General features: G+C 45.7%; 1 protein-coding gene and 1 non-coding gene across 4 annotated transcripts; both read left to right on the top strand.

Moving 5' to 3' along the window:
* The first annotated feature begins 48,151 nt into the window (after window positions 1-48,151).
* RBM17 (RNA binding motif protein 17) lies at window positions 48,152-70,969 on the top strand. 3 transcript variants are annotated; one of them, XM_073328848.2, is made up of 12 exons: window positions 48,152-48,277; window positions 54,113-54,254; window positions 56,929-57,045; window positions 58,173-58,339; window positions 61,585-61,682; window positions 62,831-62,887; window positions 65,811-65,952; window positions 68,165-68,316; window positions 69,371-69,444; window positions 69,996-70,094; window positions 70,464-70,536; window positions 70,679-70,969. In XM_073328848.2, exons 2-12 carry the CDS (start codon window positions 54,132-54,134, stop codon window positions 70,780-70,782), a joined length of 1,206 nt encoding a protein of 401 aa, XP_073184949.1. In that variant the 5' UTR covers window positions 48,152-48,277; window positions 54,113-54,131; the 3' UTR covers window positions 70,783-70,969. The 3 variants fall into 3 exon arrangements, with proteins under 3 accessions (XP_073184949.1, XP_073184947.1, XP_073184948.1); XM_073328846.1 differs by having other exon boundaries at window positions 48,154-48,277; window positions 69,368-69,444; XM_073328847.1 differs by lacking the exon at window positions 48,152-48,277 and adding an exon at window positions 51,929-51,948 and having other exon boundaries at window positions 69,368-69,444.
* On the top strand, window positions 52,533-52,694 carry LOC140905664 (U1 spliceosomal RNA). Its single transcript, XR_012156907.1, has one exon. It is a non-coding gene; the product is annotated as a U1 spliceosomal RNA (small nuclear RNA).
* Window positions 70,970-71,556: the final 587 nt, after the last annotated feature.

Below are 71,556 nucleotides of genomic sequence, written 5' to 3'. Positions count from 1 at the left end.
GCGTAAGGGCACTTTCATGGAACTTTGTGACTTGCTTTCCCCTGCCCTGAAGCGCATGAATACCAGGATGAGAGCAGCCCTCACAGTTGAGAAGCGAGTGGCGATAGCCCTGTGGAAGCTTGCAACGCCAGACAGCTACCGGTCAGTTGGGAATCAATTTGGAGTGGGCAAATCTACTGTGGGGGCTGCTGTGATGCAAGTAGCTCACGCAATCAAAGATCTGCTGATATCAAGGGTAGTGACCCTGGGAAATGTGCAGGTCATAGTGGATGGCTTTGCTGCAATGGGATTTCCTAACTGTGGTGGGGCTATAGACGGAACCCATATCCCTATCTTGGCACCAGAGCACCAAGCCGGCGAGTACATAAACCACAAGGGGTACTTTTCGATAGTGCTGCAAGCTCTGGTGGATCACAAGGGACGTTTCACCAACATCAACGTGGGATGGCCGGGAAAGGTGCATGATGCTCGCATCTTCAGAAACTCTGGTCTGTTTCAAAAGCTGCAGGAAGGGACTTTCTTCCCAGACCAGAAAATAACTGTTGGGGATGTTGAAATGCCTATATGTATCCTTGGGGACCCAGCCTACCCCTTAATGCCATGGCTCATGAAGCTGTACACAGGCAGCCTGGACAGTGGTCAGGAGCTGTTCAACTACAGGCTGAGCAAGTGCAGAATGGTGGTAGAATGTGCATTTGGACGTTTAAAGGCGCGCTGGCGCAGTTTACTGACTCGCTTAGACCTCAGCGAAACCAATATTCCCACTGTTATTACTGCTTGCTGTGTGCTCCACAATATCTGTGAGAGTAAGGGGGAGACATTTATGGCGGGGTGGGAGGTTGAGGCAAATCGCCTAGCTGCTGGTTACGCGCAGCCAGACACCAGGGCGGTTAGAAGAGCACAGGAGGGCGCGGTACGCATCAGAGAAGCTTTGAAAACCAGTTTCATGACTGGCCAGGCTACAGTGTGAAAGTTCTGTTTGTTTCTCCTTGATGAAACCCCCCGCCCCTTGGTTCACTCTACTTCCCTGTAAGCTAACCACCCTCCCCTCCTCCCTTTAATCACCGCTTGCAGAGGCAATAAAGTCATTGCTGCTTCACAGTCATGCATTCGTTATTCATTCATCACACAAATAGGGAGATGACTACCAAGGTATCCCAGGAGGGGTGGTGGAGGAGGGAAGGAAAATGCCACACAGCACTTTAAGCACAGCACTTTAAAAGTTTACAACTTTAAAATTTATTGAATGACAGCCTTCTTTTTTTTGGGCAATCCTCTGTTGTGGAGTGGCTGGTTGGCCGGAGGCCCCCCCACCGCGTTCTTGGGCGTCTGGGTGTGGAGGCTATGGAACTTGGGGAGGAGGGCGGTTGGTTACAGAGGGGCAGCAGTGGCAGTCTGTGCTCCAGCTGCCTTTGCTGCAGCTCAACCATACACTGGAGCATTCTGGTTTGGTCCTGCAGCAGCCTCAGCATTGAATCCTGCCTCCTCTCATCACGCTGCCGCCACATTTGAGCTTCAGCCCTGTCTTCAGCCCGCCACTTACTCTCTTCAGCCCTCCACCTCTCCTCCCGGTCATTTTGTGCTTTCCTGCACTCTGACATTATTTGCCTCCACGCATTCGTCTGTGCTCTGTCAGTGTGGGAGGACAGCATGAGCTCGGAGAACATTTCATCGCGAGTGCGTTTTTTTTTCTTTCTAAGCTTCACTAGCCTCTGGGAAGGAGAAGATCCTGTGATCATTGAAACACATGCAGCTGGTGGAGAAAAAAAAAGGGACAGCGGTATTTAAAAAGACACATTTTATAAAACAGTCGCTACACTCTTTCAGGGTAAACCTTGCTGTTAACATTACATACATAGCACATGTGCTTTCGTTACAAGGTCGCATTTTGCCTCCTCCCACCGCGTGACTACCCCCTCAACCTTCCCCCCTCCCTGTGGCTAACAGCGGGGAACATTTCTGTTCAGCCACAGGCAAACAGCCCAGCAGGAATGGGCTATACTGAGTGTCCCTGAAGAAAAGCACCCTATTTCAACCAGGTGACCATGAATTATATCTCACTCTCCTGAGGATAACACAGAGAGAGAAAGAACGGATTTTGGTTGAATGCCAGCAAACATACACTGCAATGCTTTGTTCTACAGTGATTCCCGAGTATGTGTTACTGGCCTGGAGTGATAAAGTGTCCTACCATGAAGGACGAAATAAGGCTGCCCTCCCCAGAAACCTTTTGCAAAGGCTTTAGGACTACATCTAGGAGAACCGCAAATGCCAGGGCAAAGTAATCCTTTCACATGCTTGCTTTTAAACCATGTATAGCATTTTAAAAGGTACACTCACCAGAGGTCCCTTCTCCGCCTGCTGGGTCCAGGAGGCAGCCTTGGGTGGGTTCGGGGGGTACTGGCTCCAGGTCTAGGGTGAGAAACAGTTCCTGGCTGTCGGGAAAACCGGTTTCTCCGCTTGCTTGCTGTGAGCTATCTACAACCTCCTCCTCCTCATCATCTTCGTCCCCAAAACCTGCTTCCGTATTGCCTCCATCTCCATTGAAGGAGTCAAACAACACGGCTGGGGTAGTGGTGGCTGAACCCCCTAAAATGGCATGCAGCTCATCATAGAAGCGGCATGTTTGGGGCTCTGACCCAGAGCGGCTGTTCACCTCTCTGGTTTTCTGGTAGGCTTGCCTCAGCTCCTTCAGTTTCACGCGGCACTGCTTCGGGTCCCTGTTATGGCCTCTGTCCTTCATGCCCTGGGAGATTTTCACAAAGGTTTTGGCATTTCAAAAACTGGAACGGAGTTCTGATAGCACGGATTCCTCTCCCCAAACAGCGATCAGATCCCGTACCTCCCGTTCGGTCCATGCTGGAGCTCTTTTGCGATTCTGGGACTCCATCATGGTCACCTGTGCTGATGAGCTCTGCATGGTCACCTGCAGCTTGCCACGCTGGCCAAACAGGAAATGAGATTCAAAAGTTCGCGGTTCTTTTCCTGTCTACCTGGCCAGTGCATCTGAGTTGAGAGTGCTGTCCAGAGCGGTCAGAATGGAGCACTCTGGGATAGCTCCCGGAGGCCAATACCATCGAATTGTGTCCACAGTACCCCAAATTTGAGCTGGGAACGTCAATTTAAGCGCTAATCCACTTGTCAGGGGTGGAGTAAGGAAATTGATTTTAAGAGCCCTTTAAGTCGAAATAAAGGGCTTCACTGTGTGGACGGGTGCAGGTTTAAATCGATTTAACGTTGCTAAATTCGACCTAAAGTCCTAGTGTAGACCAGGGCTCAAGGTGCCACAAGTCCTCCTTTTCTTTTTGCGAATACAGACTAACACTGCTGTTACTCTGAAACCTGAGTACATTAGCTTTTTCCACATTCTCTGTCACTAGGTTGCCTCCCTCATTCAGTAAGGGGCCCACACTTTCCCTGACCTTCTTGTTGCTAACATACCTGTAGAAACCCTTCTTGTTACTCTGAACTCCCTTGCTAGCTGCAACTCCAAGTGTGATTTGGCCTTCCTGATTTCACTCCTGCATGCCTGAGCAATATTTTTATACTCTTCCCTGGTCATTTGTCCAATCTTTCATTTCTTGTAAGCTTCTTTTTTGTGTTTAAGCTCAGCAAGGATTTCACTGTTAAAACAAGCTGGTGGCCTGCCATATTTACTATTCTTTCTACACATCGGGATGGTTTGTTCCTGCAATCTCAATAAGGATTCTTTAAAATACAGCCAGTTCTCCTGCACTCCTTTCCCCCTCATGTTATTCTCCCCGGGGATCCTGCCCATCAGTTCCCTGAGGGAGTCAAAGTCTGTTTTTCTGAAGTCCAGGGTCTGTATTCTGCTGCTCTCCTTTCTACCTTGTGTCAGGATCATGAACTCGACCATCTCATGATCACTGCCTCCCAGGTTCCCATCAACTTTTGCTTCCTCTACTAATTTTTCCCTGTTTGTGAGCAGCAGGTCGAGAAGAGCTCTGCCCCTAGTTGGTTCCTCCAGCACTTGCACCAGGAAATTGTCCCCTACACTTTCCAAAAACTTCCTAGATCGTCTGTGCACTGCTGTATTGCTCTCCCAGCAGATATCCGGGTGACTGAAGTCTCCCATGAGAACCAGGGCCTGCGATCTAGTAACTTCCATTAGTTGCCAGAAGAAAGCCACATCCACCTCATCCCCCTGGTCTGGTGGTCTATAGCAGACTCCCACCACCACATCACCCTTGTTGCTCACACTTCTAAACTTAATCCAGAGACTCTCAGGTTTTTCAGCAGTTTCATACGGAGCTCTGAGCAGTCCTACTGCTCTCTTACATACCATGCAACACCCCCACCTTTTCTGCCCTGCCTGTCCTTCCTGAACAGTTTATATCCATCCATGACAGTAGAATCATAGAATCATAGAATATCAGGGTTGGAAGGGACCTCAAGAGGCCATCTAGTCCAACTCCCTGCTCAAAGCAGGACCAATCCCCAATTAAATCATCCCAGCCAGAGCTTTGTCAAGCCTGACCTTAAAAACTTCTAAGGAAGGAGATTCTACCACCTCCCTAGGTAACGCATTCCAGTGTTTCACCACCCTCCTAGTCAAAAAGTTTTTCCTAATATCCAACCTAAACCTCCCCCACTGCAACTTGAGACCATTACTCCTTGTCCTGTCCTCTTCTACCACTGAGAATAGTCTAGAACCATCCTCTCTGGAACCACCTCTCAGGTAGTTGAAAGCAGCTATCAAATCCCCCCTCATTCTTCTCTTCTGTAGACTAAACAATCCCAGTTCCCTCAGCCTCTCCTCATAAGTCATGTGTTCCAGTCCCCTAATCATTTTTGTTGCCCTTCGCTGGACTCTCTCCAATTTATCCACATCCTTCTTGTAGTGTGGGGCCCAAAACTGGACACAGTACTCCAGATGAGGCCTCACCAGTGTCGAATAGAGGGGAACGATCACGTCCCTCGATCTGCTAGCTATGCCCCTACTTATACATCCCAAAATGACATTGGCCTTCTTGGCAACAAGGGCACACTGTTGACTCATATCCAGCTTCTTGTGCACTGTCACCGCTAGGTCCTTTTCCGCAGAACTGCTGCCTAGCCATTCGGTCCCTAGTCTGTAGCGGTGCATTGGGTTCTTCTGTCCTAAGTGCAGGACCCTGCATTTATCCTTATTGAACCTCATCAGATTTCTTTTGGCCCAATCCTCCAATTTGTCTAGGTCCCTCTGTATCCTATCCGTGCCCTCCAGCGTATCTACCACTCCTCCTAGTTTAGTATCATCCGCAAATTTGCTGAGAGTGCAATCCACACCATCCTCCAGATCATTTATGAAGATATTGAACAAAATCGGCCCCAGGACCGACCCCTGGGGCACTCCACTTGATACTGGTTGCCAACTAGACATGGAGTCATTGATCACTACCCGTTGAGCCTGACAATCTAGCCAGCTTTCTATCCACCTTATAGTGCATTCATCCAGCCCATACTTCTTTAACTTGCTGACAAGAATACTGTGGGAGACCGTGTCAAAAGCTTTGCTAAAGTCAAGAAACAATACATCCACTGCTTTCCCTTCATCCACAGAATCAGTAATCTCATCATAGAAGGTGATTAGATTAGTCAGGCATGACCTTCCCTTGGTGAATCCATGCTGACTGTTCCTGATCACTTTCCTCTCATGTAAGTGCTTCAGTATTGATTCTTTGAGGACCTGCTCCATGATTTTTCCGGGGACTGAGGTGAGGCTGACTGGCCTGTAGTTCCCAGGATCCTCCTTCTTCCCTTTTTTAAAGATTGGCACTACATTAGCCTTTTTCCAGTCATCTGGGACTTCCCCCGTTCGCCACGAGTTTTCAAAGATAATGGCCAATGGCTCTGCAATCACAGCCGCCAATTCCTTTAGCACTCTCAGATGCAACTCGTCCGGCCCCATGGACTTGTGCATGTCCAGCTTTTTTAAATAGTCCCTAACCACCTCTTTCTCCACAGAGGGCTGGCCATCTCTTCCGCATTTTGTGATGCCCAGCGCAGCAGTCTGGGAGCTGACCTTGTTAGTGAAGACAGAGGCAAAAAAAGCATTGAGTACATTAGCTTTTTCCACATCCTCTGTCACTAGGTTGCCTCCCTCATTCAGTACTCCAGTCATGTGAGTTATCCCACCAAGTCTCTGTTATTCCAGTCACATCATAATTCCTTGACTGTGCCAGAACTTCCAGTTCTCCCTGGGATTTTACATCTATATGAAAATGTACAACCCTACCTCACTAACCCTGATATTGGAAGTAACAGAGACCTTAGGTGGCTGAAAATTTGAAGTGCAGTTTGTGTGAGTTAGCCTTGTAACTCTTAGCTGGCTGTTACAATGATCAGTGAGGAAGGTACCACCCTTTCAATAAAGCCTTTTTGCTGCTTACAAAGGGCATTAGGTAAAGGGTTTGGATAAATGTTAAGACTGAGGGAGATTGTGGCACTGCAAAACAGGTGTCCGGATGTCCCTGCCCACCAAAGAAATGATGAGATAAAGGCTCTGTAACAAGGCAATCTGCCCCTTTAATAGCCTGCAGGGGTGGGGGGAACAGGGAGCAGCCAACTCTGCCCCTGTGGAGCCTCCTTGTGCAGTCAGAGCGGGCCCTACCTGGTAGCTAGCAGAGACCAGAGGATTGCATCCTGATCCCCTACCCAGACTGTTGCTTGTGTTACTTTTTGCACACTTTTCCTTCTTGTTTGTGAAGACAATAAACAGAGCCATGAAGCAAGGGAGGAAAACCTAACCTAGATCTAGCTTATTGTCTATTCTCAGCGGGGGACTAAGCCACCAATGTACTGGCTAGCCAAGATTTGGGAGATTTTTTTTTAAAACCAAGATATTTATTACAATACCCCAAGAAAACACAACAAGAACAACATATCAGGAGCCCACAAAAGTGAAGTATCCCAACTCAAAATACAGAAATGGTTTTCTCCTCCCCCCCCCAGCTACTGTATGTAAGCAGTGGGATGGTCCCGCTATGAGAACTTTCCTGGCTTATGCATGGAATACCCCATGGAATTGCTAGTGAAAGGATCTGAGTCCTTGCTCCAACTCCCTTTACCCAGAGGCCTGCCTGACCTTGAGGACTCCCCTTTTACTGTCCCTTACACCAGAGTCCTTGTAAGGCTGGGCCCAGGATTCCTGGGAGTCTTAACCCCCAGTCTTGCCATGGTCATTTAGAACGGGAGTTAGGATGTCCCCACTCTGGAGTACTCTCTCTGCGCAGGACACTTCCCTGACCCACTGATCATTACTTTAAGTTCAAACCAAATTCAATTTATTAAACAACAACTATAAGGAAAAAAATGGGAAAGATTAAAGGAAACAAGGAACCCCGCTCCCTGGGCATGGGGAAACCACACACAGCTGTCTCTAGGACGTAAGGAAAGTTCAGTCTCTTCCTCACACATCCCAGGCCTCCTTCTCAGGCCCTGGCTGTTCTGCAGTGACACCAGGGGTCAGTGGCCACATGCCCTCTAGGTGCAGAGCCTTTCTTCCCAGAGTTGCCCCCACCCTCCACCCCATTGGGGTCATGTCCCCACCACCAAGTCTGGCCTGCCAGACCTCTTATCTGATGCCATCTCCCCGCACTGGGCCCTCGCTGCTCAGGGGCCCCCCCTTGCTCTCCCCAGCTGCTCAACACATTCGTCTCTGGTGTTCCTTGTGGCACAGCAGGCATCTGCTCTCCAGCTCTGAGCCTGCAGCTCCCCGCGGTGGCTCAGAGCTAAGGGCCTCTTAGGATTGCCAACACTGTATTTCAAAAATAAGGGACTGTTTTCTTAGTGTCCCTGCCCCACCCCTCCTCTTATTAATTATTATTATTATTAATAAGGAGTGCCAGTTAGGGATATCTGGGGGGCTCCTGCCCTCTCCCCAAGTTTCGTACCACAGCAGAGCGCAAACAGGAAACTCTCACCCGAGGAACCCGAAGCCCTTAGGTGTGATCTAAGTAAAAAGTTACTGTTGGCTGACAGGGCTGTCCCCGAGGAGCTGGATCATCAGCTATTTCCACCCCCCTTGGCTCTGGGCTGTGGGAAATGTAAATTCTCGGGCTGTGTGGGCTGCTCTGCTGCTCTGTCCGCCCCCCGTTTTGTAGCCTGACCCAAAGTTGGATATATATAATTGTAACTTGAGGATTAACAGGTTTTTGTTTCAAGATTAGGCCTGCTAAGATTATTGTAAAATTATTATATAGTTTGGGAACCCTGATGTGCACAGGTGCAACACTTACACCCTAGGAACTTTTTATATCTATTTACAAATATATAATTTATTAATAATTTAGCAAAGTTATACACACACTTTAACTTCACAAGGCAGATAGAGATAACACAGAAAGTACATTTGGACGTTTATACTTACACGCTTGTTTTTTTTAACCTACTTAACCATTATTTTACATACATGACCATTATTTTTTATTACCGTTATCGCTTTTTTTTTTTCTCGGTGGCCATTATTTTGGCCCCTCCCAAGGTTTACATTTTTTCAGCCCTTTTGCTGCCCCTGGGATGTTACTTTTATAGTAAGGTACGCTGACGCTGCCATGTTTAATGCATATTTAATAGAGGTTTTCATTTGTATTTTCTTTCCTTAAGGTGTTTGTTTTTTATAGGTTAGTATATGTATGATGTTACCCTATTAGCATACATGTTACTCTGCTGTCATGGCACCTTTGAGGTCGGATGTTCTGTCCGGAACCTTCCGGATGCTGGTGTCAGCTACGTTCTGTGCACAGGTGGCTGATGTCAGTATTTTGGACAAAATTCCCCCTCTTGCATGCTATTTTTAGTTCCCTATAACTTATGAGTTACTTAAGTTTATCTATGTCAAAGGTAATAGGCCTCAAGCCTCACACTATCTACCAAAGCCAAATCTTACAGGATAAAAGCCTGTAGGTTTCTTGCATTACTACTAAATATAACAAAGCAGAATAACAAAGCAATGAATATAATACAGGTAAGCTGGCCCACTGGGCTACACTTTGCAGAGCGAGTCTAATGAGGTTCCCAAACGCTGCCTCCGGCTGGGCCGCTGAGAGCCAACCTGTGTGCCCATTAGAAACCCCCCTGCCAGCCCCACAGGTAGCAGCAGCCCCAGCAGCCCCAGCACCAGAGGGGCACTCAAAGCACTTCATACAGGTAAATAGCTCCTTGTCACCCAGCTGATAGGACGAGAGCCAGGAGAGAGCAGTTTCTGGCTAGCCTTGGTGGAGAGGGATAGCTCAGTGGTTTGAGCATTGGCCTGCTAAACCCAGGGTTGTGAGTTCAATCCTTGAGGGGGCCATTTGGGATCTGGGGCAAAAATTGGGGATTGGTCCTGCTTTGAGCAGGGGGTTGGACTAGATGACCTCCTGAGGTCCCTTCCAACCCTCATATTCTATGTCAGAGAAGAGACCTGGTGAGTGCTGATCTCCTCAAGTCTCTGCCACAAAGCTGATCAGTTTTATTTTCAATGTAACAGTCAGTGCCTCCCTTATACATTTCAGTTGCTCCTGATGGAAATCAGAGGAAGTTATTACACATACCTCTTCTTCTCAGTCAGAAAATAAAACATGTTTTCTTTCTTGAATTAGTCTATGGACCCCTGGGACTTTTTCTCTCTCTTTTTTTTTTTAAACAATTCCTGGAGTGCTCTTAATCCTACTAGGTTGTTACAGTCAGGTCTCTTTACTAACTTCCTTAATATTTGAGTATGTGTAACATGTGGGTGGGCTAGCGTTCACTTTATTGCCCTTCTCCAGTGCCTAAAAAAAACCCAATTCCCATAGAAAAGTAGCTGGAGAACCAGCATTCAGTCTCTAAGGATTTTCAGCAAGGATTGCCCAGGGTCAGCCCCCCCCACATTCAAGTCCCAAAAGGAACTAAAGAAATGAATTTAATTAAATAACTTTATAAAATCTAAATTTTTTACAGCATAACATGGCTATTTTATAATCCACAAACATTATCTTCACAGTTATACATAAACATAAATAAAGAAAACAAATTAAAAATCTGAACAGTTCACGGAAACACAGTGAGAAGAAACTGAGAGTTCCCAAAAGCTTAGGATGAGCTCACCTAAGTCTCAGAGTCTTTGATCACCAAATCTGTACAGTTTGCTGAGTCTAAAACAACATCTTCCCCCTACTTGTTCGTAGGAATCTTCAGTTGGAATCCATGCAGACTCTTCCTCTGCTGAAATCACTCAATTAAGTCACAAGTGTATAGATTTAAAGAAAACCCTGTTACAAGAAAATGCAAAACTGAGAATAGCAAAATAGAAATGTTTCAGAGTAGCAGCTGTGTTAGTCTGTATTCGCAAAAAGAACAGGAGGACTTGTGGCACCTTAGGGACTAACAAATTTATTTGAGCATAAGCTTTCGTGAGCTACAGCTCATTTCATCGGGAATTCATCAATTCACGGGAATTCATCAATTCACAGGAATGCATGCAATGAAGTGAGCTGTAGCTCACGAAAGCTTATGCTCAGATAAATTTGTTAGTCTCTAAGGTGCCACAAGTACTCCTTTCTGCTCCTGGGCCCAGCTTCTCCCAACTCACCCAGGGCACATGGCCCCCTGCAAAGCAGCTGCCCTGACTGCTTGCCCTCATGGAGTCTGACCCCCAGCAACAGGGAACCTACTGGAGCATCCCCAAAATTACCACACGCAAAATCCAGAAGCTTCTGGATGTGGTGTGCTTAATCTGCCTAGCAACAATGACCGAGACACAACTTACTTCTACCCAGAGCCGTCCTGTCCATAGGACAGACAGGGGCAACTGCCCTGGGCCCTGCACTTTGGGGGGCTCCGCGCTTTTGGGTCCAGGGCGGCCTGGGGGATTAGCAGGGGGCCTGGTGCTTCCAGTGTCGCTTGAGGGATGGAGCGGAAGCCGGGAAGAGGTGGAGCGGGGGCAGAGCTTGGGGGAAGGGGTCGAATGGGGGGTGGGGGCGGGAAGAGGCAGGGAGGGGATTTGGGGGAAGGGGTGGAGTGGGGGCGGTGCCTGGACTGGAGGGGTGGGGGTTGTCCTGGCCCCGCATCCCCATAGGGACAACCCACCTCCTACCTCCCTGCAATGTGTCTCTTAAAGAGCTATTTCCCTATTAGACACATGGGTTACATATGCCTTTGAAGATTACATTGTTTACAGGGCAAATTTTCTTAATAACATTTAAGACATATAGTGTCATATTATATTTTCATTAAGACATGGTTAAGAATCATCCAGTTCATTGAATCATAGAAGAATCATAGAATATCCGGGTTGGAAGGGACCTCAGGAGGTCATCTAGTCCAACCCCCTGCTCAAAGCAGGACCCAGCCCTGCTAAATCAGGTTGCTAAATCAGGATGCTAAATTACCCCAGCCAGCAGAGATGCAGGCAGTACGGGCGTGGGGGGTGCTTCAGCACCCCGAAGTTTTATGCAGGGCTGCTAGTCCTGGGCCCCACTCCCTAGCAACTGGTTCCATGCATAAAACCTGTGGGTGTTTCCCATGCCTATGCCCTGCTCCTGGCACTCCTCCCGCACTCTGCTTCCCAACCCCTCATCTCACCTGGGGCTTGGGTCCTGCCTGCTGGCCCCACCCTGCTCCCAGACCTCCGCTTCTGGGGCCTGCCCCTCTCCTGGTCCTGCACTTAGGGCTCTGCTCCTGGGGCCCTGGCTGCCAGCCCTGATCCCTGGCCATTGGTCCTGTGCCCAGGGCCCCGCACTTGGCCCCACAGCCAGGGCTCTGCTCTTGGCCCCGCACATGGGGTCCCCGCTCCTAGCCCCACACCCGTGCCAGATGTGCATGCTTCAACCACCATTCCAGGAGACATGCAGCCATGCTGATGACGGGTTCTGCTCGAAAACCATCCAAAGCAGCGTGGACCGATGCATGTTCATTTTCATTATCTGCATCAGATAGCATGAGTAGAAGGTTGATTTTCTTTTTTTGTGGTTTGGTTTCTGTTGTTTCCGCATCAGAGTGTTGCTCTTTTAAGACTTCTGAAAGCATGGTCCACACCTCATCCCTCTCAGATTTTGGAAGGCACTTCAGGTTCTTAAATCTTGGGTCAAGTGCTGTATCTAGCTTTAGAAATCTCACATTGGTACCTTCTTCGCGTTTTGTGAGATCTGCAGTGAAAGTGTTCTTAAAATGAACATGTGCTGGGTCATCATCCGAGACTGCTATAACATGAAATATATATCAGAATGTGGGTGTGACGGTGCCCCTCATACGGCTTTATGGAAATATGCTTATGAATATATACGACATAACTGGAATATGTTCTATGCTACATATGCCATGTAACATATCTATGTAAAGGTTATGATCTACTGAATCTATTAATTCTATTTGTATGCATGTATCATTTTTGTATTTGAAGTTATGAATATGGGCCGTGTACTGGCTTGATTTCTAAATTACCTTAGTAGAGCATTTGGTCAGTTCCTGGAGAAAGGAATTCACAAAGTTAAGTGCCCAATCAAGAAGCACTTAAGGAACAATGCATCTTGGAAGGTTCCAATCCACATAAGAAGTCTTCCTGGAGACATTCGTGATACCACGTGGGCAATGGGTTCTGCCTGTAAAAACTGTGAGTCATGCATGGGCATGTGACTTGCCCAGGTGACTCCAGAACTCCATCTTGGAGCTGGACTTTGCATAGGAGAGAGGAGCGGGTCTCCACCCACAGGAGAAAGTCTATTTAAGCCCATTAGAGACCCCTCCATTTTGTCTTCAGCTGGCTGAGGAGATAGCCTCTCCACCCCCAAGGATACCTGAAAGAAACTGGAACAAAGGACAGTAACTACAGGGGGTGTGAGTGCTTGGTGGACCCAGACTAGAAGGAGGCTAGTCTGTAAAAGAGAGCTTACTGGAACTGGTGAGGTTTTTATCTGTATTCAGTTTAATTAGACATAGACTTGCGTGTTTTATTTTATTTTGCTTGGTAATTCACTTTGTTCTGTCTGTTACTACTTGGAACCACTTAAATCCTACTTTCTGTATTTAATAAAATCACTTTTTACTTATTAATTAACCCAGAGTATGTATTAGTACTGGTGGGGTGGGGGGCAAACAGCTGTGCATATTGCTCTATCAGTGTTATAGAGGGTGAACAATTTATGAGTTTACCCTGTATAAGCTTTATACAGGGTAAAATGGATTTATTTGGGGTTTGGACCCTATTGGGAGTTGGGCATCTGAGTGTTAAAGACAGGCACACTTCTGTAAGCTGCTTTCAGTTAAGCCTACAGCTGTTAGGGGACGTGGTTCGGACCTGGGTCTGGGTTTCCAGCAGGCTAGTGGGTCTGGCTCAAACCAGGCAGGGCACTGAAATCCTAAACTGACTGGGCAAGAAAACAGGGGCAGAAGTAATCTTGGCACATCAGGTGACAGCTCCCAAGGGGGTTTCTGTGATCTAACCTGTCACAGTGGGTAAAACAGAGCAGGGGACATACAATTCTTCCCCAAGGAGTTCAGTCACAAATTTAATTAACATATTATTTTTTTAACAAGCGTCATCGGCATGGAAGCGTGTCCTCTGGAATGGTGGCTGAAGCATGAAGGGGCATACGAATGTTTAGCATATCTGGCACATAAATACCTTGCAATGCTGGCTACAAAAGTGTCATGCAAATGCCTGTTCTCACTTTCTGGTGACATTGTAAATAAGAAGAGTGCAGCATTATCTCCCGTAAATGTAAACAAACTTGTTTGTCTTAGCAATTTGCTGAATAAGAAGTAGGCCTGAGTGGACTTGTAGCCTCTAAAGTTTTACATTGTTTTGTTTTTGAGTGCAGTTATATAACAAAAAAATTCTACATTTGTAAGTTGCACTTTCAGGACAAAGAGATTGCACTATGGTACTTGTAGGAAGTGAATTTAAAAATACTATTTCTTTTGTTTATTGTTTTTACGGTGCAAATATCTGTAATCAAAATATATACTTTGATTTCAATTACAACACAGAATACAAGATATTTATGAAAATTCAGAAAAACATCTAAAATATGTAATAAATTTCAATTGGTAGTCTCTTGTTTAACAGTGCAATTAAAGCTGCGATTAATCACGATTATTTTTTTGAGTTAATCGCATGAGTTAACTGCAATTAATCGACAGCCCTAATTACAATATTTAAGACTTTATTTCTAATTATTAAGTAACTTAATAATAAAAGAAAACACATCACCACTGGAAAAAGGTGATAACATTTTCTCTACTAGAAATACACCTTCAAGTGTCTTAGAGCTGATAGGAAACCCATGTTGGCCAATCTATTGTAATATTTTCTTTCCAATTATCACTTTAAAAGCTTTTTGTCTTTCCTTTTTTTTAAGCTAGTTGCAAAATGAATTTCTTGTCTAATTTGTTAGTTATGCCACGTTTTATAAGAATGTATGAGGGGAAACATTTTCTCCCATTGACTCCCTGTGGTGTAGACCCCACGGTAACTCGAACTAAGGTATGTCGACTCCAGCTACGTTATTCACATAGCTGGAGTTGTATAGTGTAGCTCGACTTACCGCGGTAGTGTAGACATAGCCTAAGTTTAACTCCTATGTTTATAACTTCTCCCTCTCTGAGGTTTGAGTGGCCTAGCTCTCAGGCTATGACTTTGTACAAGGTGCAACCCTGACCTAACCTTAACCCTATGCCCATATTGCAGGTTTTCTACAGAGTGTCATGCTGAGAGAGGCTGATGGTTGCCATCAACAGAGTCTTGGACTGGAAAGACAGTCCCACCTCATTAAAGCCAATGGATGTGCCAATTATCCTCCTCCTTCAGACTCAATAACAGAAGGAGCAATCAAGCCCCTTTATGTAGTTAAAACAGCTGCAAAGAATAGAGGCTACTACCAAAGGGCGAGGCCGCATGGCATGTGTGCAGGGCTGTCCCTACCCATACGCAAAGTACGCAGCTGGGTAGGGCACCAGGAAGTTTGGGGCACCATATTTCCTGGTGCCCTATGCAGCTGCGTGCTGCTCCAGCCCCTGTTCCGTCTCTTCTCCATGGCCCCCACCCCTGTTCTGCCCCAGCCCCACCCCCACTCCACCCCATCCCCAAAGCCCCCTACCTGCCTCTGCTCTGCCCCTGCCCCGCCCCCAACTCCAGCCCTGCCCCTGAGGACTGCAGCAGGGGTTGGGCTCCCTGCACTCACTGGGTGGCGGTAAGTGGAGGAGCGACCCAGCCCCAGCCCCCTCCGCGCCGCTGGCTCCCAACCGCACCTCCAGTGAGTGCTGAGGGGCGGTTCCCCTCTGTCCCCCAAGGCTGGGAGCCAGGGGAGCAGAGCAGGCTGGGGCCGGATCACTCCACTTCCCAGTGCCCCGTGAGTGCGGGGTCAGGCCTGCCCTGCACTCACCGGGCAGCAGAAAGTGGAGCAACGTGGCCCCAACCCGCTCCACTCCACTGGCTCATGCTGGGGGGCAGTTCCCCCCTGACCCCCAAGCCTGCTCCTTTCCCCTGCTCTCAGAGGCCTGGGGCCAGGGCCCCACACAGCCCCCCTGCAGGGAGGCTGCGTAAGGCACCAAAATGGCTAGGGATGGCCCTGCATGTGTGGATTGACGAGGTGTCCCTGGTTGCAAAGGCAGGGGGTAGGCTATGAGTTGCAGCCTGCGTACGTTGGAGACAGAAGCCTGAAAAAGGATTTGTGGGGGTGATCTTGAGAGGAAGCAGAGAAACAGGGCTTCTTGGGGACAGGCTTCCTGGAATAGCAGAGGTGGTGATTTCTGAACAAGGAAGCTGCCTGCAGGTGTTTGTTTCTACTGTATCCAGGGAAACTGCACTTTGTGTAAATTTTTTTTGATAAATAAAAAACATTATATCAAGAATATACCTGACTCACATCACTGATTTCTCATTCTAACAGAAACAACCCTGCAACCTTTTGGCTAACTGCTCAGGTCAGAGGGGTAACAATAGCTTCTGAAAAACCTGCTGAGGAGGTCTAGAAACTACCACGCCCTTCTTCAGGATGTTTCTGGGCTCTTTTAAGTGAGTTGCCCTGCTGTGCTCTCTCTGTGTGTAAACAAAAATCCACTCCTGCTCCTCAATGCTTCTCTCCCTTTCTTTGAGAAAAATAAAATTCTGCAGCATAAAGGACCTGGGTCACACATGTTCATTATGAGTTTATGTAACCCACACACCCCCTGGGTGTGGTGTTCTGGCCCATTTAGTGGCACCGAGACCACCTAGAGAGAGTTAAATGAGTCTTCTCTACAGCCTTAGCTAGGAGCCGGTTGGCTTTTAGCTCATGCAATAGAGGCTCATGCACTAAGCTCCAGAGGTCACTGTTGGCTTTAAACTTGCACTGCACTGCATGAAAGAAGCAGGCAGAGCCTGAAGGGATGAACTTTCCCTGGTCTAGGATTAAGGGCAGGAGTTTGTGGCAGGCATTTGCACTGTTTGGTTTCTAAAGGCATTAGAGTCCCCTTTGTTGAGCATAGAATGATAGAATCACAGAACCATAGGGTTAGAAGGGACCACAAGGGTCATCTAGTCTAACCCCCTGCCAAGATGCAGGATTTGTTGTGTCTAAACCATCCAGGAAAGACAGGTGACTATCCAGCCTCTTTTTGAAAACATCCAGCGAAGAAGCTTCCACAACCTCTCTCGGCGGTCTGTTTCATTGTCCTACTGTTCTCACAGTTAGGGAGCTTTTCCTGAGATTTAATCTAAAGTATCTTGGATTGATTTAATTTTACTCTCATTAACTGTTCCTTGTGATGATAATGTGTTTCTGTGATGAAGATGTTGGAACATATCTGTTCAGGGTGAATTCTTGCCTCCTTAAAGGTTATATTAGTGTTCTCCACCCCAAGGTACCATAGAAATATAGGGCTGGAAGGGACCTCGAGAGGTCATCTAGTCCACTCTCAACTCTGAGGCAGGACTAAATATAGCTAGACAAGTTTGGAACAACTTTACACTGAGGGAACCCTGAGCAGAAAAGTTTAATTGGAGAGAGAGTCTCTTTGCACACTTGTGTGCGTAACATCTACAGTATATTCAGGTCTAAAACTGCAACTGCCAGGACTAAGAACATATAAATATTCATGCAAGAAGATGGTTCTTACAAGGGATGGCTTAGAGGAAAAGAAGTGGGGGGTTGTTCCAAGTACAGGGAGCAACGTAATAGAAGGCACAAAGCTAAGAGCAGGCTTGAGAGAATCTTAGGAAGTGAGCAAAGGAGTAGGAGAAAATGAGCTCCCTTAATGTAGATGGGGAGAGACTAGTAAGAGCCTTCAAAGTACAGAGATCAGGCTGAAATGCCCCTCTTCTTCCCCTCCCATGTACAGTATTGTATAACTTGTTAGCTGCCTTATGGGATGAGGGTATTTTTGCCTCTCTTGGAAGAATCAGGCAAAGGACAAAGTTGGAAGCAGGATACTGGATTGGATAGATTAATGGTATAGTAAATCCTGTGGAGGCCTATGAATGTCACCAAAACTCCATAAGTGCTGGGGTTGTAATTTCCATATAAAAAGTATGATTCCACTGCATTGGGAGCCTTCTAGTAGTTGGAACTGTGGCCGTAAGTGATACGGAACTAACAGTCATATGACTGTAAGGCCTTAGCAGATGTTTTGTTGAGGCTGTTTGGTTAGCAATATCGCCAAGCTCAAGAGATCACAGATAATGAGTTTGAAAACCAATGACTCGATTAATGCATCATGATTCACAACTGCACATAGAACTTATATTACTTTTTCGAACTGATGAATTACAGATATGCATCTTAAAGAACTTTACATTAACTCCTGCTTTCTGAATTAGCTGAAAAGGGTGCAGAGGTGTCATAAATATAAAGGGAAGGGTAACCACCTTTCTGTATACAGTGCTATAAAATCCCTCCTGGCCAGAGGCAAAACCCTTCAACCTGTAAAGGGTTAAGAAGCTAAGATAACCTCGCTGGAACCTGACCCAAAATGACCAAGGAGGGGACAAGATACTTTCAAATCTGGGGGGGAGGGGAAACAAAGGGTTCTATCTGTCTGTGTGATGCTTTTGCTGGGAACAGATCAGAAATGTAAGCCTTCCAACTCCTGTTAAGTTAGTAAGTAATCTAGCTAGAAAATGCGTTAGATTTTCTTTTGTTTAATGGCTGGTAAAATAAACTGTGCTGGAGGGAATGTATATTCCTGGTTTTGTGTCTTTTTGTAATTTAAGGTTTTGCCTAGAGGGATTCTCTATGTTTAGAATCTGATTACGCTGAAAGGTATTTACTATCCTGATTTTACAGAGGTGATTCTTTTACCTTTTCTTTAATTAAAATTCTTCTTTTAAGAATCTGATTGATTTTTCATTGTTCTTAGGATCCAAGGGTTTGGGTCTGTGTTCACCTGTATAAATTGGTGAGGATTTTTATCAAGCCCTCCCCTGGAAAGGGGGTGTAGGGCTTGGGGGGATATTTTGGGGGAAGACATCTGCAAGTGGTCTTTTTCCCTGTTCTTTGTTTAAAACGCTTGGTGGTGGCAGCATACTGTTCAAAGACAAGGCAAAGTTTGTACATTGGGGAAGTTTTTAACCTAAGCTGGTAAGAATAAGCTTAGGGGGTCTTTCATGCAAGTCGCCACATCTGTACCCTAGAGTTCAGAGTGGGGAAGGAACCTTGACATTGGTGGCAGAGCGGTGGGATCATTTTGAACCAGAAGCACAGCAGGATTTTAAAAGGTTTTGTAAAAGGTGATTGCAGCTGTAGATTCTGTCTCTCTGCCTGGAGGACAGAGCAGCAGGCATAACAAAAAGATTTTTCTGTAGGCTGAGAACAGCTATCAGAGACAAAAGGTATCAGGTTACAGCACAGTAAAATTTTACAAGCCAGGTTTTTTTTGTTTTTGTTTTTCTAACTCTCGGGTGTAAAGTTAGTTAAAAACAGAGAGGTTAGGATGACAGAATGCAATGTTCAACAGAAGCTGGAATTAGCCAGATTTGAGGCTGAGGAAAAACAAAAGGAACATGAAAGATGGGTAGAACTCAGACAGATGGAAATGGAGGCAAAAGAAATGGAGGCAAAAAGAAAAGAAAATCTAACGCATTTTCTAGCTGGATTAGTTACTAACTTAACAGGAGTTGGAAGGCTTGCATTTTTGATCTGTTCCTGGCAAAAGCATCACACAGACAGACAGAACCCTTTGTTTCCCCCCCTCCAGATTTGCAAGTATCTTGTCCCCTCCTTGGTCATTTTGGGTCAGGTGCCAGTGAGATTATTTTAGTTTCTTAACCCTTTACAGGTGAAAGGGTTTTGCCTCTGGCCAGGAGGGATTTTATAGCACTGTATACAGAAAGGTGGTTACCCTTCCCTTTATATTTATGACAAGAGGAATGTGTCAGGAGAGGGGATCTTAATGAATATTGTACGTTGTGTGAAACAGCAGAAGAGAAACATGCTCTGTCCCTACATATGAATAAATCCATATGTTTGTGTAGTACTACAGTAAAAGAACAGATGACAAGTAGCTATGACATAGCTAATTAGTGTTAGCTAATGGGCAGCTAACCAGTAGCCAGCATCCTTAGGGAGCATAGTGTTACGAAATTTCCTTCCATTAAGTATTTTTAAAAAATTATGTTGAAAGTATTTGTAATATTCCAGAAATGAACCAATAATGACAGTGTTTCTGTGTAAGAGCTTATATCAATCGCTCATATAAATGATAATGTCACAGTAAAACCAATATGGATAATGGGTAATGGAGTGCAGAATATGCTTATAAAATTTGCAGAGGGGAAGGGTAGAAAGCACTTTTGAGGACAGGATTAGAATTCAAAATGACCTTAAGCAATCCAAGAATTGGTCTGAAATCAACAAGACAAAATTCAATAAAGATAAGTGCAAAGTACTGTACATAGGAAGGAAAGGTCAAATGCACAGCTACAAAATGAGGAATAAATGGCTAGGCAATAGAAATGCTGAAAAGGATCTGGAATTATAATGGATCACAAATTGAATATGCGTGAACAATGTGATGTTGTAGCCATGTCAGTCCTGAAGAAGAGCTCTCGTAAATTCAAAAGCTTGTCTCTCTCACCAACAGAAGTTGGTTCAATAAAAGATATTAGCTCACCCATCTTACCTCTCAAACGGTGTGATGCATTTCCAAAAGAGGCTAATATCATTCTGAAGTGCATAATCAGGAGTGTTGTGTGTTAGACATGGGAAGCAATTGTCCTGCTCTACTAAGCACTGGTGAGGCCTCAGCAGGAATACTGTGTCATATTCTGGGTGCCACATGTCAGTAAAGATGTGAACAAATTGAATAGAGTCCAGAGGAAAGCAACAAAAATGATAGGAGGTTTAGAAAACCTGACCTATGAGGAAAAGTTAAAAAAACTGTGCACATTTAATTATGAGAAAGACTGGAGGGAGGCTGATCAGAGTCTTCAAATATGTTAAGGGCTGTTATAAAGATGACTGTTCAATTGTTCTCCATGTCCACTGAAGGCAGGACAAGAAGTAATGGGCTTAATTTGCAGCAAGGGAGATTTAGGTTAGATATTAGGAAAAATGTTCTAATTCCCATCACTGGAGGTTTTTAAGGACAGATTGAGCATACACCTGTCAGGGATGGTCGAGGTTTACTTGGTCCTGCCTCGGGTGCAGGGGGCTGGGCTAGATGATCTCTCAAAGTCCCTTCCAGCCCTGCATTTCTATGATTCTATGAATATGGGATTGGTTCAGAATTTTACAAGAAGCAATACTTCCCTGACACCATCAGCCCTAGACTGGGCAGTATCCCCCTGTGATAGGGTTCCTGGGGTGCAACCTGGACTGTGGAACTGCTGAGTCCTCTGTCCCACTGACCTGGGGTGTCCTTCTCACATTGTGATGCTGTTGCTAAGCCACAAACCTCTGGCAGGTACCACACATCCACAGACATCCACAGACAGGACACATCCAACTGAGTTATATGAATGCTTTGCCAGCCACTCCCTGCAACCCCTAAGTCTGCCTCCTAGTCCCCATCACTCTCCTCATTCACTTTCCACAGTGTCTCTGCTGCTCCTCACAGTCCCTATGTCCTGTCCACCCCTCTGAACCATGGAGTAGCAGCCATTTTGCCTGTGGGTGTGGCTTCAACCGCACTGAAAACACTGGGAGGTGGCAGACAACTTTATTAAGGGCAGCCTCACTTCTACATGCAGATGGGCTACAGGGAAATGGTGGCCATCTTGCTGGCTTAAGCCCCATTGGCATAGTAGGATGTGGCAGCCTTTCTGAATATGGGAAAATCCAAGAGGTGGCAGCCTTTCATCATGCTTTCAAGAGACAGATTTAAAACGCTAGAGTCGTGATAAAATCATGAGAGTTGGGTTACACAATTCCCCTTCTTCAAACACAGGGAGTTTACCCAAAACCACATTTGTTTGGCTAAAGCTGGCACAGCACTGTCCCTTTTACCTCTGCACATATCCCCAAGGCAGTGCTCTTTCACGGTGCAAATTAAATACCAAGCAAGTGACTATTTAATGAGGCTATGTCTTGTGAGCAGAGCTGTAAAAGGCCTGATTTTCAACCTATTCTCCTCAGACTTATCTGCTGAGCCTGGGGTCCACCTTAAAACCTCTTTTTATATGTTTAAGTTTCATATACTGAGCAGGCTGTGGGATGTGTTATTATTACAGGTAGAGCTGGGTAGTGAGCCCTATATTTTGATCGCCTAACACTCTCTATAAAAGATTCTTACAACCTATTTTTGGAGATACAGAGGAAAGTGTAAATGTGGCACATCCTAACCTTGAGGGGTTAGGCTGATGGCACCATTCAATATAACATAATATCATATACTGTATATAGCTACAGAAATGAGCCAGTCAGAAAGTACACACTGTCCAGGATATAACATCCTTTTTTAACCAGTGACTAGACACTGAGAGAGTATGGAAAATTTTAAGAGAGGGATAATTCGTTTGGTCACATGTACCACATGTAAAGTACAGTATATTATATTCTACTATTTCTATGTTACTTCTGGCTATTTGAACATCATGACATACAAGTATTGGTGAGTCTCCTGGTTGACAATCCTGGATTAAATCTTTCTTCCACTTGCAACCCAGGACCTGGGACAGTTTACTGAGCCGTCTGTCATTCCTAGAGGTTGTTATATATTTCTGGGTAGAGATCAGTTGAATGAGGACATGATTAGTTTCAGCTGTACAAATGTATGTTGTTATTAACTTGTTGGCTGACTTAGATGCACTTACTCAGCTCTGAATTTACTGCTTCATAAGGCGGTTACAAAGGGTTCCAAGAATTAACCTTAGTCAGCCAGCCCATTTACCAAACTATAGCATTTGATACATTTTAATTCTCAGAGTGTTCTTTTCCTCACTATTTCAGCTGAACTGAGTTGTATGGTTTCTTGCTTATGGTTACACTTAGGTCCCTAGGTCTGTGTGAGAAAATTGCTGAGGTCCCCAGGAAGGAAGCTGTTATGGTGAGAAAGTTAAAGCAGAAGGTAGAAAGGTCACATCTCATCAATCAGGTTAAAAAAACAGAAGAGTCTTTTCCTTTGTGCAGATAAATATATATTTTAAATAGATTGTTTTATCCATTATAGATTATAGATTCCAAGGGCAGAATGGAGCATTGTGATGATCTGTTCCAGTGGTTCTCAGCCATTTTGGGCTCAGGACCCATTTATAAATGTTTATGGCCTGTTGCGACCCAGTAAATAGTCTGGGGGTGGTTGCGACCCAGTAAATAGTCTGGAGGCCCTGGGGTGGTTTCGTTGAGGTCCTTCCCCCCAGGGAGTGCTGGATCCTGCCCAGCACTCATCCCACAATGGCAGCTCCTGCAGTTCCTGTGCTGTGGGGCTGGCTGGGCTTGGCTCTCTGCTTTGGGCATTGTAACTTCCAGGGTTGCAATGCCGTTCAGGTTTGGCCTGACTGGACAAACTTTGTGTGAGTGGAGCTGTGGCCTGGCTCATGGGGCAGTGCCACTCACTCAAATTTGGCCTACCCAGACGCCCGTTATCATGGCGGCTGGGCTAAACCTGAGCGGTGCTGGGACCCCAGAGGTTGCAGTGCCTGGAGCAGGGAGGTGAGTTCAGCCAGCCCCATGGGACAGGAGCCACAGGAGCTGCCATGCAACCCTTTGAAACATTCTGGTAACCCAATTTTGGGTCCTAACCCATGGGTTGAGAAACCCTGATCTAGTCTCACCTTCTATATAACACAGGCCATAGAAGTTCCCCAAAAATAATTCTTAGAGCGTATGTTTTATAAAAACATCCAATCTTGATATAATAATTGTCAGCGATGGAGAATCTATCATGACTGTTGGTAAATTGTTCCAGTGACTACTTACTCTCAAAATTGAACATGTATGCCTTATTTCCAGTCTGAAATTATAGATCAGGGAAGTCCAATAGCTGGTGAATGACCTCCAGTAAGGTGTTTTGAAGTATAGCAATGGGCTCAAGACTGTCTACAAATGATTCACTAAGCTACTTCTCACACTGTGGTGAAACATCTGTCAGGCTTCAAGCAGTGACACTTCCTGCTAGGTGTAGCCAGCCCAGGACTGTTTTAGGGGTACCAGACTCATTTTTGACATCTTCACTATAAAAACCCAGTCACCTCTCTTCACCTTTTGTTGCTGCTTCAGGGATTTCTCTTTCCAGTGTTTCTTTAGTGCAAATTCAGCCATGATCAAATGTGGCAATGAGACTACAACTCAGGGTGTAGCAAACACCTAGGGAAGCAGAATTAAACTAGGGACAATAAAGCAGTCAGGTCGGTGGGCAGTTGGTGCTAATAAATGGAATTGTAGATCCAGAGAGAGGAAATTACAGGACAGATACAGATAAGTGGTTGGCAGCACCCTTTGCATTACCTTGTCTCCTCGCCTTATTGCTGTCCTAATGTTACTCTTTTGTGTAACCAAGCACCATAGTTGCCTCAAGGAAGGCATGAGATCAGGATTGAGAGTGGAAGGGGAGGCAGGCATGAGACGAGCTCTTTAGAAAGGTTCACTCTGTGAAAACATTTGTGTTGCAATGATTTACAGTGACTTGAACAGTCTGTTCTGGTACTTCAGAGAACTTCAATTCCCTGTCCACTCCCAAGCAGAAATACTCCTGGTCTGCTCTGCCTGGCAGGGAACACTTTGGGATTGAAAGTCTCCAGTCAGCTTTCACTTGCACAAGCAAACTCCATCTACTGTAATTGTGCATTGGCTGAGGGCTTGTGATCACATCGAATCATAGAATATCAGGCTTGGAAGGGACCTCAGGAGGTCATCTAGTCCAACCCCCTGCTCAAAGCAGGACCAATCCTCAAATTTTGCCCCAGATCCCTAAATGGCCCCCTCAAGGATTGAGCTCACAACCCTGGGTTTAGTAGGTCAATGCTCAAACCACTGAGCTATCCCTTCCCCCACATCTCCCAATAGTTGCTGGGCTCAGCAGGAATAACACCTACTACCTGTTGACAGTGGATTGATTGGCTCCCTTAGCTCAAAGTAGGAGGGGCTTTTGCCAAAGGTCCTGGCTGGGGTCAGTCCATAACGACAACCATGATATCTGTGGGGAGCCAGCTCTGTCCCTTAGGAAGCCTCACTTTACAGCCAGACCCTGTTTCAGTATCACTGTCCTCCCAGACAAGGTGAACTATCTGGGGCTACTTTTGGAGGCTGTGAATGCAGCTCTTTAAATGAAGCCTTCACTCTTGAGTGACACAGAGCTTCCTATTTGTTCCCTGTCCTGGGACTAAGCACGTTGCCTCTGCAGTCCATTCAGCCATGAAAATGAGAGATCGGGACTGAGAATTACCCTGGAGTCTCACACGACAGTGCAGCTGGCCTCTAAATGTATTAGCAGCGCGAATCCCTGTTTCCTTGCTATGTCCCACCTTGATGGTAAGTTTGCACGCTTCATTTTGGAACCAGCTCCCCAAAGCAGAGCCATACTACACACATATGGATAATTAAAGCCAATGAAAGTAGAGGAAGGGGTTGTAGATGTAAGCAGAGTCAGAATGAGCTTACCCTGACATCTGGTGATGAGCTGTGGAAAAGGACTTCAGGGGCTGATCTTGTTTGCATGGGCACACCCACCCTGCCTAGCAGGAGTGACCATTTGGACTGCTTGCCCAAATGGTCACTTTGGCTGCTGTGGGATCCCCAGTCTCTCTGTTATTGGGGCAGGAGTAATACAGGGTTGTTATCCTGGTTATGCGAATCAAGGACAGTAGAACTGTACTTGGCATTTTACGATGGAGGGACTCGCCCTCAACTAAGTAGCACTCTCTGGGCAAGGGGCATGGGTTCCAAAACCCAGTGAATGGAGAGAGGTTGGGGACAGGCATGTGTACTTGGTAGTGTGGGCCCCTTCTGAGCCCCCCCCCCCCCGATGATGATACCATGGTGTAATAACAGAGCTAATTTTGGCTCCATCAGGAGTCTTGTTACAGGCTGTAGAGCTGAAATCGCTGACACCTAGGTCTAGGCATTAGACCTACGTTAGGCTAGTGGTGTACTGGTAGTGAGGCTTCCCCTACTACCAGCTAAAAATCACTGAGAGCTTTGTTAAGCGGGGGGGCTAAAGACAAGCTGGTGAGCGGACAGCAGGCTGGCAAGAGGAGAGCCGATAGCTGGGTGGCTGGCGGAGGGGAGTGGACAGTGAGAGGAGTGCACAGCAGGGCGGCTGACGGAGAGGCACGGCTGGTGGTGAAGGGTGCAGCAGAACACTAACATTTGGCCGTCGACCTGAGCAGCGGAGCATGTAAGATGCCCCCCATACCTCCCGCCACTTCCACCCAGGCAGGGAAACTCTGCAGAGGGACTTCTGAACTCTGGGGGGCTGCACTGACCAAGGACAGAAACTGCGGGGGAGGGGGTGACTATTGGGTTGCTGGACTTAAGACCCTGAGGGGAAAAGGACACTGCCAGACTTACTTGGGGGTGGGTCTTTTCCTCCTGGTTGGTGTTATGAATCCTGTTGGTGGTGTTTCCCCAACATAATGCCGCATTGTTTCCCTCCTTTATTAAAAGGCTTTTGCTACACTCAGACTCTGTACTTACGAGAGGGGAAGTATTGCCTCTTTGAAGAGCCCAGGGGGGTGGTATGTAATTGTCCCAGGTCACTGGGTGGGGGCTTGAACCGGTTTTGCATTGTGGTGTTGGAACGGAACCCCTAGATACTGAACCCGGCGCTTTGTTGCTGCCAACTCTGACAGGCAGAAGAGTTACATATAGAAAAAATAGTATGAAATCATAGCATTAAAGACTGTATCTTAATGCATACACACAAAGGGGCCAAATTAAGGTTGCCTGGCATTGCCTAACTTCTGAGTGTCTGACTCTGCAACCTTTAATGCTCTTTTAATTTAGTTTTTTAAAATGTAATTTACTGGTAAGGACAGAATAGCTGAATGCCTGAAAATAAGGACATTCTGTTACCCTTCCAATGTCTACATCAATGCAAAATGGTGTTAAAAAAACCCTGATCAGCTGTTATTATGGTGCGCAAGAGTGGAAAACCCAAAATGTTTGTTGTGACTAATAAACACCACAGACAATGAACATCCTCATTTATTAATGTTTTGTCAGCTCTTTTAAGGTTTCCAATGGAAAATACTCCAGATGTGATGTGTAGATATGTTCATGAGTTACACAGGAAAAAGTGTTACAATGCAATATGGAAACATGAAGAAGGATAATCGGACAATATCTGCGTACTTGGCTGTCTATCTATACTATTTATAAAGTGCCCACCAAGATAACACAGGATGTAGCCACTTGAGATGATATTAAGTTTTGCTTCAAATGAGCTTGGCTTTTCCCAGTCTTTGATTCAGCTGCTAATATCTAGAGTATGATTTTTTTCTTCCCTGCTTAGTTTGGAAAAAATTGATTTTGCATTGTGTTTTGAAACGGGTCAGGCTAGAGTTCATTCTAATCTCCGATGGGAGTCCCACAGTCTCTTGATAACCCACTCTGGAGAAAATAATAGGGTGTGGTGGTCTTGGGATGGAAGTTAGAAGGTAAAGAAGATACGGATTAGTAGAATACTATTTATCTAGAGCATTTAGTCCAGAAGGATCCCAGAGCACTATCTGTAAAGCTCATTCACCTGTCACTGGTGTGGAATGTGGCAGCAAGTGTGAGTTTTTAGCAGGGAGAATCAAGAAAAAGTTCTCCTTTTCAATTCAGAAGGTGATTTTTTGACAAGTAGGATATACTCACCCCATCTGAAATTTGGCCAGGTCATACCCACTCTCTGTGAAAAGAATCATGGCAAATATAATGACCACATATGGTCAAGCCTTCATTTTTTTTGTCATCTCTGGAAGATGGCATTTTCAGTAGCACAGCATCACAAAGCAACAGTACTGATTAACAAGGGACAGTGCCTCAATATGACTCCCAGCAGCACCCTGAATTTTCCTTTGAGGTGCCCCATCCAAGCACTGACCAGTCCCAAACTCATTCTTGAAAGATTAAAAATAAACACTGGCACATAATAAAGGAACAGAAGGAGCTAGAAAGTGGAACCACCTGAGAATAAGAAGCAGCTTCTGCCACCAAGAGGCAACAAGATGAAAAAGAACGAGCCCAGAGAAGAGCGTTAAAACTCCTGAATTCTAATATGGGCTCTTCCACTGATTTACTATGTGACCTTGACCAAGTCACTTCTCTGCCTCATTTCACCCCATCTGTAAAAAGATGCTAATAATCCTTATCTTCTTCAATGGCATGTTTGAGCATTGTCTTTATTAATGATGCTGCAGACTTTGAACATGCACAATGCTAAAAGTTTTAAGTAGTACTACTGTTTGAATTAATTGAAAAACTGAATAGAAATGATAGAAACTTAGCTAAATAGTTCTTTAACTAATATATAAAGACAGCAGCTTCATTTGTTTTTGCTCCAGGAAGCTCTCCACTCTAACGGAGAGAAAAAAGTCCCTTTCTAAAATAACAAGAAAACCATTAGCATTTCTTGTTCGCTTTTTTTAAGGTCACCATTATAGATATTTTGATAACACATCCTTTTACGTGCATGTGGTGTGGTCTGATGATGTGGTAGATGGAGATAATACTGTTTACAAGCTTGTCACCTGTAGAAGGGATAATTTTTTGTCTGAGTTCTTCTGTGTTTTTCAGGAACAAAAGGATTGCTGTTGCTCATTCTTGGCAGATATAGACTTGTGTTCATCGTCTTCTTTCTATAAAAAGTACAAAGGGTGTGAGGGGAAAGGAATAGGGCAGAATGAACATCATCATGATAAAAACAAATGAAAGCACTTACCTGTCATCTTGTTCTAGCTAATTAATTCGCCTTGCTTTTATACTTTTCAACAAGAAGGACCAGATTACAAGATGTTTTACAGACTCTCTCTGTGTCTATATTCTGTTTTCTTAAGGATTCTTTAAGAATTGCCACACTAGATCAGACAGATTCATGGTCAATTTCATTCAGTATCCTGCCCCGGACAGTGGTTAGCACCAGTTGCTTCAGAAGAAAATGTGAGAAACCCTGTGGTATGTAGATGTGGGATAATCTACCCTTCTTGAAGATATTATCCTAGATCCTAATGGAGGTCGGCTAAATCCTGAAGCGTAAGATTTTATAATCCTTCCTATTTTTTCTTAGCATTAGTAATTATAATGCTGGATATTCTTGTTATCCACAGAAATTTCCAATCCCTCTTCGAATCTTGCTCAATCTTATCCTCAGTGATATTATGTGGCAATGAGTTCCTCAGTCTAATTATGCATTGTGTGAAAAAATACTTCCTTTTAGCTGTTTTGGGCTTGCCACTTTTCAATTTCATGCATGAACTGTCCCTTTCTTCTTGTGTTACGTGACTGGGAGAACAGAAGCTCTCTTTCACCCACCAGTATAATGCAGATAATTCTTGGGTGACTTGCAATGCTCATTTGCCAGGGCCTATTTAAGAGATTATCATAAGGAATAAATTAGCTAATTAAAACTACTGGGGGGAAATGTAACAAGGCAGAATATAATGACCTGAGCTGAAAGGTCTGCCAGAACAACATGACTAACATGATACATAAGAGAAGCTATGGGGAACTGGGTGTGAGAATGCATGAGTCCTGTATCTGAATTGAGGGAGACAGCAACAGCATAGCAAAAATTTGGGATGATGGGAAATGTCTCCCACACCTCCATCTCTCTGTGGTTGCTTTTATGGCTAACACCCCTACCCTGGGAGGAGTGCTATGGAGAGGGATGGGGTTGTTGAGGAATGCTGCTCTTTGTCATCCTATGGGAAATTGAATTACTATTGAATTTAATCCCTGGAGCTTAATGTTTATTTTAAGGGGGCTGAATTTGTTGCTTTCAGAGGATGGAAATCTCTCTCCTTCCTGCTGATACAAGGGGGAAAATGTAAACAGGGTCAGAATTATGAAGAACTTTGAAGGAGCAGAGCCGTGATCTTAATACAGAAGAAGGGAAGTCTGTGTAGAGATTCAAGTGGCAGGGAGACATTGTCTGAGAGATGGGGAAGGAAGATAATCTTAACAACTGCATTTTGGATGGGTAAGAGGGATACAATTGGAAGAGGGAAACACCAGCAAAGAAGAGAATGTGATAATTAAGGCAGAAAACCGCCAGAGCATGGATTTAACATCTTGGAAGTTGTATAAAAGGAAAGAGGTGAGTTCTGCTAAAGCTGGATAAACATCACAGCGTTTGAGAAAGACATGTGTAGTGATCTGTGTCAGTCCTCATAAATGACATGGAGAACTCTCAGATCCAGTGTTTCTCTACTGTACATCCAATGCTTCTATATTCAGAAAAAATAACATAGAACATGTTCTTAACCTAACAACTGCCACTGCCCACAGTGACTCCTGTAGAGAGGAGGTGGCAATGAAGGGGTTGAGATGTTGCTAGAGGTGCACCATTCTCCATCGTCAGAGGCTGGAATTAAGCCATGTCTAGAAGATAATGAACATTAACATGACAAAGAACGCAACTATGGTATTGCTTTGCTGCGTACTTTCCCCTGCATCAACAACAACTGTTATCAGATAATCTGAGGTCTTCAGAATCTAGGGCTGCTGGAAATGAATGAAGATTCAGGAAAATAAAATATGAACAGCCTAATTTTCAGGAAGAAATCAAGTTCTACTTCACAACAAATACTGGGGAGCCTAGAGAAGCTACCTTGCCCATCCTCCATGCCTCTCACAGACCCATCTCTTTAGCACTAGAATATCCCATTTCATTTGAGTATTTATTGTGTAATGTAATATATATTTGTACAGTACCTTTGACTTAAAAGTACTATAGATGTTTCACAGCTGATTATAATATATATGGGCAAATTACAGCTGGAGGCATGTAGGTAAGTATAGTGGTCAGTAGGTTTCCGGTATAGGGTGGTGTTTATGTGACCTGCCTCCAGCTTTCATCCAGACCACATCACACGATCCATTGTCTACAGCCAAGCTGTAAGATCCAACCGCATTTTCTCCAATCCCTCAAAATTACAATACCTACCTGCTGAAGTGAAGAAACAGATTGACAGAGCCAGAAGAATACCCAGAAGTCATCTACTCCAGGACAGGCCCAATAAAGAAAGTAACAGAAAGCCACTAGCCGTCACCTTCAGCCCCCAGTTTAAACCTCTCCAGCGCATCATCAAGGATCTACAATCTATCCTGAAGGACGACCCATCACTCTCACAGATCTTGGGAGACAGGCCAGTCCTTGCCTACAGACAGCCCCCTAACCTGAAGCAAATACTCACCAGCAACTACACACCACACAACAAAAACACTAACCCAGGAACCTATCCTTGCAACAAAGCCTGTTGCCAACTCTGTCCACATATCTATTTGGGGACACCATCATAGGACCTAATCACATCAGCCACACCATCAGAGGCTCTTTAACCTGCACATCTACCAATGTGATATAGGCCATCATATGCCAGCAATGCCCCTCTGCCATATACATTGGCCAAACCGGACAGTCTCTGCGCAAAAGAATAAATGGACACAAATCAGACGTCAAGAATTATAACATTCAAAAACCAGTCGGAGAACACTTCAGCCTCCCTCGTCACTCAATTACAGACCTAAAAGTTGCAATACTCCAACAAAAAAATTTCAAAACCTGACTCCAACGAGAAACTGCTGAATTGGAATTAATTTGCAAACCGAACATCATTAAATTAGGCTTGAATAAAGATTGGGAGTGGATGGGTCATTACACAAAGAAAAACTATTTCCCCATGCTAATTTTTTCCCTTACTGTTACTCACACCTTCTTGTCAACTGTTTGAAATGGGCCATCCTCATTATTACTACAAAAGGTTTTTTTCTCCTGCTGATCATAGCCCACTTAATTGATTAGTCTCATTATAGTTGGTATGGCAACACCCATTTTTCATGTTCTCTGTGTATATGTATCTTCCTACTGTATTTTCCATGGCATGCACCCGATGAACTGGGTTTTAACCCACGAAAGTTTATGACCAAATAAATTTGTTAGTCTCTAAGATGCCACAAGTACTCCTTGTTCTTTTTGTTGATACAGACTAACACGGTTACCACTCTGAAACAATAAATAGAATGGCCAAATTTGTCAGCGTGATTGAATACATAAAATCTGAAAAGTTTTTGCCTCCCTTGTTTTTAAAAGAATGATCCTTCCCTAGTTCATAACAAAACTTTACCTCTGAGATGCAAAGAGATAAATGGGATCATGTAGGCGGGGACTTGTTAATAAGCTTGGTCATTGTTTGAATTTTGTTCCTACTGGGAAATGCAGATTGAATTTGCAGCCTGGATCAGGTTGTGAAGTTGTTCATATAAACATCAGTTTTTACGGAAATAAATGATAACCTCTCCTTTACCTCCCCACTTCAATCTCACTGTAGAACACAGTATCTAACACAATGGGGTCCTGTCCATAGGGCTCCAAGGCACTACAAATAATAAATAATAATAATAATTAACAACCACAGGAAATTCACTTCAATGCAAGTTGTGGATGCTCTGAAAATCAGGCCATGACTGTATTGTCATGAATCTGAGCACTTGGACGGCGTCGCTTTTCACTGTGCTCTCCTACTCATGGACTTTCTCTGTTACTGCCTGGTAAGATCTCTGTGCTGTGGATAAAGCAAGGGAGGCCAGTGTTATTAACTGCCAATAAAGGATACACGTGTGATAATGTTAAAGCAGCTCTTGAAGGCCCACCGAATCCCACTGTGAAATTCCAGCATGTTTGATCTCATTGCTTAGCGACGGGGACCACCTTTTCAAAATAAAAAGCCAGGATGCCTTTGTGACAACATTTTGTAGGCTTGCAAAGTAGTGATAGAGAAGTATGTTTTTTAAAAACAGGTCCTGGTGTATCTGCTGCCAGCTTCTGACACAACAGCTACACATGTATATTTCTCAGAGAAGAGGGTATTTGCCAGCTGTAAGCAGGATCTAAATGAACTCTCCCCTGACATCTAGTGATGAGCTGAGGACAAGACCACATAGGCACTGACTCCAGGCCTGGAGCACCCACAGGGGAAAAGTAGTGGGTGCTGAGCACGCACCCGCAGCCCGCCTATCAGCTCCCCCCCTCCCAGTGCCCCCCGCCCACCAGCAGGCCTTGCAGATCAGCTCCTCCCCCTCGCTCTCCACACCTCCCGCTGCAATCAGCTGTTTTGTGGTGTTCAGGAGGCTGGGAGGGAGGGAGGAGGAGTGAGGACGTGGCGTGCTTGGGGGAGGAGGTGGAACTGGGCGGGGAGAGGCAGTGTGAGGGTAGAGTGGGGCCGGGAAGAGGCGGGGCATGGGTGGGACCTTGGGGAAAGGGGTGGAGTGGGGGCAGGGCCTGGGGCAAAGCCAGGGGGGTCGAGCACCCCCCCCGGCACTTTGGAAAGTCGGCGCCTGTGCCAGACCATATTTACATCCTAACACGCCTACTCTGCTTCGGTATCCAGCCTGCACTAGTCCTGAGTTCCCTACGACCCACCATAATCACTGAGGGCTGGCTCAAAGTGTGGCAGAGTCAGAATAAATGACAGCATCGGCGTGAACCGTGGCCGCAGAGTGAGGGATGGTAACTGTGAGTCAGTTGTGGAGGCGTCAGCTGCAGCTGAAGAATTGCTCAATACTTCCTTTCCCCCCACCCCTCTCCCCCCGGGGGCAGGATGTGAACCCACATGAACACACCTCTGGGTCTTTGCTGACCAAGAACAGCCAACTGTGAGTGCGGGGCAGTGGAAGGAGAGGCGAGCGATGGGCTCACAGGCGAGCGATGGGCTCATGTCAGACTTCCCCACTGCAAGCTGGGAGAATGAGGCAAAGGGCACTGCTCAATGCACTGTGGGGTCAGGCTGGCTTACGATCGCATGTTTTTGAATGTGGTTGTGGCATTTTCCCAAACCAGTGCTGGGTTCCCTTTCCCTTTTAAAAAAAGTTCTCGCTTGTTGTACACAGACTCACTGCTTGTGCGTGGGGAAGTATTGCCTCTTAGCAGCACCTGGGGGTGGTGTTAAGTTTTCCCAGATTAGTGGGTGGGAGCTCGAGCTGGTTCTGTGTTGTAGAGTTAAGAGGAGCCCCTGGATATTGAACCCAGTCCCTCTTGCTGCCAACTTCACCTGGCAGATTGGTTACACAGTTAGTGATCTCTATGAATTCATCATGGGATGGTGGACATGTATCATTAACATTCACTTGGAGCAAAAGAACAGCTTTTCTCTCCACTCCAAACTGCTCATCGCACTGAACTCTTGTTCCACCAGACGGTTTGCTCCCACTGAACACAGAGCAAATGCTGCTCACTACAGCAATATGCCTTCAACACATATCACATGTGATAAAAACCCAAACATTTTGATGGATGAAATGAAAAACTGAACACATTTAATGTGTCCTGAAAGCAGTTCCTGGGGCACTGGAATATCATATGAAAAATCAAGACTGTCCCAGTAAAAGCAGGACATAGGGTTACTTTATATTTACACTTCATTGTAACAAACCAAGAAAGGAAGGGGTTAATGAGTTCTCTAGCCCCGAGGGGAACTTTGGTAAACACTGGCTAATGTTGAAGAAACTTTCCTCTGCATGAGTCTTCTGCAAACCCTGTAGTAGCAGGAGCTGGATTGTTCCAAGCATGGTTGGGATGTGGGTTGGGACGCTGATTTATCTTCCAAATACGGAGAACCAAACCCACCAATGTTTCCTACATGTGTGAAATGCTTTGTATGCAGCTCCCTGTGGGTGTGATAGAGGCTGCGGAAATGAAATTTCTCTGAAGACCAGGTCTCTAAGAGTTAGTTCCATTTCCTACACCAGCAGAATTCGATCAATATGTGCATATTCCAAACCGGCTGTTAGGAACATGTAGACTCATTGTCTTTTGATAATTTACTTCTCATTGATTTTCTATTTTAAAAGTGTGATGAAAGTAGAATGACAGTGCAAGACAAATATAACAAGACATTTCAACACTTTTATTAAGAGGCGTGAGCTCTTCAGAGTGCAGTGGTGACACCTTGTGAGAATAAAGATGAAAGCAATTTAAATTGTTGCTTTATATAAGTCTTTCCTGGGTCTCCAAATATTGCTGTGTATATTCCACTCTAACGAATTTCTCTTTTACATTAGCTGGCTTGCTATTTATATGGCTTTCATCACTGTAGAAATGAGGAACCTCACAAACACTAATGTATTTATCCACACAACAGCCTTCTGAGGTAAGGAATTATAATTATCCCCATTTTACAGATGGGCAGAGAGAATATGTAACTTGTTGAAGATCACACAGGATGAACTCTGATGTCCTAGAACAGACTCTGGCTGACAAGACCACTTTTCCTCTATTCCCAGTGCTGAGGATGAGAGAGTTCTAGTAAACCCAGCCAGCAGTATCATTCAGGCTTCCTCCATGGCAGAGGTGAAGTTGTCAGAGTTTAGGGGCAGGAATTGTACAGTGATGTATCAGCCTTCTGATGATTCTCTAACCCTACCTCTCCAGGATGCTTTCAAGAGACACTGAGCCATTTGGGATGTAGGATCCATCCTTGAGGAACTCCTTGATTGTAACACACAATTGTCCATCGCAACCAGTTGGACTCTGCCTGGAGGGAAATCCCAGATCCAGCAGCATTCCCTGCTCCAAAGCAACAATCCATGGTCATTCATTCAACATGATCAAAATGTAACTTGAAAATTCATCACTCTGCTTAGCATGGCCTCAACTCTAAAAAAGGGCAGGAACCTACCCAGGATGTTGCTGGTACCCAGCTGGGCACACCTGAAGAGCCTGCAGCTTCTCCACACAGGGAAGCATAAAGACTAGGTAGCAAGTGAAAGTTGTGCCAGCATGAAGAGACTGTTTAGTTGGGGAATCCAACCTCTGTCTGTTTAAAGGTTGTCAGTCCCTTCTGCTTGCTGGGGGGAGATGCTTGTAATGCTGCAGGCCAACCCATACATTCAAACAACCAGGAAGAAAAATTCCCATTTATTCTAGAACATCACAATCTGGGAAAAACATCCCATGGAGGAGCCTGGATTTTCACAGGATTAGCACGTAGCTAGTTTGAATCATAAGGAAGCATTGTGCCCCGGGGGGCTGGATCATGTAGGATCAGTCTCCCTATATGGGAGGCCTGAATCATAGGGCATCTCCAAGGGGTGTGTGATCTGCCTGGATTAGTCCTGTTGGGAAGCTGATTCTCTGCTCCTGGAGCAGTGGCCTGAACTGAACCCAGTGGAGCAGGGAGCACCAATCTCTGCCATTGAGGAGGCTGCGAGAATGATTTCCATGCCTCAAACCAAGAGCAGCCTGTTCCTTTATTGACAGTGAGGAAGTATTGGGTGTTCAGTGTCTCTGTCAAAGATGTACCAGACTCTGGGAGTCCTTCCTGCTCCCTCTGGAAACTTAGGTCTTGCCCCCCTGGGTGTAGGGTCAGTGGGAGAAGTAAGAATATCAAATGACCTTCCACACCTGTGCTGGAACCAAGACAACATCAGCTCAGTCTTAGTAACGAATTAATGCACAGGCCCTGGCCAATTTGGGGGTCCCCACAGGAGCACTGGAACCTGGGTAAAAGTGGGGGGGGGCACCACTGCTGGACCTGTGGCCCTGCCCTGTGCTACTCCTCTTCCCCCTGAGTCCCTGCCCCCTGTAGGGTTGCCAATTTTCTACTCGCACAAAACTGGACACTCTTGCCCTGTCCCCTGCCCCTCTTCTGATGCCCCACCCCTTCTCCAAGGCCCCACCCCCGCTCACTCCATCACCCCTTCCTCTGTCACTTGCTCTCCCCACCCTTACTCACTTGCTTATTTTTACCAGGCTGGCTTGGGGGCTAGGGTGTGGGAGGGGGTGAGGGCTCTGGCTAGGGATGCGGGCTCCAGGGTGGGGTCAGAAATGAGGAGTTCAGAGTGCAGGAGCGAGCTGGGGGTGAGTGGTTTTGGGTGCAGGAGGGTGTTCTGGGCTGGGATTGAGGGGTTTGGAGGGCAAGAGGGGCATCAGGGCTGGGGCAGGAGGTTGGGGTCCAGGAGGGGGTCAGGGTGCAGGCTCCAGGCAGTGCTTACCTCAAGCAGCTCCAAGAAGCTGTGGCATGTACCGCCTCCAGCTCCTATGCGGAGGCACAGCCAGGCAGGTCTGCTCGCTGCCCTGTCCACGGGTGCTGCACCCGCAGCTTCCATTGGCTGCAGTTCTTAACCAAGGGGATCTGCAGGTGTGGTATTTGGGGAGGGGGCAGCATGAGGAGCTCCCTAGCTGCCCCTACACGTAGGAACCATAGTGGGGACATGCCAGCTGCTTCCCAGGAGCTGCTCAGCACTGAGGCTAGCAAGTAGCCTACCAGCCCCACTGTGCAGCACCGCCAATTGGACAGTCAACAGCCCAGTCAGCAGTGCTGACAGGAGCCTCCAGGATCCCTTTTTGAACGGGTGTTCCAGTAGAAAACTAGACACCTGGTCACCCTAGCCCCCTGACCAGGCTGGGAGCCAGAGTTGGGCAGTGTAAGAGCTGCCCAGGGAGCCCGGGCCGCTCTGGTGAGTCCTAGACCCTCCACCTGCCCTGGGCAGGGGCTGGAGTGCCTGAGAGTAGTCTCAGGCCCTTGTCTCCACCCCCTGTGGCACTCCACTGCCGGTGAGATCCAGGGGCAGGGGCTCCGGTCCAGCCTCCTGCCCCTTCCCCGGGACAGGCAGACACGTTCTGCGAGGAGAGGAGGTCCTGTTCTAGCTGGTTGGCGGCAGGGAGTTATTTGGGTTATTCTTCAGTAAATGACTGAAGAATAACCCAATGCCCTAGGAGTACGGGGAAAGAGTTACCAAGTGGTAATATTGCAAAAAATTGTCCAGAAGATTAATTTTAAATCATAAAAAAGCTGTAAAGGCACATCTGTTTCCAACATATGTCTTAACCACAGGATACAGGTGTTGTGTCAGTGGTAATAAGAATAAAAAAAACCTACACAGCCTACAGAATTTGGGCTGCCTTATGTTTCTGGGCAACCCAGACCAGTAAGGAAAAGAGGGTTGACACTTTCATGTACATGTGCAGCATGTAGCAATAGACAGAATCACATTATAAAAAGGGGGTGCCCAGAATGGGAAAATTTAGATTCCTGTGGGATAACTCCAGTGGGACCCATCCCTGTATTAATGATCATAGAATCATAGAATATCAGGGTTGGAAGGGACCTCAGGCGGTCATCTAGTCCAACCCCCTGCTCAAAGCAGGACCGATCCCCAACTAAATAAATCCATGAGAGAGCCATCAGACTCTAAGACTATCTAGGAGGATGCGCGTATGTCTGTAGTTATAACAGGTACATAAATATATTTAGGAGTATAAGCTGTGACGTTCATAACCGTGTTGGCAACTTTAATAAAAGCTGGTGAATCTGGCTCTTGTAATTGTATGTGTTACTTGCCTATGGTTTCATGTGTTCCTCTGAGCTCCCAATCTAAAACAAGCAGAGATAACTCTGTTAAACTTAAGACTGTAGCCACCAGAGCTGAACCCTCCGTCATGTAATATAACTACTAAAATTAACTTCAAATAAAATAAAAGGCTGCAGGGGCAAGGACCTGAGGACAAATGGACTGTTCAGGTCATTGACTTGGTGGGAGAATGGAGGAACAGGGAGTTCTCAAACTTGAAGGGCTGGGAGTGAGCAGGGGTAGTGCTTGTTTGGTATCCCATTGGGAAGAGACTAAGAAGAAGTAAGACTTTGAGGGTTGCTATCTGGGGGGTTGATATTGGTGAAGGACTGTAATGATCCAGAAAGGGTGGTCTGCAGAGGGACCTAGCTGGAGGGCCAGGTACCCTTATGCCTTGAGATGGATGACAATGCTGCAAGGCTCTTAGCCAGGGAGCGATGGCAGTGCCATGAGAGAGTATGTGAGAAGGTGAGGGACCATTGCATGCACCTTTATAAAAGCAGCAACAAATATTGCACCCAGCAAATATTGGTTATGCAAGTGCAAGGTGTTCTTTCGGGGGAGCTAGTTTCCTTTTGGAGACGCTGACCGGGACAGTGTCCCTTCATTACCACCTCTGGCTGGCCTCCATGACCTATGTCATTGAAGAACACCCTGCCAACTAGCCAAGCACTGCACAGCAGCATTACGATAAAGTAGAGAACAGTGGACCATAGCTTCTGCAGGCTACTCTTGAGAAAATCCAGCGACAAATATCAATGAGTTATGTCAACAAACAAGGTGGGGGGTAGGATAAAAGGACCAGGGTTATAACCAGGTTAGTTGGTGCTACAGGCACTAGTTTCCAGTCAATCCCGCAGTGCTGACAGCAGTTTGACTTAGGGAATAGAGGGGCCAGTTTTGAACTTTACAGTGCTGCAATGAAAGTAACCCTAATGCTTTAACCAAACTGTGAGGAAATAAGAGACCTGCCTGCTAGGGGGCGTGAAACAGGACCATTGAAGAGGCTGGTGTATTTCCTATTATAGCCCAATGACCTGAGGATTTCTTTCATCTCCATCTCATAAATATTTCACTGGGCCATGCTCCCCTCTAACCCCTCAGTCCCCATCCCTCCCTCCCCCCATTCTTCCTCTCCTTCTTCTGGTTGTGATTAAAGATCCAGTTTCAATTTTCTGTAACTCCCAGTGGTAAGAGGGTTTCATATTTATCCATGATACAAACTTAGATGAGGAAAGGGAAAACTCTTCTAATATCATGCAGTTCTTCTCTTCATACACACACAAAAGCACCAATGAAGGCAACGTACAGCAGCTTAGAAATGGCTCTTACAAGCCTCAGATGGTTAGTAATATTATGGAGGTAACCTGAATGAGAGGTGGTCTGTTAAGACCATTACTTACCGAGCCACCTGTGGTCTCTGGGCACAGGCCCCAATCAAAACCCTTATTCTATACTACCACCATAAAGTACACAAAGAATCATTAGAGAGACAAGGGGTGAGGTAATATCTTTGTTGGACCAATTTCTGTGAAAGAGACACGCTTTTGAGCTTACACAGAGCTCTTCTTCAGTTAGTTCAATAATAGACACTATCTCACCTACCTTACCTCTCGAATATCCTGGGATCAGCATGACAGCAACAATCCTGCAAACAAAGAATGAGGGCTGCCACAGCTTGACATAATGAAGGATTAAGTGAACGTGGTTGTAAAACGAAAGGAGAAAGAGACAGACAGGAGGTAGAAGAGAGGAAAGAGACTAAGTAGAGAATGATGTAGCTATGTCTTGGGCAGGCAGTATTTGTGAGCTACAATATTGGTAGAAGGCTTTGACTTTTCTGTACTTATGCTAACTGTGACCCAGCTTCCAGCATGCTTTGCATCACATTTTGAGAGCTGTGGAAGCTGCTGCTCACTTTGCCGTAGCCCCTCTTGTGCCGTGGAGGCACACACGCTCCGCCGCAGGGACTTGCTCAGGTTGTCACAACACACCACAGGCAGCAGCACTAGTTCGGGGTGCACGTTATTGCTGCAACTCCTGTCCAAAAAGTCGGGGTGGGGGGGTTAGATTCAGATTCAGAAAGACCATCCTCTAAGGGCTCGACCGGCTAATATACTGTGCTGTACTAATACTGTCCTGTACTGTACTAATAGAGGCTCTGTTTCTTATTGAGAGTCTGTAACCCACTCTGCAAACACTACCAACCCATGTACCTCGATTTTATACGTCTCCTCTCTCTATGGGAATTTCTGTCAATGTATCCCTTGGCAGACAAGAAACAAAGAAGCGTTTTTGATAGGGGAAGGCTCACAAGTCTCCTTGCAAACAGCACAAAAGAGCAGCGTGGGTGTTATGTTTAACCAGCTGTCATTACTATTGTTACGGTAGCGACACCTGGTCATACACCCTTTTTAAGGAACTTTTCAGAAACAAGCAATAAAGTGAGGGGAAGAATGCAGTGTTTATATTCATATCTGCTTTTATATCACAGCCCTAGGGGTTGGGACCAGCTTTTCTCCAGGGGTGGGGAGACATTTTGTAAAACTAGTGTTTAAGGTGGAGGAAGGAAATCATGTGACTAGCAGGAGGTAACGGTTTACTGTACCTTGAGACCAAGGCAACAGTGCCATCTGCTGGGGTAGGAGAGCTCACTTTGTTGGCAGCCAACTCACTCCAAGTGCTTTCTTCCATTAAACAGTTGTCAAGCACGAAGGAAAATGGAATATGTTGAAACCATTTCAGGTCAGACAGGCAGCCAGTCAGTCTCTTTCCTTCTCCCCTCCACCACTTTGGGTACTAGCTGGACCAACCTCATGTTTTCACAGTTTCACTACCCTTATGTTGCTCTGTAATAGACAACTAAGTACTTTACTGCTTTAAGTGTTCAAACAGGTACTTGGTAATGCTCTGGATATTTGTCTCTGCAGTAGCAATAGAAAATTCTCTTTGTCTCTCAGCAAAAAAGTGGGGCTTACACATGTGCTGCGAGCCACAGCAACATGGCATCTGGGAATAGGGGTGAGAGGAACATGGGAGGAACAGAGAGCAGAGGCAGAGAGAAGGAATCCTGCTAGCAGATGCCCAGTGTTTCATAGACAGCAGCTAAAAATCACACAAGAATTACTGTAGGATTTCTGCAGCCTTCTGAAACTTATCGGCAGGCCAGGAGATTTGTAAAATGTCTGAATGAAGCAAAATCCTCAGAAGCCTATGATAGTCCATGATACTTAGAGAATTTTGACCAAAAATTGCAGACTGTGCAAAATTGGGTGTAGCGGGTATCTCCCAGAAGCTGTGGCATGATATATTCTCATTTATTTGAATTGTGGTAGCAAGTAGGAGCCACAGTCGTGGACCAGGACCCTTTTGTACTGGATGTTGTACTAACACATTAACAAAAAGATGGTATGTTCCTCAAAGAGCTCACAGTCTAAGTAAATATATAACTAGGGACAGCATAGCTTGTGGGGCCGTTTAATTGCAGTGTAGACTTCTGGGCTTGAGCTGGAGCCCAGGCTCTAGGACCCTGTAAGGTGGGAGGGTCTCAGTGCTGGGGCTAAAGCCCAAGCTGGAACTTCTACCCCACAACTAAATAGCCCTGAAGTCTGAGCCCGTGAGCCCAAGTCAGCTGGCCTGGGCCAGTATAGACTTCAGAGGTTTTGGTTAAGTTGAACAGGAAAAGCAGGTTAACACGTGTATGAATTAGGTGGAAGGCTCTGTAGTAATAGTCTTGAGGACTACCTGGGGAGCGTTTGCTGGAGGGGTGATGCTGCATCAACTCAGGAAGAAAATAATAAAACACTAGTGTGTTAATTTCAAAGCTTAATACACTGTTTGTTCACTGCACTATTTGTCTGCGAGTGGCCTGAATTCTGAGAAAGCTCAGCTCATTTGCCTATATGTCTAGAAGTACAGAACATACCTGGATATTGTAAACAAAAAGGTGATCAATTCTTTCCCATAAGTAAAAGAGGACAGAAGATGCAGTAATGGACTTGAGCTGCAAGACAGGTTACTCTGGGCAAGCTGGAACAAGCTACGGAAGCTGTGAAATTGCCCTTCTTGATTAAATTCCTGGCTGGACTGGACACCCATCTCTTAGGGATACTTTAGGTATAATGAAATGAATCCAGCCACTATAGAGGGAGATAGACTACGTGACCCACTTCAGGCCCATATAATGCAGTGATCTTTGATACAATTCCAATAGCCTTTAATTTATTTTAATAATATGATTGTCCATAGGCAAAAATTAATTCTGATGGAAATCAAAGTAAGCTTGTGTTAAGCTTGTCTGACTGACTAGCTGGGAAACCTCAAATGCCTGTTTAAGTGGGATGAGTAGCGCTCCCCTTTCTTTCCTCCAAGTGAGCAGCTACTTCTAGAATGTTATTCAGTTCTTCTTTCACTGTGACTATATTGTCAGATTCTTGGGGGAAAGTCCCACATTTTTAGGTAAACTGCATTAATTACAAGGACTTTAAATTAGCTAATTCAATCATTTCATTCATGATCAGTAGTGCAGTAAGGCAAATAGCTGCTTAGGTGGATGTCCAGGATTTTTACAGTTGCTCCCCCCTGCCAATTGATAAACTATCATAGACTTCCAAGGGTAATACTAATGCGCATTGTCATTCTGCTTGGAAGGATTAGATTTTTATTGGCAAATGTCACTTTCACCGTACACACACACATTGATTAAAACATACTTCCATAGATAATAATCAAAATTTACAGATAGGCAAAGTAAGAAAAATGCTATTTGAGAACTTATTAGAGTTTGATCTAAGGATATTTACTTTATATATTTTGACAATTTGTGTTTTAACAGTTATAAAGCTTTAATTTTTTGAATCTCAAATCTACTGTTATCTACTGTCATTAAATAATTGTCTGTCCCCATAGTTTCCTGTAACTGAAAAATTTGAATGGATAAAAATTGGGAAAAAATGCTTCAACAATTGATAATATTCATCCAAATTATTTAAAATAATAAAAATTGAATTGTGCCAAGCTTAATTGCAATGCAATAGAACTTAATGGCATCCAATGAAGTGAGCTGTAGCTCACGAAAGCTTATGCTCAAATAAATTGGTTAGTCTCTAAGGTGCCACAAGTACTCCTTTTCTTTTTGCGAATACAGACTAACACGGCTGCTACTCCGAAACCTGTCATTAATGGCTAGTGTGCATGTATTTTCTTGCCCTCTGCTGGTTGAAATGTCTTTGCTGTAAGCCCTAATACTTATGCCCTAATGCAGTGAAAGGACACTCTCAGCCTGGATTTGGCTGTCTGTTATATTGGTCAGGATCCTCAAGAGGGGAGGGGTGGGGGGGACAGAAGGAGTTTAAACAGTGTTTTTTATTCTGTTTCTCCCCATTGGTCTGAATTATCCATAACGTCCACACTGCATCACAGTCCAAATCATTAGAGGAATGCTTCTGCTTGCACAGACAAGAGGATGTTTGGATTCTGATGTCAGCCCAGTTCTGCAGCCTGACAGGAATCAGGTGTTGTCCCCAGTGTACATAGAATTCTTCTTTGCAGCCAAACTAGTCTAACATGCATTTTGTTAACTGGAACTGGAGCAGCAAAAGAAAGAAAACAAATGCCTAATTTTCCAGCTTTGTGGGTGAGAGGACTACAAGTGAAGATTATAATGCTGGACACTGAAGCCTTAAACCAGCTGCCTCAGGAATCTGCCAAGAACTTTGTTGAAAATATGTTCCTCATCTTAGCAACAGAGCTAAGACTTATCACACATCTGCCCACCTTTATTCGAATGAAGCTCCTTCTGATCTGACAATTCAGGCATTGTCAGTTTCATCCAGAACAATTTACAAACTTGGAACCTAATCTTGTAAACCCTTAATCATTTGATCAATCCCATTGAAGACAATGGGACTATTTACATGACTATGGACTGCTTTTGTGGGCTGGTAAGAGTTTCAGGAGTCTGTTCCTATAAAGGAAGTTGAATCCCCCATTCAAATGCAATGTTTGGGTATAATACCATAAAGCAATTTAGGATACAGTTCTACCTAAAATTTGTCTTTTAATAAGTCACACATGTGTTTAAACGGCTCCTAACCCAACACCAATATTCCATATAAACAGACTGAATACTACATATTTGGGGGGAAAATGTGCAGTTAAGCATGTTGATGTTTGTATATACAAAGGTGGGTGTCGGAGGGGATGGGGAAAGCATGGGGGCCCCAGGCTGGGGGTGGGGCGGGGCAGGGAGGAGTCACATGGAGGGTCAAGTGGGGAGGTAATGGGCCCCCCTTGTGTCCCTCCCATGAGTGCAGTACCAGCAAGAAATGATTTCTACTTGCACCACCGGAGCCAGGGGCCTTGGGTACCCCTCTTAGCTCTAGTTCTATTGGTCAGGCCATCTAGAGCAGCAGTCCCCAAACTTTTGAGGGTTGTGCCCCCCAATTCCTGTTTGTGCCATCCCCAGAGCTGGGCCAGGAGCGGGACTGTGGCTTCGGTGGGGCAGGGGGGCTGAGGCTGGGCCGCAGCTGGGGGCAGGAGCAGAACCTCAGCCAGACTGTGGTGGGGGCTGGCAGCTGGGACTGCGGCCAGGTGCGGCTCTGCTGCTGGCCTTGCCCTCAGCCTCGGCCATGGGCAGGGAAAGGAGCCATGGCTAGCAGCTGAGGCTGGGGGCAGGCGTGGGGCCGGGACCCATGTCCGTGGCTGGGAGCAGGACCGGAGCAGAACTTGGGGCAGGGAGGGGCTGGGGATCGCTCCCTCCCCATCCCCATGGAGGCTGGCCCGGGCCCCGCCGCACACATGGATGTTCCTCCCCTAGGTGGGTGCACTCCACAGTTTGGGGACCTCTGATCTAGAGGCTCAGACCAGAGCTCTAGGATCTGGAAAACCCCAAATGGGTGTTACATGAATTTCAGAATCGATACTTTAAATGTGGGATCGCTAGTGTTAATACCCAGTGCTGGTATTATAATTTGATACTGTTTCATATAACACATACCTGTGGCATGGTCCAGTGCTCATCTGAGTCAGTGGAAAGATTCCGAGTGCAGTGGGTTTTGGATCAGGCCCAAAATAAGGCCATGTGGCAAAGTTACACAAGTATGTCGGTATAAGGACAAAACCCACTCAATATAGTTTGAAATAGTGACTATTTCACTATTACTGTAGTGCAGCAGGTGTTCCTATGTGTGCTTGGGCTCAAACGTAGGCTGAAGAACTAGATGTTGTTTAATAGAAGTATAAACCTGGTGATAGCACAATCAAATATGGGTGGTTTCTTGTGTTCTATATTACAAAGACAGGGGTGCTGCCAGGGAGTGGGGTCGGGGTGCAAGGGCTTCTGACTGCAGGCGGAAGGGGTGGGGCAGGGCCCCCGATTGCTCTGGCCCAGGGCCCCACGAACCCTTAATCAGCCTCTGGACAAGATATTCTGGGCTCAGTTTCTCTCTCTCAGTACCCAGAGAATTCTTCTCAAATGAGTTTGAAGAAGCTGCGTTATTTAGGGTGTCATTTCATTTTTCAAGCATCCCTTAGCTGAGCTGGGGGATATTGTATTACCATCAAATATTATTTTAAAAAATCAAGAGAAAACAAGGAACAGAATCTATTTTGTTTTTATTGATTCCAGTGATTAAAAAAACCTGGTTTTCTTCCTTTCTCAAAGACCGAAGCTATTTTCCCCTCACTGTCTGGCTAGAGGAGTCAAAGCTGGAGGCAGACACTGTATAAGAACGCCCCTGCTCTGTCATCTCTTTCAGACACCCTCTTCCTGCCAGGCAGTTATTGGGATAATATTACGCAAGGTGTATCTGTGATCTCTGTGAGCTGTGCACTATGGATCTATTAAAGAAACTGGAAGGAAGCTTGTAACGAATCCACCTATAGCAGGGACCACCACATCCGTACAAGACAAATTACACCCACTGGTGGAGCTGGACAAGGCCCACGGTCCTTCTTCAAAAACACAGGCCTCTCTACTCAAGGACATGTCCCCTTGCTAGCTGTAATAGTAAGTCCCTTGTCCTCCCTGTGGGCCAACCATTAGTGGGTGACATAACGCTCATGTGCTTTACATGCACAAAGGGCTTGATTCCCCCCACAGTGCAGGTGAAGAATGTTGCACAAGGCAAAAAAGGAGGAGCAGGGTAGGAGCACAGGGAAACACGCACCTATATCACTGTGTTGCTGCTGAGGTCCCCAAGCTACTCCTGCTTCCCAGAGTTGCAAAGTGAAAACCAGGGCATCTGCCATAGAGCATGAATGAGGGGGTGGTTTTGGTCAGTCTCAAGGAGGTGTGCATCAGAGGGTGAAAAACGGGAACCCACTTCTCCTTCCAGGTAGCCCCCACCCCCCTTTGCTAGTGTCCCATGGGACTAGCTAGCCCCCACCCCCCTTTGCTAGTGTCCCATGGGACTAGCTATGTGTGTGGGATAGAGATAGGGATGGTTCAAGGAGTTGATTGCAGAACACTGGGGGCTTGGAAGTGGAGCTGGTAGGATGTCCACACATGAGAAGACTAGGGCTCTTATGCAACTCTTGCTAACCCAGCTGCGAAGTGACTCCTTAGACTCAAGTTCGCCAGGGGATGGTTACAAAAATCAGGACAAAACAACCAACAGGGCCTGGGGAAAAAAGGGATGTTTGCAGTATTGTCAACCTCAAGGGATCAAAAATCAGGATCTGTCCAGGACTCAGAAGCACTTCTGCAGTCCCCCTCTCACTGTCTTGGGACTTCTCTGCCAGGGACTGGGCAGCATTTCCCTGAGACTGCCACATCCTTGCCATCTGCTGCCCTGGGACTTGGCAATGGTTCCCCAACTCTCCCCTGCCTCCTGCTGCGCCAGGGCTTCTCGGTTACCAGAGCCCCAGCAGTGCTGTGCTGGGAAGCGTGATCACTGTAGGCTCTGGGCAGAGGACAATCCCTGGGGCAACAAGAGGCAGGGGAGGGGAGTCAGAGAAAAGCAGCTGTTGCTGCGGGGGGCAGCCCTGATCATTGTGGGATCCAAGGAGCTTCTTGCATCATTGTGACAGTGGGTCCCAAGAGTCGCGAGCCAGTCATGAGAGTTGGCAATGCTGCCTTTGTGATTTCCTGGGACCCGGGGTCAAGCTGGCAAGGCCTGTATGGCAGCGCTGGGTGAGGTGATCCGTGTTTAGTGTGTGTAAGGTTTGGGAAGCCTGTTCCCCTTTGATCTCACACTCACACGGGCTCCTCTTGCAAGGACATTAGAGAGACAAGCTGGGTGAGGTAATATCTTTTATTGCAGAGGATCTCAACTTTTTTTTTTCTGAGCCGCTCTCTCCCCTCATGCTATAAAAAACCCCATGGCCCACCTGTACCACAAGAACTGTTTTTCTCCATATAAAAGCCAGGGCCGGTATCAGGGGGTAGCAAGCAGGGCAATTGCCCCAGGCCCTACGCCACAAGGGGCAACCGTGAAGCTAAGTTGCTCAGGCTTTGGCTTCAGACCCAGGTGGTGGGGCTCAGGGCCTCGGGTTGCAGTCCTGCGCGACGGGGCTTCAGCTTTCTGCTCGGGGCCCTAGCGAGTCTAATGCCGGCTATGCTCGGCAGACCCCCTGAAACCTGCTCACGGCCCCCCAGGGGACCCCAGACCTCTGGCTGAGAACCACTGTCTCACTGGTTTCAGAGTAACAGCCGTGTTAGTCTGTATTCGCAAAAAGAAAAGGAGGACGTGTGGCACCTGAGAGACTAACCAATTTATTTGAGCATGAGCTTTCGTGAGCTGTAGCTCACGAAAGCTCATGCTCAAATAAATTGGTTAGTCTCTCAGGTGCCACACGTCCTCCTTTTCTTACTGTAAGGAGAGTGATCACTTTAGATAAGCTATTACCAGCAGGAGAGTGGGGTGGGAGGAGGTATTGTTTCATGGTTTTGTGTGTATAAAAAGATCTTCTGTTCTTTCCACGGTATGCATCCGATGAAGCGAGCTGTAGCTCACGAAAGCTCATGCTCAAATAAATTGGTTAGTCTCTAAGATGCCACAAGTACTCCTGTCTCACTGGACCAACTTGTTGCAGCGGTTGTGGGTTTCCCCTCTTCATGCAATATCAGGGTGCCGACGCTAGGGGTCAGCAGTGGGCCAGTGCCTTCGGCTGCACTCTCTATGGCCACATTACGTCATTTGCGGAACACCGCCCCTAAGATACGACGTTCGCGCAGTTCCGCGTTTTGGGGAACGCCTCCCCATCGCCAGCTCTCCCTCTGCGCCGATCTCGCCCTGCCGCCCCTTTACGGAGTTTGCGTACTTCTTATCCTCGCTCCCCCGGCGGACCGAGTTCACGCAGCTTACGTACGGGGTTTGCGCAGCGGCCGCGTACGGCGCGCCCGGGCGCCCCAGCCGGCCACAGCCTTTCCCTGCCTCCTCGGCGGCGGGTCGCTGGCGGGCTCTGCCGGGGTGAGCGGTCCCCGGCGCTACGCGAGGCCGGGGCGTTAGGCCGCGCCGGGAGGCCCCGTTTCCGGGGTGGGGGGCAGGGCCCGCTCGGGGGCTTCATGGCGGGGGGCCGCGGGTAATTCCGGGGGTTGTGGAGGGGTAGATTATGGGGGGCTGTGGGGGGTAGGGTGGGAGGTTCGGGGAGGGGGGTAATTCAGGGGTTATGCGGTAGTTTAAGGGGTTCCTGGGGGGCAGATCGGACGGTGCATAGGGGGCTGGGCCAGCCCAGGGGCTGTGGGGGGTAGGGTGGGAGGTTCGGGGAGGGGGGTAATTCAGGGGTTATGGGGTAGTTTAAGGGGTTCCTGGGGGGCAGATCGGACGGTGCATGGGGGGCTGGGCCAGCCCAGGGGCTGTGGGGGGTAGGGTGGGAGGTTCAGGGGGGGGTAATTGAGGGGTTATGAGGTAGTTTAGGGGGTTCCTGGGGGGCAGATCGGGCGGTGCATGGGGGGCTGGGCCAGCACAGGAGCTGTGGGAAGTAGGGTGGGAGGTTCAGGGTGGGTAATTCAGGGGTTATGGAGTAGTTTAGGGGGGCAGATCAGGAGGTGCATAAGGGGTTGGGCCAGCCCAGGGGCTGTGGGGGGTAGGGTGGGAGGTTCGGGGGGGTAATTGAGGGGTTATGGGGTAGTTTAGGGGCTTCTGAGGGCAGATCGGGAGGTGCATGGGGGGCTGGGCCAGCCCAGGGGCTGTGGGGGGTAAAGTGGGAGGTTCGGGGGGGGGTAATTCAGGGGTTATGGGGTAGTTTAAGGGGTTCCTGGGGGGCAGATCGGGCGGTGCATGGGGGGCTGGGTCAGCCCAGGGGCTGTGGGGGGTAGGGTGGGAGGTTCGGGGAGGGGGGTAATTGAGGGGTTATGGGGTAGTTTAGGGGGTTCCTGGGGGGCAGATCAGGAGGTGCATAAGGGGTTGGGCCAGCCCAGGGGCTGTGGGGGGTAGGGTGGGAGGTTCGGGGGGATAATTGAGGGGTTATGGGGTAGTTTAGGGGCTTCTGAGGGCAGATCGGGAGGTGCATGGGGGGCTGGGCCAGCCCAGGGGCTGTGGGGGGTAAGGTGGGAGGTTCGGGGGGGGGTAATTCAGGGGTTATGGGGTAGTTTAAGGGGTTCCTGGGGGGCAGATCGGGCGGTGCATGGGGGGCTGGGTCAGCCCAGGGGCTGTGGGGGGTAGGGTGGGAGGTTCGGGGAGGGGGGTAATTGAGGGGTTATGGGGTAGTTTAGGGGGTTCCTGGGGGGCAGATCAGGAGGTGCATGGGGGGCTGGGCCAGCCCAGGGGCTGTGGGGGGTAGGGTGGGAGGTTCAGGGGGGGTAATTGAGGGGTTATGAGGTAGTTTAGGGGGTTCCTGGGGGGCAGATCGGGCGGTGCATGGGGGGCTGGGCCAGCACAGGAGCTGTGGGAAGTAGGGTGGGAGGTTCAGGGTGGGTAATTCAGGGGTTATGGAGTAGTTTAGGGGGGCAGATCAGGAGGTGCATAAGGGGTTGGGCCAGCCCAGGGGCTGTGGGGGGTAGGGTGGGAGGTTCGGGGGGGTAATTGAGGGGTTATGGGGTAGTTTAGGGGCTTCTGAGGGCAGATCAGGAGGTGCATGGGGGGCTGGGCCAGCCCAGGGGCTGTGGGGGGTAAGGTGGGAGGTTCGGGGGGTGGGGTAATTCAGGGGTTATGGGGTAGTTTAGGGGGTTCCTGGGGGGCAGATCGGGCGGTGCATGGGGGGCTGGGTCAGCCCAGGGGCTGTGGGGGGTAGGGTGGGAGGTTCGGGGAGGGGGGTAATTGAGGGGTTATGAGGTAGTTTAGGGGGTTCCTGGGGGGCAGATCGGGCGGTGCATGGGGGGCTGGGCCAGCACAGGAGCTGTGGGAAGTAGGGTGGGAGGTTCAGGGTGGGTAATTCAGGGGTTATGGAGTAGTTTAGGGGGGCAGATCAGGAGGTGCATAAGGGGTTGGGCCAGCCCAGGGGCTGTGGGGGGTAGGGTGGGAGGTTCGGGGGGGTAATTGAGGGGTTATGGGGTAGTTTAGGGGCTTCTGAGGGCAGATCGGGAGGTGCATGGGGGGCTGGGCCAGCCCAGGGGCTGTGGGGGGTAAGGTGGGAGGTTCGGGGGGGGGGTAATTCAGGGGTTATGGGGTAGTTTAAGGGGTTCCTGGGGGGCAGATCGGGCGGTGCATGGGGGGCTGGGTCAGCCCAGGGGCTGTGGGGGGTAGGGTGGGAGGTTCGGGGAGGGGGGTAATTGAGGGGTTATGGGGTAGTTTAGGGGGTTCCTGGGGGGCAGATCAGGAGGTGCATGGGGGGCTGGGCCAGCCCAGGGGCTGTGGGGGGTAGGGTGGGAGGTTCAGGGGGGGTAATTGAGGGGTTATGAGGTAGTTTAGGGGGTTCCTGGGGGGCAGATCGGGCGGTGCATGGGGGGCTGGGCCAGCACAGGAGCTGTGGGAAGTAGGGTGGGAGGTTCAGGGTGGGTAATTCAGGGGTTATGGAGTAGTTTAGGGGGGCAGATCAGGAGGTGCATAAGGGGTTGGGCCAGCCCAGGGGCTGTGGGGGGTAGGGTGGGAGGTTCGGGGGGGGTAATTGAGGGGTTATGGGGTAGTTTAGGGGCTTCTGAGGGCAGATCGGGAGGTGCATGGGGGGCTGGGCCAGCCCAGGGGCTGTGGGGGGTAAGGTGGGAGGTTCGGGGGGGGGTAATTCAGGGGTTATGGGGTAGTTTAAGGGGTTCCTGGGGGGCAGATCGGGCGGTGCATGGGGGGCTGGGTCAGCCCAGGGGCTGTGGGGGGTAGGGTGGGAGGTTCGGGGAGGGGGGTAATTGAGGGGTTATGGGGTAGTTTAGGGGGTTCCTGGGGGGCAGATCAGGAGGTGCATGGGGGGCTGGGCCAGCCCAGGGGCTGTGGGGGGTAGGGTGGGAGGTTCAGGGGGGGTAATTGAGGGGTTATGAGGTAGTTTAGGGGGTTCCTGGGGGGCAGATCGGGCGGTGCATGGGGGGCTGGGCCAGCACAGGAGCTGTGGGAAGTAGGGTGGGAGGTTCAGGGTGGGTAATTCAGGGGTTATGGAGTAGTTTAGGGGGGCAGATCAGGAGGTGCATAAGGGGTTGGGCCAGCCCAGGGGCTGTGGGAAGTAGGGTGGGAGGTTCAGGGGGGGTAATTCAGGGGTTATGGAGTAGTTTAGGGGGTTCCTGGGGGGCAGATCGGGCGGTGCATGGGGGGCTGGGCCAGCCCAGGGGCTGTGGGGGGTAAGGTGGGAGGTTCGGGGGGTGGGGTAATTCAGGGGTTATGGGGTAGTTTAGGGGGTTCCTGGGGGAGGCCAGCATGCGGGTTGTTGGGGGTAGATCGGGAGGAGTTATGGGGGCCTGGGCTATAGATCGGGGGGCACCAGGCCCAGCCAGCTGGAGGGGCTGGTGAGCTACTTAGGAGGCTTGGACAGGGGCTGGGGCTTTCAGGCTTGAAGAGCGGCTCTACCAGCAGCTCCCAGGGCCAGGCCTGTTCTGGGGACCAAAGGGGTGGCCAGGTCCAGTCAGCTGGGCTGGTTGGCTGCAGGCTTGGGGGGGTGACGATTTGGGTGATGGCTTGTGGTCCAGCGCTGGGGGAGTGGACCTGAATGGCTGTGTCACTGTAAGCTCCTGCCACAGAGTCAGGCATCGACCCAGCCCTTCACCCTTCATACATCTTAAACTGTGAGGGTCTTTATGTAAGACTTCAGTGACTGAGACGTTCTCAGCTCTGTTCAGGGGCCAGTGCCTGTGGCCCTTCCCCTCAGAACTGGGGTTTGTCACCGTTTCCCTCCATTCCTGTCTGTCTCACTACTGGTGTTAAGTGTTGTAGACTCCTCAGGCAGGGGTCACCCCCGGTTGTGTGTTTACATGTGGCCAAGTGATCCTGATACTGGCTTTTCGGGGGGCTACTGCAGTACAAACAATAGCAATAGCCCCAGCGAAAATTCCCATCTGTTTCTATGCAGTGTGCTCTGCCCCAGTTGACCCCCTTATTTCCATCCCAGTGCAAGATGAAATCAGTTTTCTGTGTGCTGTGAACTTTGTTACATGATCTTTGATTGACTGTATAATCACTAGTTTATTTGTTATTTATTTCAAAGTGTTCACGCACCGCCTCTAAGAGCACAGCGTTAAACGTAAATTATGCTAGCCACTTCCAGTGAGTTGTATAACAATACCACCAGGGCTCGGAGTCCCAATGTATTTGAATGATCAGATTGTTAGGAGCAATGCATCAAAATTAACATGAAGCTGAATAATGTTGGATGATGGTCCGTCCTGACTATGGTCGTGATCATGAAGGTGGTTTTCTCTGGGTGAGGGTCATCCACTGCACTGCGGGTCTGCTGACCTCTGCGATTTCCCCAAATAGGAGAAACTCGACTATAATTTGTAGTAGTGAGGGACTGCATTCATGCTTTCCCGTGGCTTTTTTGGGGACTTCAATAGGTATAACATATCTTGATGCAATATAGCCTCTTCTCTTTTCCTGTACAGTCCTGCTCTGGGTCCTCATTTTTCTGTCAATCATCACATGGCATAAATGTCACTTTGGCTTCAATCCTGCCGTTGGTTCCACACTGGAAAATCCTTGCTCCTCTGTCATTAGGGCTCCACTGCATGGATCTGATTGCAGGATCAAGACCTTAATAGTGAGAGGCCCATGACTAGAACATGTTACTGATGACAGTAGGCTGAGATCTCTTCATGCAGCTGAGGTGGTTGGCTGCAGGCCTGGGGGTGATAACTTTTGCCTGAATCCTTTTCAAATTCAGGTGTAACATCACATGGAGAGTGTTTTTTTCCCCATGCTGTTGATGTTATGGATTTTTATTGTCTATAATTAGAAAGGCATTTGGGGGGCCTTTGTGTGCTATGGAAATGTCAGGTGATATTTTGGCAAACCTAATTAGTGTAGAAGGATATTGGCTTTTTACTTAGTAGGATGATACAAAAAAGTTCTCAGGTGTAGCAGGAAGAGTTAAATTTAAAAATCTACTTATAGGCATAGATTTTAAGACATTATCATCATCTAGTATGACCTGCATGATGCCACGGGAACTCACCCAGTAGTTTCAGCCCGTAACTCAGGGGTGGGCAAACTTTTTGGCCCGAGGGCCACATTGGGGAATAGAAATTGTATGGCTGGACGTGAATGCTCACAAAAATGGGGTGGGGGGCGGGCTCTGGGGTGAGGCTGGGGATGAGGAGTTTGAGGTGCAGGAGGGTGCGCTGGGCTGGGATCGAGGGGTTTGGAGAGCAGGAGGGGGATCAAGGCTGGGGGTTGGGTCGTGGGGAGAGTCTCAGGGGTGCTGGCTTTGAGTGGCGCTGACCTCAAGCGTGGTGCGGACCGTAGTTTCACCACTCCTGCCATAACTTCTGTTTTAGCTGTGGTGTACATTTTAAAAATACAACTAGTCTTGATTTAAAAGTTTTGAGTGATGGTGAATCCACCACATCTAACACCACAGATGTAATATTAGAAAATGTCTAATATCACTTGATACCTGGGGGACATTTATGGAAGCACTGCACAGCTTTTTGAATGGTAACTTGTTTTGTTGCCCTATGGCCTTTATGAGAGAGACAGACACAAGTACCACTGTCTGGGGGGAAAAACAAATTAGGGACTAATATGTTGCTATTTTTTCATAATTTGCCCTTGTTTTGGAAAGGAAATTTAGTGTAGGTCTGTTGATCTTTAATATTTCTTTTAAAAAAACAGAACCCTGCCCCCCCCCAACACCTTGGAGTCCAAATGTTTCCAAAATAATATTTAGTTAACTATTTATGTCTAATGTTATTAAAATTATTAATTCAGCCTAACTTTTCTTTTGTCTTTTAGTTTTAACCGGAAGGGGAAAATGTCACTTTATGATGACCTGGGAGTGGAAACCAGCGATTCGAAAACAGAAGGCTGGTCCAAAAATTTCAAACTACTGCAGTCTCAGTTGCAGGTGAAGAAGGCGGCTCTCACTCAAGCAAAGGTACAGATATTGCTGCTCCCGATGGCTCAAGGTTGCTGGCCATAGGGAATGCTGTCTTTTTAAATTTTTCTCCTGAAATGCTGGTCTTAGTAGGATTTCCTTTGTACTGAGCACGCTGCGGAGTGTACATTCCCAGCTGTACAGACTTTTGGATGCATTGTCAGGCTTTGTTCTTCAGTTGGTAGTGGGCAGCACTAGAAGAATACTCCTGGTGAATTCTGCGCCAAATTAAAAATTCTGCGCACCATATTTTAAAATTCTGCATATTTTTTGTCAAAATACCACAATATAATCAAGCTAGCTTCAAATATGTTGATAATTTATTTAAACTGCAATACAATGGATGGAGAATGGGAGTGGGGAGCATTGGAGGAAATCACCAAACCCCTTCTGTCTAATAGTAATGTAGCTAGTATTGACCCTTTACTTTTAGATATTAGTCAACAAATATATGCAGCCATATGCTCAGTGTTACATCGTAGGCAACTGAAGAGCAAGTGAGGACTGAGTACTCAAACTCACAATTTATACTGGCTACCGACCATCTCCAAAAAGGTCAGTAGCAAACAGTTCATGGAGCACATTTTGATAGGAAATTTTTTTAGTCCAAGCATTTAGACTAGTTCTAATCACTAAAGCACCATAAGCATTTATAAGGTCGTACTTCCTTTACAATAAAGCTCCTTTACACCACTCTGGCAATGTAAAGGAGCCTTAAAACTTTTATATTCCTGGGGGAATTCACTAAGAACAATGGGAACAATTTGCTAAGCAGGCAGGCTGCTATATTCTGCTCTGCCTGAGGGAACAGAGCCTGCCCCACACCTGCCTCTTCAAAAACACCCCAAAGCCCTGCCCCTCCACGCCGAGCGTCCTGCAATAGCGAGTGAGAGGGACACAGTGTCTCTCTCTCACACACGACTGCCCTGCCCACCCCTCCCCCCCACGGTGATTTATGTCTCTACCGGCTGCTATGGGTGTCCAAACTGACCTGCCTGCACTGCTGGGGAGCGGGTGCAGGAGTGCTCTTGTGGCTTCCCTTTGCTTCCCTGTCAGAAGTCATTTTTCTGCAGGGAAGCAAAGAAATCTGTGGGGGCCATGAATTCTGTGTGCATGCAGTGACACGAAATTCCCCCAGGAGTATGCAGTAGAAGCAAGAACAAAGTGGTATAAGTTCTCTGAGACCCTTCATATAAAGTATAGCATAATTAATATATGCACAGCATGGCTGTGGGAACTGCTTTCATTTCTTAAATAAATAATTAAGTGTTGATGTGGAGCTCAAATTTAACCCTGAAGACATTAAATTGGGTACTTAAGTATTTTAAAAATAAGTGAATAGGCAAGGCTGGTTCAGCCTTTGATGGGAAATTGGAGATGTTCAATTTTTTGTGCTGCTTGGTATTTGGTAACTGTTGTTGTTGGCCAACTTGCATCATTTCTTGCTTATCATTTTAAAAGCCGCCAGAGGCTGCGGTGTGATTCCTGGTATTGCCAATCAGGTCAGAAATTGCTGCTGAGAATATTTCCAGTCCACTTAGAAGGCTGAAAGGAAGGCAGAGAAAGTATAAACTAATTCCTTCAGGGAAAATGAAGAAGCAAGTTTGTACCAAGCTGTCTTCTCTCAATATATTGCAACATGACATCATCATTGTCCTACTTCTTTTGTTGATGAATGAATGAATGTATTTTTCGTGTGCTTCAGTCACAGGCTGCTGCTGTCAAAGTCTCCATAGTTTCTGGTGCAAAGAAGATCAATTAGAAGAGGGAAAAATATAGTTAAACTTTTAAATAGTAAAATCCTTTCTTGGGGCTAAATCCTGTTTTCAGTTACCCTTGTGGAAATCAGTGCAATTACTCCAGATTTATGCTGCTGTAATTGAGAGCAGAATTTGGTCCTTAATTTACGAGTTTTGTACAGATGAAACCTGAAATAAGGCTACAACTGATAGATGTGATCTTTTAAAGCACCCCCTTCTGTGTGGTTCTGAGGCACGATGTGCCAATCTGTCTGTCTTTTCTTGGAAACCCATCCAACTATATATATAAGAATGTATTAATCCTGTTTTTAGAAAGTTCTATTTTCCTCATGGTGAAATGTGAAAACCAACAGGACTTTAGTGAAAGAAAAGACCTATTCTGCTGCTCTTATTCAAACAAAGCTCTTCACTGAGGAGATTCTCTCAATTTTAAAGGTATATTTTCAGTTCTAGACTTAGAAAACCAAACACATTTCCGGTCTGATCCTGCTCCTATTGAAGTTAATGGCAAAACTCCTATTGAATTCAGTCGGGTAGGATCAAGCCCGTTAAGGTTTATGTTGGATGTGTGTTCCTGTATAAGCTTTACAGCGGCAGTCAATAAACTTTAGCCATAGAGCTGTATTGTGACCCATTGTGCTGGTGCATAAATAACATATGAAATGAACAATCACAACTTCAAGCACGGTTAGAAATGCTGAGGAAGGACTATATGTTGGTAAAATGAAAATGCAAGTGGTATGGTAAGTTTTGCATGGGGCAGAGAGGCAGGATTGAGGCCTGAGACGATATTCATCCAATTTTAAGCTTTCTTGAAATCAAGAAACATCTAGTTTAGGAATATGAAGTAAATACCCCCTTTTAAAAAAATGAATGTATTGTCTTCTGCTTTTTTTGTATTTTGATGGTTTCAGAGTCAGAGAACAAAACAAACGACAGTCCTTGCTCCAGTGATTGACCTGAAGCGAGGGAGCTCTTCTGATGACAGACAGATTGTAGACACGCCACCTCATGTAGCTGCTGGGTTAAAGGTAAGGCTAGATCAGCTTAAAAACACAGCAGATTACATCTGATTCTGAATTCTCGTTTTCTTTCTCTGCCTTCTGTAGTAGTCTGCATTTTATTTATTAATTTACTTGTCCTACTGGTCTCAACTGTTCTACTTGCTTTTAGCCTCTCTTCTGTTCAGACTTATTTTCAATCATGAAAATTCCAAATGTATGCAAACTTCTCCCGGTGCTACAGTCTATAAATATATAGACTACTGAGGGCATGTCTACATGGCGGGGTAGGGGACATTATGTGCTCTACAGGAATGTGATTTCTAAAGTTCACTGACATGTTGCACATCATTTGGCCCGTGTAAACCCTGTTGGTGCACTTTTCCATAGTTCAACTACAGTAAGGAACCTTTAGTGTGCACTAGGAGAGTATACACAGGCCAATTGATGTGCAACTCATCAGTGCACTTTAGAAATCATAGCCCTATAGAGTGCATTACCTCACCATGTAGACAAACCCTTAGTGTTCTTAATTGAACTAAAAAGTATGCGTTTACATAGCACCTTTCTTTTGAGGAGTTCAGGGCACTTTGCAAGCAACCCTGTGAGGTAGGTAGGTTGGGGGGAAAAAATTAAATTGCGATCCTATCATGCTTGGAAGTGGTCTTTTATAACAAACAGAAGAAATCTAATCTAATCTCCAGAGCAAATATTCCTTCCAGATGGAATAAGAAGGGTTGGGGATGTCAATCCTTAATATAGTAGCAGACAGATGGATACAAGCTCACAGGTTTCTTTCAAGCACCCCTCCCAGCCCTACGCAAGCAGGCTGTAGTTTTGGATAGAGAACTTATTGGGTATTAATGTGACCTTAGCTATGCTTGTTTGGCACCTCTTTGTGTTTGGAAGGGAGTGGGTGGGATAGTTGTTTTCTGCACACAAAAAATTGAGCGGAAAGTGACATAGGGTAAAACCTTTGCCATTGAAGTCCATGGCAAAACTCCCGTTGACTTCACTCAGACTAGGATTTCACTTTCTATCTAAGCAGTCTGAAGATATTAAACTTATTTGTTGGTAGTGGTAAAAACAACTGGCTTATTCCAACTGCTGCTCTTAGGTGTCTGATCACATTGATATTTATGCTTTTTCTGTGTAAGGATCCCGTACCTAGTGGTTTTTCTGCAGGAGATGTGCTGATTCCTTTGGCTGATGAATATGATCCTATGTTTCCCAATGATTATGAGAAAGTAGTAAAACGCCAGAGGGAGGAACGACAAAGACAGCGTGAGCTGGAGAGGCAAAAAGAGATTGAAGAAAGAGAAAAGTAAGACTTTAGTTTCGGTTCCTGAGATGGGACACTTTTTTTTATTCAGCATTCAGTTAAAAGAAGTTAATTGCATATTGTTATTTCTGGCTTCTCAAAGCATGAGAGAAAATATTCCTCAATCCAGGTAAAAGCATTGGTGTCATTAAAATAAGCATTTACTCTACAGCTCCTTGGTTCCTGTATGATAGTGTATTTTAAATTAGTAGCTGATTAATCTTATTGGATATCTGGCAGGTGTTTTCCCTGCTATTTCAATACAATATTGAAAACATGTCCAGCTTTATTAGTAGGATTAATGGGCCAAATTCCTCCATGATGTGTGTCCTCTGTAGTTAATGAAGTTACAAGAGGGATAACCTAGGTCCTACTTCTGCTAATTCCCTCCACCTTTCTGGTCAAGTAGACTGCTTCCTCTTCTTTTAGTCATGATCGCCATCCTTCCAGTGAAAGAGGACAACCTGGGACTCTCTGAGGCCCTTTCATGCTGTTCCTTATTTGGGGTCAAAGGGTCACTGAAATCTGAATTAATCTTAAGGTAATTCTACACTCAGGCTGGAGAGGTAGTTTCCAGCTTGGTTAGATGTGCACACACTGGCTTTGAGTGAGCTAGCATGCTAAAAGCTGGTGTGGCTGGACAGGTTAGCTATTGGAGTAAGTACTGAGGGTCCTGGGTAGGTTTGTACTCAGGGTGGTTGGCTGCCCCGCCCATGCTGCCATGGCTGTACTGCTATTTTTAGATACTATCTTGATCAAAGCTAGCATGTGTTCATCTACCCAAACCAGAAATTACACCTCCAGCTGCAGAGTTAGATGTACCCTTACCTACAGCTTCACCATTGATTGCCAGGGCTCCTTCTTATTTTTCTGTAAACCCAACAAAAGAGAGGGAATAAATACATAATGAATATTGATGGCTCTACAACAGTGGTGGGCAACCTGCGGGCCACATGCAGCCTGTCAGGGTAATCCGCTGGCGGGCCATGAGACAGTGTTTACATTGACCGCCTGCAGGCACGGCTGCCCACAGCTCCCAGGGACCGCGGTTCTCCATTCCCAGCCAATGGGAGCTGCAGGAAGCGGCACGGGCCTCAGGGACATGCTGGCCGCCGCTTCCCACAGCTCCCATTGGCCAGGAACGGTGAACCGTGGCCACTGGGCGCTGTGGGTGGCCGTGCCTGCGGGCGGTCAATGTAAACACTGTCTCGTGGGCTGCACGCGGGTTAATCCGCTGGCAGGCCACGTGCAGCTGGCAGGCTGCAAGTTGCCCACCACTGCTCTACAACCTCAGGAAACAAACCATCTTCAAAAAATGATTTTATGTCATGAGACTTGAATATGAGATTACTCTAGAATGTGTTTCAATAACCAAGTCTGCACTAAGCAGGGATGCATTGTTGCGGCAACACAAGTATTTGTATGGTGCAGTCTCTAGAAAATATATTTGGGGATATTTGCTTTTTAATACAGAGAGTCTCTTGAGAGTATTGTCAGGTGCCTCAATGATACCTAATTGTGGGACCTCTATTCTTAACTAACCTCTGTTAGCACAATTTTCATGGCTAGTGCTGGGGATGGGAGTTTTTTCCCCTTTGTGTTTGAGGCTGTTGTGTAATATTTGTAAATGTCTTACAAGTATCTACTTTTTTCTTTCTTAAAAGACCACAATCTGGGCTGTCATGATCCTCATTTAAGATTGTATTAAAGAACATGCAGATATTACATGACTTAAAACATGACCCTAAGGTCAAAACAAATATTTTTATTTTACTAATCTACATTTTCACCGATTTGAGATTTATACATGGTGAATGTTTTGACTGACTGAACCATGGTGATGTTCTTAATCTTTGGTTTCAGAGTAGCAGCCGTGTTAGTCTGTATCCACAAAAAGAACAGGAGTACTTGTGGCACACAACCCCCCAGCGTGAAGCAAATACTCACTAGCAACCATACAACAAAAACACTAACCCAGGAACCTATCCTTGCAACAAAGCCCGATGCCAACTCTGTCCACATATTTATTCAAGTGACACCATCATAGGACCTAATCACATTAGCCACGCCATCAGGAGCTCGTTCACCTGCACATTTACCAATGTGATATATGCCATCATGTGCCAGCAATGCCCCTCTGCCATGTACATTGGCCAAACCGGACAGTCTCTATGCAAAAGAATAAATGGACACAAATCTGACATCAGGAATCATAACATTCAAAAACCGGGGGGAGAGCACTTCAACCTCTCTAGCCACTCAGTAAAAGATTTAAGGGTGGCAATATTGCAACAGAAAGCTTCAAAAACAGACTCCAATGAGAAACTGCTGAGCTTGAATTAATATGCAAACTAGATACCATTAACTTGGGTTTGACTAGAGTCTGGGAGTGGCTGGGTCATTACACATATTGAATCTATTTCCCCATGTTAAGTATCCTCACACCTTCTGGTCAACTGTCCAAGTGGGCCATCTTGATTATCACTACAAAAGTTTTTTTCTCCTGCTGATAATAGCTCATCTTAACTAATTAGCCTCTCACAATTTGTATGGTAACTTCAAACTTATCTCTGTGTGTGTATGTGTATATATATACACACAATCTTACTATATCTTCCATTTTATGCATCCGATGAAGTGGGCTGTAGCCCACAAAAGCTTATGCTCTAATAAATTTCAGAGTAGCAGCCGTGTCAGTCTGTATCTGCAAAAAGAAAAGGAGTACTTGTGGCACCTTAGAGACTAACCAATTTATCTGAGCATTAGCTTAATCTTTGTAACAGAAAACCAGTAAAGCGGTAGGCATACTGTTCAAAGCAAGACAATCAGCCATGGTCTTCCGTTACCTTCCTAGTAATTTCATCCTGCATTTCTTCCATTGCAACCACCTAAATCTGGGGTTTGGTCCGCAAACAGATCTACATGTGCAGATCTTCATTTCTGTGCATTCCCAATGACTTGATTTCAGCATGAAAGTGTGAATGTCTGTTGGAGGATTGGACCCCATCTAGTGTTTAAAAAATGATTTGTTCTATAAAGGATGAAAGCAGAAAATGTGAAAACCGGAAAGAATCAATCAAAACAAACAAAAGGCAGTTTGCTTATAAGAGACATCTTAGCTGATAAAGCATTATATGAAATGCAGATGAGGAGCTAGTAATGTAATTCACACTGCAAGCATTTCTCTGAAACATTAGTTCTTTTTTCACTTGATAGTTTCTTACCATAATTCCTATTCTAATTATTAGGAGACGTAAAGACCGGCATGAAGCCAGTGGGTTTTCAAGAAGACCAGATCCAGATTCTGATGAAGATGAAGATTATGAGAGAGAGAGGAGGAAAAGAAGTAAGAGGAGAATTGTCTAACTTTATGTCCTTGGGCAAATCAAATTCTCTGCAGTCAGTTTTTTGCTGTAAACTATTCCTCCCCTCTCACCCCAAGAATCTAGTGTCCATTGGCCTCCTATAATACATTTGTCACTTTATTATGGAGTAGCTGTTGTAGAGTAGGAAACCACATTCTTTTTTGGGGGTAAAAGAGACCCCTTTTTTGCCTGTGAAATTCCCTTTTAACATTAGTTTTTAGATACACGCGTTAGAGATTTCTGAATGATGTAGGCTCCAGTGAACAGAGGTGCATGAGCTCATTCTTGTGGTTTGATTTTAAAAGATTGAGCTCTGACTTAATGTGTGCAATCACTGCACCTCTCCTTATTTGAAAGCCCTTGGAGCCACATAATAAAATGCAGCTCTGTGTGGATGGGTATCTCTCTCAGTTCAGAGAAACTAAAAATCTGCTCTGAATTTCAGTAGCAGATTCACCGTTGGTAATACAGACCCACTTCTTTAGATCTTCATTTTTGAAACAAGGCTATGTTTAATAAAACGCGTATGTTCTGTAGTGTATGTTTAGAACTACTTTGCCATTCACGCTTCCCTGACTGGAAAAGGCCCTCTGTTTCGCACTCTTGTGTTAATGTAATTGTCCTTGAGTACAATATAATTTTTTAGTTGGCTTGATGAGCAGACAATCTTTGAGTTGAGGTTCCATTTTAATGCAGTCTTTACTGCTGCGGTCTTTATTGCTACAGTCTTCCAAAATCACGGGTATTGATTTTAAGGCAGTTGTATTGCATAATTTTTATTCACATCCCCGTAGCACATCGGCTTGGTATGATATGGTATCCTTTGATATATTAGAAATCTTAAGTTTGCAGCAGTTTATTAACTATCACCGTTAAGATTTCCAAGTCAGATGCTTTTTCCACCACTTTGATGCTTGTTATTGGCAGCAAGCTATATAAAAATGTGTGTGCAAAGTCCTTCAGCGAGCACCATGATTTCTTGTAGGAGTCCTGGGGTTGTATGTTTGTGCTTCCGGTGGCCGCCTTGCATTAATGTGTCCGGAAGAGTTTTGTTATCTCAAATGACAAAACACTTCATCTGCATGAAGGTCTTACATTCCAATCACATGATTTATAATTTCATTCACAGGCATGGGAGGTGCTGCCATTGCACCACCTACGTCTCTTGTTGAGAAGGACAAAGAACGTATGTATATCAAAATCAATGCTTTGACCTTTACATTTTCTAACCCTTGAAAAACAGTTTAAGTCCCTACTTAAACTTTCCGCTCAGCGAGGGACAGATCCTGCCGTTCCCCTGCACAGGCATGGAGGTCCCTGGCTGCAGAGGGTAGGGGGACAGGGTGCTCGGAACTTGAGCAGGGGATTTGCACCACCTGCATGCTTCAGAGCTGCAGTTCACAGGGTTTTCTTCTGTGAGGAGTGGTATAACTGGCTGGTCCATAATGGCATGGATTGTGTCAGCCATTCACATGCTACATAAAGGAGGAAGTGCAGCAGGTAGACCAACCATGCAGCTGCAGAGCTGTTTCGCTCCATATTGGTGGGCAGGGGAGGATTTCTCCACCCTTCCCACACCCCTGGGTACTCTTGTACATGTTCTGTTTCAAGGGTCTGTGTGTAGGGATGGGAGTTTATCCCTTGGGAGGTGAGGGCTGGGTGGTTCTCAGTTTCTCAGTGACATTAGTTTTAAAGACAAGATTGCAATATGTGTATCGGGGCATTTAAATCAAGGCGATTTAAATCACCAAGTGGAAAGCCTCAGTTTAAATCATCAATTTTAATCAACTTTTCCATTTTTATTTCAATTATTTTCTAAAGAAAGGTGCATTTTCATTCGTTGATATAACCATTAAAACATGTTGCTTTACAATTAAATAGAGCCTTTGCATTACTTTTTGCTACCTGGGAAGGTGCATTATAACTATATACCTTTATTTAAGCAATTACATAGCTTAATATTTTCTGATTCTTATTAATTGTATATTTTTATTGCGTTAGAAAATAGTGAACGATAATTGTTTACTAGATAATTAACTCTTTGCTCATGATTTACATCAAGCTGCATTAGGATGGTAACTAGAATCTAATTAAACACACAAATTATCATATAAAATTTACTTTTATTAAACAATACAAGTCCTAAATATGGTACATGACCTTCTGTGCCATATGTATAAAGCTTGACCTCACAGGTTAGAATCAATGGAAAAACATTTTTCTTTATATAGAAAAGCAGCCTTTAACTCAGAATTTTTTATAGAAGTTTATGGATTCAGCATATTCATTTTTATTTAAATGTTTTAAGAGATTCTGATAAGTTTACGCCTTAACATATTTTGTATTAAATTCAGATTTCATTTCAAGCAAGTTTATTTTTAAAAAGAAAAATTATAATTTAAATAAAATAAAAAGCACACTCAAACTTTTTTGACATTTGTTTTGTAGTTTTAGCTTTTAATTAAAATTCATTAACATCTCATTATGCATGTACAAGTATAAATGTGTTTGTGAATATTTTATACATAAAGAACTCTTTCCCTTGGGAGTCCTGAAATGATTTATCAGAATAAGGTGGTGGTGGAGGGCAGGGAATTGAGATGTAAAGGTTGACTAAGACTAAGTGGGGACATAAATTTCTGCAAATATTTAAGGTTGTAAACACCAAAGACAAAGAAGAATTGTTTAGGGGAGTATAGTTAAGAGCAATTGGATAGAGTCAAGGAATGTTAAATATAGGCTGGAACTCAGAAAAAATAACCTAAGGGCGTGATCTCTTAAAGTGTGAAATGATCTCATAAGGGAATCAATGTAAGCCTTATTTCCTGAGACACTTATATCTAGACTGGACAAATCCTAAAAAAAAATTACTACAGGGAACAGTCTTACATTTGGACAGTAGATGGACTGGATTACCTGAATCACCTTGAGGTCTCTTCTGTCTCCGCTTCTATGATTTCCCCAAACTGACGTCTAACTTTTTGTTTAGGTACAATTAGTAATTAACAGAAGTAATCACTCTGAAATGAAATCATAGTATTATATATGCAAACTCACTCGCAACTTCACACTTGTCTGCCACTTTCCTTAGCACCACCATAGTTTGACTTGACTTGTGAGACTGATATGCTCATCTCACTTGGGAATCTGTTATTCCAAAGCTATCAACAGAAAAGAGCCTTTCAACACACAGTTTTTAAGTTGCATTAGTTCTGTCTTTAGGAGTCATTCTTCCTATGCATAAGAGTACAGAGCACTCCTTTTAAGCTTCTTGTTACCAAATTTTGTGCATAACCCAATCTTTCTATAATTCAGTTCGTGATTAAAGAACATATGTTTGGGTTCCCTCTTTCCAGAGAATTTACTGTTGAGGAGACAAATGACCTTAAGATGCAATGGGGAATTGAAACAAACTAACGAAGGGCAGCTAAGTAGAGATGATAGAGCCCTGATTACCTGTAGAAACAAAGAATCAGTGTAATATGCCATACAAATATATCCCCAAACACTTCAGAGGTTAAACCTAGTTACAGAGAGAATTAATAATGGAGAGGAGACATAGTAAGTTGTATGAGCAAGGAAAATAAAGGGCCTGATTCTCATTTACGCTAAGGGCTTGTCTATATTACCTGCTGGATCAACGGGCAGCGATCGATCCAGCGGGGGTCAATTTATCGCTTCTAGTCTAGATGCGATAAATTGACCGTCGAGCGCTCTCCTGTCGACTCCAGTACTCTACCAGGGTGAGAGGCGCAGGCGGAGTCCACGGGAGAGTGTCAGTCGTCGACTTACCTCAGTGAAGACACCACGGTAAGTAGATCTAAGTATGTCAACTTCAGCTATGTTATTCACATAGCTGAAGTTGCGTAACTTAGATCGATCCCCCCACGCCACGTAGACCAAGCCTAAGACCGCATTGTCTTACTCTGGCAGTATAAAGAACCTTAACAGGCAAATTATATTTACGCTACCTTTAAGAGGCCTCAGTGTAAATGAGAGAGAGGCCCATGATGCTGTTAGATGAGATTTGAAAATGGTGGGAAGTGATGACCTATATAGTTCATCAAATGTATTTTGACCAACTAGTAAATGTCTCATGTTTCTTCCAGCTGTACCATCCTTTCCATTTGAAGAGGAGTCAAGACCTCGTGCACCATCTGCCAAAGCAGCTATTCCTCCCCCGGTGTATGATGAGCCAGAAAGACCGCGGTCCCCAACAGGGCCTAGTAATTCTTTCCTTGCTAACATGGGGTAAATATCATTGACAAGTTAACATTTCATGAGAAGTGCCTTGCCGGGGGAGAGGATGAAAGTTAAAAATGTTGTCTCGGTGTGCAGAAGAACACAGTCTTTGCATGTATATTCTTCACTGTAATAACTTAATCTGAATGCAGGAAATGTAGTACACAATGGTTTTGTGTGAATTGGGCCAATGAGTTTGAGGAGGAATGGCCAGTTTTTAGTGAGTTCTGGAGCCCTCTCCAGTATAAAGGTTTATGGCTTGCCCATGCCAAGCTGGTGTGGCCAATTTGTAAGTACGTGTGGCTAGTTCAAGACCCTGAGTGCTTTTTCCTGCCTTTGTCAGAGGCGTGTTGTGTGTAACCTTGAGCAAATCACTGATTTTTTTTTTTCAGAGGCATTGAGCATCTCAACTCTGTTTGAAGTTAGTGGCAGCTGTGGGCGCCACACCCTTACCCAATCTGTGCCTCCCTTTACTCTTCTGTAAAACTGCTTATAATTCCAGCTAGGGGAATATAGAGGCTTAATTAATGTTTATAACGTGCTTGGAGACCTCAACTGAAAGGTGTAATATTTATTTGTGATAATTACGATTTATATTCAACTCCACGCACGTTAATTTTTATGTAACTGCAGGGTAATTACAGTACTAGCACTCACAAGAGTCACAGCCATGAAAGTAAAAAGAAACGGAGGACTTGTGGCACCTTAGAGACTAACAAATTTATTTGAGCTATAAGCTTTAGTGAGCTACAGCTCGCTTAATCGGATGCTGAGCTCACGAAAGCTTATGCTGAAGTAAATTTGTCTCTAAGGTGCCACAAGTACTCCTTTTCTTTTTGCAGATACAGACTAACACGGCTGCTACTCTGAAACCAGCCATGAAAGTGTACAAGTATTTTATAGAATACTAATAGCTCACTTTTTCTATATTTATATACTTTGTTTTTCATGCAGTTTTTCTAATAAGGTTTTTTCATCCGATCTGAAAAAGGATTCCCCCAATCTATTGAGTCAGACCTAGTTATTTTCTCTGGTTAGGATTGTCTGGAGACCTTATTTTGAATCAGTGATCCAGAGCTTTCAACTACTTTTAATATTTGTATTTGACTGTATTGTACATTTGAGAAATAGCTAAATGGTCACTGATCTTTCATTTCTCTTTATAATCTTTCATTCCTATCAAGTTAAAAAATAATCTTTTCAGAGAGCGGGATCTTTATACTGTGGTGCAGTGTAAACTTCTGTAGTCTTGTAAGGCCTGTCACATCTTGACCATCCATTCATGATCTGCAAATGAAATGTTGAAAAGACATAACACAAGTTGTGTTTTGAAAAGGCCCATACTTGTTTGGTTGTGTAGCGAACTGTTGACTCACAATTTTTTCCATGGAAAATTAAAAGGTGGAAAAATCAAGACCAAATACAAGGAAATACTTTTTCATACAATATGTCATTAAACAGTGGAACTCATTGCCACATGATGTCATTAAGACAAAGAACAAGATTCAGGAAGGGATTGGACATTAAATGGGTATTAAGAATATCCTGAGTTGTCATAATGATAATAGTTTTGTGAAAGGGATATTGAGCTTCAGGACCTAAGCCTATCTGTGACCTAATATGGAGGACAGATTGCCCCACATCTGCTACTGCGGAGTTCTTATGTTTTCCTCTGAAGCGTCTCATGGTGGATACTGTCAGAGACAAGATACTGGAGTATCTGGACCTTGAGTCTGATCCATTCTGGCTGTTTCTGTGGAATCTGTGACACTTATGTTCGTTGCTAATGAAAGTCATGCTATACCTAACGAGTGCGAGCAGCTTTATTCAGTGATTGAACTGTCTGTGTCCCTATCTGTAATCCGGGGATGATAATAGTTAGTCAGCTTTGTAAAGTGCTGTAAATTTTTAGGTGTTAGAAGCTCCCATATAAGCTCTTCTAGTCGATCTGCGTGTAATAAGATTTTAGGAGTTAGACTATTTTATATGTTCTCTTAAATATTATGGCAACACTAAACTAAGACATGGGTTGTAAACTCCTTGGCAGAGCAGCTGTAGATACCATCTGCACACAACAGTTGGTTTTGCAGGGCAGTATTTGGAACCTGCTTATTGCGAGGGCCTATGTTGAGTTCCCCTGAGCACGAAGATGAAATGTGTTGACAGTGCTGCTTAAGAAATGAAATGAATGGTTGACAACCCGTCCTTTTTCTCTCAACAGAGGCACCGTAGCTCATAAAATCATGCAGAAGTATGGTTTCAGAGAGGGCCAAGGGCTGGGGAAGCACGAACAAGGGCTAAGCACAGCACTGTCAGTAGAAAAAACAAGCAAGAGAGGTGGAAAGATCATTGTTGGTGATGCTGCAGATAAAGGTAACTCGATTCCATTCTGTGGGAAGCTGTTCACCTTGACTGTTTCTGAGAAGGAAACAGGAGTTAAGTTAGGGATCCGGCTCAGTGGTGGCTTTTCTTGTTTTGTTTACCCTATATCTTTGTACACAATGTCGACTCGTTGTGGAACATTGATGACTGATGACAGTTTTTTCTTTGTGGACATTGAAGAATTTAAGTGTTAACAATTGCTCTGTGCCCTACTGCTTTAAATTTTCAGCTCTTCATCCTCTTCACCACCACCCTCTCCAGTTCCATTCTGTGCCTTTCCTCAGTGTAGTCAGGCACCTCCCCTTCCTGCCATCTCATCTCCCTGTTAAAATGTGCTCCCTGCACAAGCAGGTTCTTTCTCAGCATGCACCTTTGATGCAGCCGTCTTTTCCGCTGCTGCTTTCCAGCCCAAAGCTCGGGTCAAGAGGGGAGCTCCATGTGAGCACAGCCCAAGCATGGAGGACAGGTGCCAGGGGTGGAGTGAGTTGGGACACAATCCAAGTAAAAGTCATTCTCCTCTCTACAGTAACTCCCTCACTTAACAGCCCTTAAAAACAGCCATCTTCCAGGTTATCACCACTGGGAAATTAAGAGAGAAATGTAATGTGCAAAAGCTACTGCACATTTGTAAATGCTGCTTTTTGTTCTGATCTCCTTCTCCTTCGTTTCCTGGTAACACTTTATAGTCATGGTTGAAATCATACTTTCCGAGCAGAGTCCCCTGATCTGAAGTCCAGCGAACCTTAGAAGATTTGGTATCTGTTAAAACTGACAGAGGATTATTGGCAAATATAACATTGCCTGTATTTCAGCTTGGTATTCATGCTGTCAGTGATCTGAACAGCCTGTTAAAAGGGAGCCAGTTGTTCCAGTAATTGTTCAAGTAGCCATGAAGTGACTTGGTTCAGTGAAAGGCCTTTACTCCGAGACTACGTTTAGTGGTTTGTAACTGAATGCAGCTATTGGAACAGTTCGATGTAGGCCCCCCAAGGAACATGTTCTAAAAAAATGTAACATATACCGTGACTTACTCTCTTTATAGTAGATGCATCCAAGAAAACTGATTCGAATCCATTAACAGAGATACTAAAGTGCCCGACGAAAGTGGTCTTATTAAGGGTGAGTCAGGAGGACATTTAACTTCACATTTTGTAATATAGACTGTGTGTTTCAATTTTAGTGCTCAAACCCTTTTCTCCTGTTATAAAAGCTCCATGAGATGCCAACTTTTCCCCCCCACATTGTGCACTGTGGTCTTATTCTTGTCCTGCTGTGTTGTTGGAAAATACCTAACAGTTGCCATAATACCTCTGATCATTAGTCTTGATGTGTCTAGCGTGGGGACTGAAAAGAAGTTTTGTTTTTTGCCATTTGAGTACATTGAAATTACAAGGTTTTGATCAATAACTTGTGATAACACAGCTGATCTGTCCTGTATTAACCAGTTAACATGACTGTGGGCCATACAAAGGAAACAATAACTCAAGGATAGCATGTTAGTGCCAGGGAATTGTCTAGCACCATGTGATGCTACAATGGGTGGCCTATGATTTGATGAACTGACACTTATAACTCATTCATAGTTTCAATATAATGCTCCCCCTGGTGGCAGGATGCACCCTTTGTTTAGCATCCATCTGTTGAATTGGTTTTCCTCCCTTTACTTGCAGAACATGGTAGGTGCTGGAGAGGTTGATGAAGATCTAGAAGGTGAAACCAAGGAAGAATGTGAAAAATATGGCAAGGTTGGGAAATGTGTCATCTTTGAGGTAAGAATTAATTGACCTCTTTCTCCACCACATCTATAAATGCTTAACTTTTCAGATGAGGAAGTAGGCAAAAACGCTGAGCTGGAAGTGCTTGGGACTGTTTGGTTCTTGCTGCGATAGCCACGCCTTGTACATCAAGTTATTGTGAAGTTTGGCATGTAGCAGCGTATGGCTATAGACCTGTTCCAATGAACAGCCTTTCCCCAGAGAGAAGTGGGACTCAGCCTGGCTAGCACTGAGCACCACGCTGGCAACTTGATGGGACCACATCTGGTTGCTGTATGTTTTTAATCCTACCTGCTTTTCCTATAAAGCCCAACAGTTCATAGCTGTATTTTGACCATTCTGATCAACTGTCTCTTTTGTCAGATTCCTGGTGCCCCTGATGATGAAGCAGTGAGAATATTTTTAGAGTTTGAGAGGGTTGAATCAGCAATTAAAGGTCAGAGATTGCACTATAATTCCTGTTAATTTCCAAAAGTTGATTTTTAAAAATAGTTATTTTTTTCAAGCAGAACTGTGTTAGCTGGAGAATTGTTTACCTTACTTGGTGTTTAGTGACCTGTTTTTGGCTTGGATTCCAGCTGTGGTGGATCTGAATGGAAGATACTTTGGTGGACGAGTGGTGAAGGCTTGTTTCTACAACCTGGATAAGTTCAGAGTACTGGATCTGGCAGAGCTAGTCTGATTTAAGGACCTAGCTCCAGTTGTCACTGTGCCAGCGATTGTGTTTTCAGCTGGAGGCTGGGAGTAGAGAGGAGACGGCAGCATTCCAAACAAACTGGAAACAAGCCCTCTTGAATGGATTTTTCACATTCATTGTGACTGACGCTTATTTTGTTTTGTTTTTAAGTATAAATCCTTTGAAAGATTCACATCTGTGTGTTTTGATTGCACAGGTTCTGTTTACTGGTCTGGAATCCTGTTTTTTGTAGCTTTCAATTAATTGCACTCTCTTGAAACCCACCGCTGAAGAGCTGTTTTGTCTTTTTCTGGTTTCCTTGTTCTAGTGCTGTAGTATGGAGCACATCATGCTACATCTGCTGTGAGCAGCAAGCTTTGGAAAAGAACTGTGGGCTGGGATATTTTTCTTTTCTGATGCTTCATGGTGGAATCTCTACTCAGCTCATAAACCTCCAGTTTCCCCAATCCAAAGTAATTTGGGGACTCTGGACAGGCAACAGTTTCTCTGTTCTCTTCTGACTCATTAAGGACTTGTTTTAGGGAAAATCTTTTCCATACCAGAATGCAGAGAAAAGTACCAAGGAAAGAATTTGAAATTCTTATTCCTCCCCCTGAACCTAGACAAAATACATAAATTAAACCGATGAGAACCAGGAGAGAGAGTTGATGCAACTAGCCATCCAGAGCTGGAGATCTATGTATGAGCCCCAGTTTACATATAGTTTGAAGGTCTCCAAGTGGACACTTCATCAAACCACGTATTATTGGCCATCTTTGC

This window comes from Lepidochelys kempii, chromosome 1 (assembly GCF_965140285.1).
Source record: "Lepidochelys kempii isolate rLepKem1 chromosome 1, rLepKem1.hap1, whole genome shotgun sequence".
In the NCBI taxonomy this organism is placed as follows: domain Eukaryota; kingdom Metazoa; phylum Chordata; order Testudines; family Cheloniidae; genus Lepidochelys; species Lepidochelys kempii.
The sequence above is the reverse complement of the archived record's forward strand: the minus strand, read 5'-3'. Positions and strand labels throughout refer to the sequence as shown.

What these genes read in the sequence shown, in the direction of transcription:
- RBM17 (XM_073328846.1), top strand. Translation starts at nt 54,132, where the DNA reads ATGTCACTTTATGATGACCTGGGAGTGGAAACCAGCGATTCGAAAACA. An exon ending in GAGATTGAAGAAAGAGAAAA is followed by an intron (nt 58,340 to 61,584) that starts GTAAGACTTTAG and finishes TCTAATTATTAG; the next exon opens with GAGACGTAAAGACCGGCATG. An exon ending in TGTTGAGAAGGACAAAGAAC is followed by an intron (nt 62,888 to 65,810) that starts GTATGTATATCA and finishes TGTTTCTTCCAG; the next exon opens with CTGTACCATCCTTTCCATTT.